Source organism: Castor canadensis, chromosome 6 (genome assembly GCF_047511655.1).
Source record: "Castor canadensis chromosome 6, mCasCan1.hap1v2, whole genome shotgun sequence".
NCBI classification, from domain to species: Eukaryota; Metazoa; Chordata; class Mammalia; order Rodentia; family Castoridae; genus Castor; species Castor canadensis.
Window position 1 is genome coordinate 175,298,273 of NC_133391.1, and position 72,089 is coordinate 175,370,361.

The window sequence follows — 72,089 nt, forward strand, 5'->3', positions numbered from 1 at the left end:
TCTCTTCAAGTACTTCCCACGGCTGGCCTCACTCTGAAAGTGTTTAAGTCAAGCCATGCAGAGCTTTGCCAAGTTGGGTTTCCTCTGGGGAAGGAGAAGACAAGGAGACCAAGGAGGGACCTGAGAAGCAGGGATCTGTGATGACTGAAGCTGTGAGTGGTCACAGCACTGCTCTCAGGATGGTGAGTCCATGGCAGCTCTAGCCTGACCTCACAACCCAGAATTCCTGATGGATTTGGGTACTGGGGTAGGGAGGTTGTGGGGCAAATGGGAAAGGGCCTGAGGCTGAATCACCAAGGGAAATAGAAACCTGTGTTTGGCTTCTCAGAAAAATGAGGGTATTACACAAAGAAATGCACTGAAAGGATAAAAATGGGATTGCTCTGAAATTTCACAAGATGTGAATACTGTTCAGAGAGAGATGAAATCTCTGACCTGTTATCACACTCAAAGAAAGGATTATTGATTAATAAAAAGACTTGTATATGAAAATCAACAAGAAATGAAAGTAACTCACCACAACAAAACTGTTGACATTATTTAATAGAGCAAGAAACTACTTAATTTAAAAGTTCATGCACCATGTAATCTCATATAATCAGACCGATTTGTTCCACTGCTAAGTTTAAGATCTGATCTATATTCTATTTTGGTCCAACTCACCATAGACACTAAATTGAAGCTACACCATATTGTATAAAACAAACTAAGATAAGCACCACTAGCAAACATTATTCGAGCATTTTAAAACTCAATTTAAAAAAATAGAAAGTTGGCTACTTTCTTCCATTTTACACTGTTATAGTAAATAGCTTAAACATCTCACCTTTGTTTCATGGAGAAACCTGAACAGCAATAATGCTTAAGAATTAAGTTATTTCATTTTCAGAGAGATTGAAGTAATTCCTATGATACCAAATTTAAAAAAAAAGCATTTATGTTAAGTCACCATGGTATAGTTTTAGCAGGAAAATAAAAATACTTGTACATGTGAGACGATATAAAAATACATGAAGTCTTGGTCTTGTGCTATGTCCTATCAATTGAAAATAATTCTTGATATCCCAATGTGTATGTGTGTATGTGTATGTATGTGTGCTTCTGTGTATGTGTGCATATGTGTGTATGTATATGTGTATTGTGTATGTGTGTGTGTGTATATGTCTGTGCGTGTGTATGTGCACGTGTTTATATGTGTATGTGTGCATGTGTGCACATGTGTTTACATGTGTATGTGTGCATGTGTGCACATGTGTTTATATGTGTATGTGTGTATGTGTGCATGTGTGTGTATATGTGTATGTGTGCGTGTGCGTGTGTGTATGTGTGTGTGTGCACGTATGTGCATGTGTGTGTGCACGTGTGTCTATATGTGTATGTGTGTGTGCTTGTGTGTATGTGTCTGTGTGTGTGCACGTGTGTCTATATGTGTGTGTGTGCATGTGTGTATGAGTGTGTGTGTATATGTATATGTGTGTGTGAGTGTGTGTGTATATGTATATGTGTGCATGAGTGTGTGTGTATATGTGTATGTGTATGAGTGTGTGTGTGCATGTATGTGTATGTGTGTGTGCATGTGTGTGTGTCTGTGTGTGTGCACGTGTGTCTATACGTGTATGTGTGTATGTGTGTGTGCTTGTGTGTGTGCATGTGTGTATGTGTGTGTATATGTCTGCGCGTGTGTGTGCACATGTGTTTATATGTGTATGTCTGTATGTGTGCATATGTGTGTGTATATGTGTGTGTGCATGTGTGTATGTCTGTGTGTGCACGTGTGTCTATATGTGTATGTGTGCATATGTGTGTGTGTATATGTGTGTGTGCATGTATGTGTGTGTGCACGTGTGTCTATACGTGTATGTGTGTATGTGTGTGTACTTGTGTGTGTGCATGTATGAGTGTGTGTGTACGTATATGTGTGTGTGAGTGCGTGTGTGTGTCTGTGTGTGTGTGTGCACGTGTGTCTATACGTGTATGTGTGTATGTTTGTATGTGTGCATGTGTGTGCACGTGTGTCTATATGTGCATGTGTGTATGAGTGTATGTGTATATGTATATGTGTGTGTGCACGTGTGTCTATATGTGTATGTGTGTGTGCACGTGTGTCTATATGTGTATGTGTGTGCATGTGTGTATGAATGTATATATGTGTGTGCACGTGTGTATGTCTGTGTGTGCACGTGTGTCTACACGTGTATGTGTGTGCTTGTGTGTGCATGTGTGTCTATACGTGTACGTGTGTGTGCATGTGTGTCTATACGTGTACGTGTGTGTGCATGTGTGTCTATACGTGTACGTGTGTGTGCATGTGTGTATGAATGTGTGTGTGTATATGTGTATGTGTGTGTATGTGAGTGTGTTCCTGGGGATAGAACCAGAGACTTGCATGTGCAAAGACGCCTCACCACTGAGACATGTTCCCAGTTGGATACTCTAATTTTATTCAACAATTATAAATCATCTTATTTCAAAACTTAGAGCCATGTGTGTTGCTCCTGCCTTGTGCGTTTGTAGCTCTGTAAACAGGGTCCAAATGTGAGTTTGACTGAGAAGGCTACAAACACAGGCCAGACATGGCCAAGTGCTCCTTGAATGTCTGATTCTGAATTTCAGGAATAAGCACTGACCAGAAAATCTGCCCTGATTGCTGGTTGGCCTTGCCACCTGCAGATCGAGTCCATGGGGAACCCGGTGTGAGAGGTGGTTTTGAACAGAGCTTCCTTGAGTCAGATATGGCTTCTCAACGGCCCTCCTACAAATGATCTTTACAGTTCAGGAGGTTACTGTGCCCCACAGCAATGTCTCAGAGAAGATGCATGGATCTCGGGGAACAAAGCTGATGCTGTCAGAGCCCCAGCCCCTGCCCCTCCCGACCTTGGTGCACAGATGGGGCTGTGGGCTGTGCCCTGTTTGTTCTCTCAGGTTCAAGGGGCCACATTTGAGGTGAGCCCTCTCCTGCATCACCAACGGGTGAACAGCACGAAGTGCACACAGCTCTGTCAGGAGTGAAACTTCTGCAAACAAGCAGGAAAGCCTGTGCAAATGCCATTTCCCGACGTGAACAACAGAGCCATATGGGCTGAGATAGCAAGTGGGGAGCTGCCTGGGCAGATGGAGATCCTGCTTGACAAGTGAGGGGTATTTATGACTTGATTTCACTTCACGGTGTTAGAGGGGAGCCAGAAGGATTCATGAACTCTGGCAGCCCACCTAGCACTGGGAACTGTGCTGTCATTGCTGGCTGTGGCCCTGACAGGAAGAGATGAAGCGGCTCTGATGTTCCACTGAGAATGTGCCCCTTGGGTCCAAAGCAGCAGGGAGGTCGTGCCTAGAGTGGGTCACCAGACTCAAACACATCTCCTCTAAACTTCACCCAGAAAGACCATGAATTTGTTACCCACTCACAGGTCCCCACATGCTATTAGGTGGCGACTGTGTCCAGATTGACTTTCACGCCAGAGTGTATATTTACCAAATGGACGTAAGGTTAGCCATGCATCATATACTGTCATGGGGCCTTCGCCATGTAAAGCTACCAACCAGCCAGGTTTCCTACAGGATGAACTTGGCCTGAAACTCACCTGCACAGCACACACAACCACACACAACCTGTCTCCGACAGGCGCACTTGTTCTGATGCCCAAACTTGACAGACATGCTATTTTATATAGGCTTGATTCCACAGATATTTATGAATGTTTTATATGAAGCCTGTCAAAGGATTCTAGGCTAAGCAAAGAGCTCCCCTCAAATAAGGGCTGGTCAGACTCAAATGATCCCAACAGAAGGGCAAAGACTGCAGTCACATCTCTACCATTTCCCTCCGCTCTGCAGGGTCACACTGTTCCTGAGAAGCACACCACTTTTGTCATTCTAACATTTTAAAAACACAAGGAATCTGAAAAGAAATTTCTCTGGACCACCCCGACCTGGCTCCAGCCTTCCTCCCAATTCTCAGCTCCTCCCTGGAGCCAAACTGCTGTAGGTAGAGGTTTCTTCTGACTGGCTCCAACTTCTCTCCTCCCTCTTGACATTTTTTTTTAATTGTACAGCAGGGTTTGTTGTGTCATTTTCATACTTGTAGCGGATGTATTTTGATCAAATTCACCGTCTATTACTTTCTTTTCTCCCCACCTTTCTGTTTTGTTTTTTGCAATTTTAATGGGTTCCATTATTCTATTTTCATTCCTGCATAAAATGTACTTCAATCATATTTACCCATCTACACCCTCTCCTTGGCTTCCCCCTATAGGTGTTTCCCACCATCAAACAGCTCCTCTTTTGCATTTATGTCATTATTTTTGTCTTGGTTTAGTTTTTCATGTGTAGATCCTTATTATGAGAGAGAATTTGTGATATTTGTCTGAGTCTGGCTTATTTCACTTAACATGGTGATCTCCACCTCCATCCATTTTCCTGCAAATGACATGAATTTGCTCTTCTTTAAAGTTAATGATATTCCATTGTGTATATATACCACATTTTCTTTATCCATTTATCACTTGATGGTAATCTGGGCTAATTCCATGACTTCTTATTGTGAACAGTGCTGTAATAAGCATGGGTGTACAGGTGTCTCTATTGTATGCTGACTTGCACGCCTTCTGATATTTACTACACCAGGAGTGGTAGAGCAGGATTGTATGGTATTTCTATTTCCAGTTTTTTGAGTCACCTCCATATTGATTTCCACGGTGGCTGTACTCATTTACATTCCCACCAACAGCATAGGAAGGTTCCAATCCCCGCATATCCTCAACAGAATGATGCTAGTGTTTGTGTGCTCGACGACTGCCATTTGACTTGGGGGAGATGGGGTCTCAGGGTAGTCTGACTTGCATTCCTTTAATGGCTAAGAATGCTCACATTTCTTAATGCACTTACTGGTCATTTGTACCTCTTCTTATGAAGAAGTACAATTCAATTGCCCACTTAGTAATTGGATTATTTTTTTCTTTTGGTGTTTAATTTTTGAAGCTCTTTATATATTCTGAAATTGACCCTTTGTCTGATAAATAACAGACCAAGATTTTCTTCCATTCTGTGAGTTTCTCTCGATTCAGGCAGTTGTTTCTTTTGCTGTGCAGAAGGGTTTTAATTTGACAATCCCTTTTGTCAATCCTTATTCTTATTTCCTGAGCTATTGGGATCCTATTCAGAAAGGTATTACCTAGTCCTCTATTTTTAAGTGTGCTCCCTGTTTTCCTATAGTAGTTTCAAAGTTTCAAGTTTTACATTTAGATCTCCCAAAGTCATTTTCTTTGTGTTTAGTTTTCATAAGTTTGAATACTATTTGTATATATATGACATATATATTTGTATATATATATTATACAGTATATATTGTACACATATATTTGTATGTATATGACAATCTTGAAACATATATATATATATATGGTTCTTTAGCCAGAGAGAACAGGCTTTTGTCAACACTACTTTTAGTCTGTAGGCATTGGCAACTTCCCATTGAGAACTTTCTGGTCTCCAAGTCTGGGGTACCAGAGTCAAAAGGGAACCAAGGAACTCATGCCCCACCCTCCTGGGCCCAAGATCCCTGTGGGCTTGGTTCTTCTCTCATGCCTTCAGTTTGTTGTGTTTACAGGGTTTTTAGTTGTATTTCCCAGGAGGAATGAGGCTACTACACCTGTTCCAGCTTCTCAAACTTCATATTACCAGTTTTCCTAAACCCTTTCTCTAACCATTTGATAAATTCATAAATCATTTTTAAAAAAAGGAATCTTGACTCAGAAGGGCCTTGCCCAATGAACTAAGTGGGGCACAGCACTAAATGGACATTTCAGTATGCCATATTAGGTCTTCCCTTCCTTCTTACTGTCCTCACTCCACTTCTTCCTGAGAACACCTTCCAAATAAGCTACCTGTAATCAAGATTTTATCTCACAGGAACCCAAACTAATCCTTGTGCATAACAGAGCATTGCATTTTTGTATCCTAGACAATATTCCTAGGAGTTTATCAGTCCCACAAGAAAGTGACAAAGAGGAGATTATAATATAGGTCTTACCCTGTAGCCATCACACCAGTTAAGAAATCAGCACTCAATGGCTGAGTCATTCTTCAATCTCTCTCTCTCTCTCTTTGCTCATACTTTTCTAAAAGCAATTAAGAAAAACTAGTCTGTTCTTCAACAATTTGCCCAGAAATCTCCTTTGCTAAATATCTAAGACTGGAGGCTGATGGAAAGGCTCCAGTGGCAGAGCATTTGCCTACCAAGTATGAGACCCAGAACTCAAACCCTAGACCATCAAAAAAAAGTGCTTCTTAAATATCTAAGACCATCACTTGCAAGTTCTGTTTCTATAAAACACTAGTGCAAAATTCAGCCATGGTCTTTGCCAATTTATAACAGGCTGTGTTCGAACCATTAACATTCAGACTTCCACCAACATTCTATTTGTGGTGATGGATGTGTTCTCTGAGACAGCAGAGGCTTTTTCCCGTGCTCTCGTCTCTTACTTCTGAGCCTTCACACAAGAGCCTTTAAGAAGCTCTCCCGGTAATCTCTTCAAGGCCACTTGCACATTTTCTAACATGCAACAATCTGCAACTTTTACCCAGGTCCAACGCCAATTCTACACTTCCAAGTACTTCTTACGTAACATCCCACTTCTCAGGGTCAAAGCCATGTTAGTTTGCCTGGGCTGCCATCCCAAGGACCACCCATCCCTGTGTCATTAACAGAAGAAAAGCCGAGACCCTCCATGTGGTCAGATATGTTCACTGATTACGTGTTTCTTTGGATCTGATTTTTATAAAGACTATAAGATGCATTAATAAATTACAAACGTATCAGCATTCGTAGAGACTAAAACGGATTAAACAAATCCATCCATTTTCCACGAGAACATTGCAAAAGGTGTAGGCACTTTTACTGTCTGTGATATCACTGACATCAACTCTAGCTTAAAACTCATGACATCGCTCATTCATTAGGATGTCTCTTACTAAGAGAGCACTGAACATAAGAGGTGCGGACAGGCACGTGGGGAAGTGGAAGCCCTGTGGCTGCTGGTGGTCATGGATGTAGCATGGTATAGTATGGTCTTACCAAAAAAAAACTTAAAAATAGAATTATGAGTCAGCCTACATGTCCCCTGTGAGAATAAGCATACAAAGGAATTGAACACAGGTTCTCAGAGGGGGATTTTGTACATCCATGGTGTTCAGCTGTGTTATGGTTTGGGTCTTAAATGTACCCCAAGCTTCACGTGCTATAAGGTCGGTCCCCTGCTGATGGCACTGCTGTGAGGTAGTGAAACCACGCTGGACCTTGCCTCAGGTCCAAAGTGACTGGCCCAGGCCACTGTAGGCTGAACCCCCCGAATCTATGAACCAAGATCACTTATCTTCTTCAAGTTGGTTGCTTCGGGAATTTTGTTACAGTCATAGAAAGCTGAGCAATGTAAGCTAGAAGCAGCCAAATGTCTAATGAGAGATGAATGGGTAAAACGTGGTATGTACAGAGAGCAAAATGTTATTCAGTCTTAAAAAAGAAAGCAATCCTTCGCTACAGTCCATGCTGCAGTGTGGGGAAACCTCAAGGTTGTCATGCTATGTGAAATACAGCAGACACAATTTTCCTAAGGCAGCTCCAGTGCTTAAATTCATAGACAGAAAATAGAAAGGTGGTGCTGGGGGCTGGAGCAAGGGATGTGGGAGGGACTCTTTATGGGCACAGATGTCCACTTCTCCAAGACGAAGACTTTGGAGGTGGAGGTGTTCATGCCACCCCAACTCTGTGAGTGTGCCAGGGCTGCTGCCCTGTGCACTCGAATGGGGTTAGGACCGTAAGTTTTACATGAATGCATTGTTTCACGATTAGGAATAGCCGTCATAGTGAAAGTGAAAGGGTCATTAAAAAAAGCACTGAGAATTCAGACTGGTGTTTGGAGTGGAAACAGACTTTTGGTATGTTCAAACAACCCCAACACAAGATGGTCGTCCAGTAAAATTTGCTAAAATACATAGAGGTACTTGTATGCTATTTACCCACAAAAAAATCTTCTCATCGGTAACTTGTCTGGTAACTTAATATTGATTTTCCTATTTGTCTCTGCTTAAAATATGACATAAATAAATTAATTAAATGTGTGTGTTGATGTCGACACATTTGTTATCCTCACAAGCGGAAAGAGCACTTTAAAACCATCAGCAGGGGTGGTGGAGAGTTCAAGTGGTAGAGCACCTTCCAAGTAAGCATGAGGCCTTGAGTTCAAACCCCAGTATGGCAAAGAAAAAAAAAACTGCATTCTCAGAATGTGGTTGAGTGTCATGTGGCCTGGATGTGACTTTGAATGTTGACTAGCCATGCAGCTTGAGGAAGACCATCCCACAGGGGCAGGATGTCTCCTGGGCTGGGGGCATGGAAATCCGAATTGCCCAATGGTAGGAAGTAAGGCATCTGTGAAGGTGCGTGCATGGGCATCAGACCCACCGCTGGTCATCTGCAGGCTCTGAACAGCGTTGCTCCTGGCTGTGGAATGAGGAAGGACTGTGGTGCCGTCTGGGAAAGTGTCTCCCTGTTTTCCCATCTGTCACTCTCCAGGTTGGACCAGGCAGTGTTGATAGAGGCGGCCAGAGCTTCTCTAATGTACTGGAAAGTCTTCCGCACGCCTCGCTCTACTTCACGGCTGGGGACATCTCCGGCCAGAGCCCTGGTCCGGCAGAACAATCTGGCCTTCTCTGGGCAATGCCCTGTGGACTGGTCCCGGTCAGGTTATGTTATGTTTTCTGGGTAAAAGCTTCAATGCTGGTTTTGTGTGCAGCTGCAGCAGAACAAGAGCAACTAAGCAAACTGGGGGCCTCGGGAGCCCTCCATTCATCAACCCGTCCTGACAGGGCCTACCCAGGCTGACCCAGACAGTCACCGGCCTCTTCCCAGACCTCTTATGATTTCAAAGCATCTCCTCCAGTGCTTTCCTTTCTAAACAAGAGTGGTTTTCCCCAGAGTCCAATCATGCTGAGAAACCAGAGGGGGGTGCGGGAATGAAAGAGCCACCTGGGGTCCTTGACACGTCACTGTTCACATGGAAGTAACATGTCCCTGCGGCAAACAATGTCCACTGCGTGCGGTGAAGAGTTTACAGTCACTCACTCAGGATATGAGCATCCAAACCGTGGAGATTTGGAAGTGCTCAAGTACACCAGTACAGAAGAAAATTAAAGTGTACAGCCGGATAGCTAATTGGAATTCAGTGCAGAAGAGTGAAAAGGATGGCCCTGCGATACTGTGTGGAGAGCGTGTGCGTGGAGTTGGTTTGCAGAGGTGGAAGGGACCGGGGAGTTTACCGCTTTGACGTGACTCTTTGTGGAACTCTGTCAGGGGTTCCCGGCAGGGGCATTTCGCCCTCCAGGGTCACTTGGCCGTGTCTCCAGGAAGGGTCGGTCTGGGTACAACTAGCATTTCGTGGCCGGGTGCCGCTAACCACCCTACCAGCGCAGCAGAGAAGGTCCAGTGCGGAGTCAGTAGTGGCTGGGGTGATGAGGCATATGCTAGAAATGAGGAGACTGTGGGAGATTTTCGTTTGAGGCATCCAGGATCATGGCCGAGGTGTTTTTCTCTTTTGTAGTCAACCACCGATCATTGCAAAGATTTATTAGTTTCACACCAAGAAAGTGATGCCATTCCGAAAATGGTCACTGAGACCTCAACAGAATGTGTGACATCTGAGAACACACTTAATGACTTTCAAAGACTGCAAAGGAAGTAGCATGGTTTGTTCCGATTCTAAGAAACAGTTCGCTCTCCTCCCTGGCATTAGGGAAAGCACTGGCGTTGAGGAGCCTGGAGAGACGGAACTGAAAGGAGTCATCACGTGTGCGGTTATACCAAGAAGCTCTGCCGAGGCTGCAAGGAGGACGGCCAAGAAGGCTCTGTGAGCACTCCATGCTCCAGCAGAGACCTGGAGGATGACAGGCAGCCCTGGCAGGAAGTTGGGTGTGGTGGCCGTCCTGGGAGTTGCGTGGGAGAGCAGGTGCATAAGAGACCTTAGCCTGGCTGCAGACCACCGGACTGGAGGTCATGACTGATGCTGAACCTTCAGGTGAAGGGGAAGTGTGACTCGTGGTGATGCCCAGGGTAGACCAAAGGCTCCTTGATCAACTCAGCTTTCTGGATCTTCTCCAAGGGTGGTGTGAGCCATGGCAGGGGAGGGAGCGAAGGGAGGCCACGCTCCGAATGCCATCCTGGAGGTTCCCGTCTGTCTTGGGAGAAAAAGGAAGCAGGGGAACAGCTCTGAATCCTTTGTAGTCCAAGCATGAGGTGGGCGCTGGCGCCAGGGGAGCAGGGGGTGCCTGTGTGCACAGATGGGCCAGGGTGGAGAGCCCTTGCTTCTAAAAGGTACGGCCACATGCACCAGGGGCTCCCCACTTCAGAAATTTCACCCCAGTTTTCTGGAGTGGGAGTCTCTCTGCAGACTTCACTTAGCAGGGAGGCCACCACTGGGACAGGGGGTGTCTTGCTGATTTAGCTGCAAATCTCAGCACCCTGACTTGCTCACAGACGACCCAAGCAAGGCCTTGTAGAATGGGTGCTGAGCACCTATCAGGTGGAAACAGCAGCTTCTCTCTCTTCAGCGAGACTCCTGAGACAGTGAGGATGAGGATGAGGGTAAATAGGGAAGAGCAGGGGCTGGGCGCTGCAGGACACAGGCTCACATAGGTGCAGGCCATTAGTGTCACAGGGGAGTAGCAGAGCTCCCCACGTGGATCCTCGCCGGTGCTTCCAGTTAGGCAGGCTGCTTCTCAGAGCATCTTCTACACAGGTCTCCAGCAAAGGGACCCCACCTGGATGTAGTAACGACACAACTGAGTTACATCTGCTGACAATCTAGGTATGAAAACTGGCACTCTAAGGCTTGCACCTGTGACAAGGACCGTTTCTGTGGACTATGGTTTAATGAACAGAAATATGTATGTGTTACATGTTTTTAAAAGTTTTTCACTTAGCAAATATTTATTGAACACCTGCTATGAGCTGACGTTCTAAGGATACACCGTGAGAAGCACCAGCCATGAGCCCGCCTTCACGGAGCTAATAGTCAAATGCATGACAGAAAATACTTAGGAGCGAATTAATAGGCTCTTGGACTTGGCAAGCCAAGCCTGGTGTGTGCAGGGCTGAGCTGCTCCAAGGTCTGGGGAATCGTGACAGGATTCCCGACGAAGCCAGTGCATGGTCGGTCCACGCCTTGAAGATTAGATGGGAAGAGTTTAATCCCTTCCCCTCTTCTGGGTAAACCTGGGCAGATATGGCTTCAGCTCTTTCTTCCTGGTTCTCCTTCCACCACATGGGTTGGGACAAACTCCTAAAAACCTTTCAAGGCCAGGATCTTACCAGCTGTGAGGAATTGGCATCGCCACGGTTGCTGAACTAAATGAGGCATGGGTTGGGGGAAGTGTATGGTTTAGGTATCAGTCAAAGTCAAGTAGGGCTTGAGAGAGGAAGGATTGAGCTGGTTTGGGAGTTAAACTCAGAATGGCAGCTTTCAAACAGAAGTTTAAGAAAGTAAAATGGTCCTTAGAGTCAAAATTATGTGTGTCATATCCAGTGGGAATAATATGCAGTCCAAGTAACACACAATGTACAGAATACATTTCATAAATGAGGGCTGTCATTGATAGGATCTTCGCCCAGCGAGATACAGAGGTCAAGCCCTGCTCCCCTCCTGGTTTGGTTGCAAATTCACTCCACTTTGATCCATTGCAAGCACAGCCTGTGAGCCAGGTGAGCTGCAAGAAGCAGCAGAGTGGCCCCCAGCCTTCTCCAAGCACACAGCTGGGGTCTCTCCCGGACAAACAGCTGACGTCATCGCGATGACCGTGCAATTTGCTGCCATCCTCATAACAGACCTATGAATACCAACTGATGCTCCCAACTCCCTTTGTATACCGTGGGTTGGAAGTTGGATGTCAGAAAAAAAAATCTCATTTTAATTAAACCCAGTTGCTTACAGGCTAGAATGATTTCATGTAAATAATAAAATGAGAATGCACTGAAGTGCTGACTCATGGCATATATTGCAGTTTGCACCAGATCAGTCTATCTGTGATACAAAGCAACCACACACACTTTACACAGGGGCTCCATAGTCAGGACTGCCAGAAACGTAACAGAAGTTGACAGGAACACAAAGCACAATACAGGTAAGCCCGAAAAAATCAATTAAATGAAAATTTGGAAATCCAGACCTTTGGTTTCTACCCAAGACACTGACCCCTGATTCTTCCAGCCCTCAGCCTGACATCTGCACTACCCAAAACCCCTGGTCTGCCTGAAGATGTACTGTAGTCCTACCTCTGTTTCTTGTACCTAAAGTGCCTTCTCTGGCTGGCCCGGTTAGCCAATCGTAACTCAATGCTCATCCACACACAGCCTCTACAGAGGCCCCCTTCCTGTGTCAGGGCTTCGTGCTGATTTATGACTCAGTTGTAAATCTTGTTACTACAATGTCGTGATTGTACTGTGTCAGTCAGAATACTCCAGACAAGCAGAGGAGCTAGTGAGGGAGGGAGGGGCTCAGAGTCATGGGACCTGGTAAGTCTGGAAGTGCAGGCACCTGGCTGGAGACTCATAGGGTCAATCACACCTACAAAAACCTCCACTGTACCCTCCAGTCTGGCACCTGGGGAAACCACTGAGCACCACAGCCCAGCTGAGGAAACCGACCATTACATCCTCTTTTCCATTAAGACCAAGAGTCCCAGGACAGCGGTGACGATTTCCGCAGTACTTAACATTTTCTGGCACACAGTTGATAAATGAATTAGTAAAAGACAAATTGATTGAGGCACTGAATTAACTCCAGTTGCAAACAAGTGTTTTCCATATATATGTATACGCATGCATACATATGTCCACACACAAAGACACATAGATAGATGATAGATGATAGATAGATAACACATAGAACCAACTTGTCAGTTTCCTAAGCCCTTCTGATACTTGCATAAATTTGGATTTTGTATCCCACTTGGGTCTCCACAGCAAATAGATCTGAGTCCCCTTCCTCTGAGTTTCTAAAGAGGTTGCACATATGTTCCTGCTTTTTAGAGAGGGACAGTGTAGCCAGGAGCCAGCAAGCAATAGAAAGAATGCTCTGGGGAGCATCTCTGCAGTTGTGAGAGCTGAGGCCACAGACCCCAGAGAAGCTTCAGCTAACAAGGCTGCTCCCTGGCCTGGATTCTGAGTTTCCACTTGGACTTCTGTCCACATCCATCTCAGGAAAATGAATGGCATGGCTCAGAATCCAATAAATAATCTATACGGAAAGATTCATGTATGTTCTGGAAGTTTAAATCATCACACCGTGCAAAGCTTAGCATTCTATCAACTTCTGGGACTACTTCTGACAAGGCTGCATCACGCGTACCCAAGAGCAACACACACGAATTAGACGAACCGTGTGCATGTATGTCACGTACCAGCTTCTGGGATCTGACCCAGGGTCTTGTGCTAGTTAAGCACGCTGAGCTAGGTGCTGAGCTGCACCCCCAGCTCTGATGTGTCATATGAATGCATACAGGCTTTACATGAGCCCTGCCAAAAGAAACATATCTTGAGATTATTTTATTATACTGCATTTTGTGTCTTGCATTGTATCTTATATTTTCTATTGTATTATTGTTGAAACACTAGTTTTCCATCCTTTAATTCATAACAAAGAAAATCCCCTATTCAAACATATTTTGCAGGAAAGAAATAGTATCAAAACCTCAACCCATACACACAGCTTTACAATTAATGTATTGTTCATATATCTTTGTAGATAGATAGACAGACAGATAGATAGATGGATGGATGGTAGACGGATGGATGGATAGATGGATAAATGGATAGATGGATGAATGGATGGATGGACAGACAGACAGACGGATAGATAGATAGATAGATAGATGGTTAGATAAATATACATGCCCACACTGGATGGATATATCTACTTGTATTCTATTTATATGTTTTTATACATTTATTTTATTTAGAGAAAGAATAGATAGAAGTATTGAGTTTTAAATCTGCTGGTTTATCACTCATTTTTTAGTAGACACAATTTTTAGAATAGGTTTTTATTCCTTTCATAATAACTTACCTTACCAAACTACTTCCCAAAGCTGTACTGATGGATAACTTACTCTCATCCACTAATGTATAAGACCCTGTGCTCAAGAAATAATTGTGAAAAAGATAAAAAGCACAAAAAGGATAGTTAAACATGGAACTGTTTGAAACATTGACCTCTGTGGCTGGCGTGCACGGCTAATGGGACCAGGGATCACCCTTCAAATCAGGCACCCCTGGGATTGCACTTTTTCCTCCTCCATCCCCCAGATTTTCACTTGTTTTCCAGAATAATTAACTCAACCTGCCTCAATACTCATGTGTGAAATACCAGAGTCCTTTTGAGATATTTTAGAAAAGGGAAATGCATGAAGACACTCCCCATGTCTCTTTGATGTTCGTTATGTGTCCCCAAAACCATCTGCTGGCTTCCCCGTGTGTCTTTTGCAGCTTCATTGTCACTAGGTGACTCTCTGCACCTCCACAAGACTGCTGCCCACAGGAGGTCAGTCCTCCTGCCCCCCACCAGGCACACAGGCCTCTTGGAAGTGATGCATTCTCTCCAGCAATCAGTGGCTGTCCTCCATGCTACTCTGAGATTGTCTTAGCTTCCTAGCCCAAATCTTGTCATTTTTTCATTCTGGCTGATAAGCGATCCCAAATGAATGTGTTTTTCACATCCCCACAAACCCTAACTGTTTGGATAGAACCATTTCTAAGAGCTTGGACCTACTTGCCTGTCTTTGTAGGAGGGGTGAACCAGGTGTGCTTTGCTGTGTTCCAGAGGTGCAGGACACTGTGGACACACTCTCACCTTGCCCTCCTGGCAGTGTCCACACGGCAAAGATTGTTGGGTTTTGCTTTGTTTAAACAGATGCCCTCTGTCAGTCCTTCCCTATCCCAGGGTCTCCTTTCTTGCAGCCTCTTCCTCTTATATTTTGAATCTGATGCTAAGGATGAAGAGTTTCAAAAAGAAACAAGAACACTAACTTGCCAGACCATTGGCCTTAATCTCGAAGTACTAGATTCACTAAAAGTGGACAAATTTCTCAACCAACAGTTCCTGCAATGGCCCTGATAACCCTTCTCCCCATGATTCAGAGGCCAGGTTGGTGGCTCACTGTCCAAATGGCCAATCCACTGGTAACCTGACTCAGGGAGAAGATTTAGGTTATTTCTATCCCCAGCAACACCATGGGTCTTTGTCATGAGTGTAGGAAGTATTTTCCCCTATCACAGGCCACTTCTCTGTACCCTAAGAGGAGACAGGTATGTCATGGTTGGACTTGGTTCTGCCCTATGCCTTGGGAAGAAACTCTCACTGTGTTGTGTTCAGAATGGCTGGCCCTTGTGAACCACACGCAAAAAAGTCCTAGGATCAAGGGGCCAAGGAGTCTCCCTAGGGGCCACCCATCCTGAGCCACCATCCAAGCACCAGCTGTGTTGTGTCCTTGCAAGTCAGCAAAAGGCCAAGTGCATTCCGAGCTGGTTAATTCAGTAGCTCCCAACCCTGGGAAGAAGACGTGGCAAAGAGAGTAGGCTATGAGCCCCTTATTCCTGATTGCACTGTCTCACCTGGGTCCAGCCTGTGTGGGTGCTGAGAGCTTTCTGTTTGAGAATCTTAATGCATATCTACATATATATTTAGAATATTAATATTTAAAATGTAATTAAAAGATTTAAACCCATTTTAATACCAAAGAGAGACAAACATGATGCCTATCTGGTCATTTCAGTTCTTAAGAGAATTGTCACTGGGCATAGTTCATTAATATTGAGGAGCTGTCTCCAAGTTCCCCATTGGTTCTTGGGAAGAGCAAGTGGGATGATGTGTGTAAGAGTCCAATGGAACTTGACATACACCTGGTCCTTTCTTCCATGTTTGTCACCAGAACTGGTGACAGGAGAACCCTAGAGCCAACAGCCAGCAGAACCTAAGGTTCTGACCTGGGTGAGAAGCCACAGGGACAGGCTGAGCCCTGCTGGTGGCAGTGAGGAGGGAGGAAGGTGATCCATGTGGGAGGTGGAAACCCATCTTCTGTGTCCTCAGAAGGGTCACCAACTAGGACAGCAGTTCTCAAGTTCAGCACTGTTAACATTCAAGGATAAGCAGTGCCTTGTGGGACCTGCCCTGTGCCCTGTAGGGTTCATCACAAGCTCCCTGGCCTCGCTGTTCCTGATGCCAGGTCTCCCTGCTCCTTAGCCAAGACAACTGAGAATGTATCTAGACATCTCCAGATGTCCCTGGGCAGCAAAACCCAGAGAGGACCATGGATCTAGGTAACACCTTGGTAGGGCTGCTTGGCCCAATCGCCTGCCTGCACAACTGGTGAGGGGCAGGGAGAAGGGACTGTTGACCTCCATGGAGTGCAGAACCAGCTCAGCTTCTCCTCATGGGCGCCCAGCAGCCCTGAGCAAATCACTACAGCCATACTGTACCACTGCAGGGCGCACATCAAAGGGAAGTAGAGAGCATTTGTCTATTCTGTTGACATAAGGGACAGATAGACACTGGTGCAACTGGGCTCTCTCACCTTTTCCTATCAGGGGATGTTAGACCTGCTTACTCTGGCTCTGTATTCAAGATCACAGAACAAGATGGCCAACAGGAAACATTCCAAGGTCACCAACAGCCTGAGAAAAAGAACTTCCATATACTTCTCTGAGCAGGTTCTAAGTGGATGTAGTTGAATTTCTGTGTGCATTGTCTCATAACAGGCAAGCCATCCAAGGAAAGATGCCCTAATGCAGGGGCCATGGGGAAAGGTAACCAAGGAACCAAAGAGCCATCCTGGGGAAGCCCATCCCTGCCAAGTTTGGCTCTGCCCCTGGCCATGGGAAATACAATTTGATCATTTAGTTTTCCCCCTAACTCCACACTGTCGCTCTGCCTTTCACTGTTTAACTAATACTTGCGCAAGGGGGTATTGTTGAATCACAAGGAATTTTAGAAATTAATGAGAAAACTTACAAGTTACTAGAAAATGAGTGGAAGCTGTGAACTCAGAATTCACAGAAGAAAAACACAAGTCAATACACGATGAAGAGGCTTGACTTTACTCATAATTAAGAACTGAAAATGTAGATAGCACTGAGACACCTATTTTTCCATGTGACAGCAAAAGAAAAGAGGTTTTAAAACTCCACTTCTGACCAGAAAATAGAAAACCTCTTACTCTCCTTTGTGGCCAGTTCTGTACGTATATTTCCTGGAGAGAAGTTAGTAATAGCTAGCAAAAATTAATTCTATCAACTTTCTGGCAGTATAATTTGACTTAGACATTTGCACTAAAGTCATAAAAAAATAGTAGATATAAAGGGATTTTTTTAGATAAATTTTACTGTGATGAAAGAGTTAAAAATCAGTTACTGGAATGGAAGAATAGTATGTCATTCGAGTGATAAAATAATTATCATTACAAAATGAATTCTAAACCCACGGGGGGAAAATACCAGAAGACACACTGATTGTTTTTTCTGGTGCTGGTGTTTTGGTTTGGTTTTTGGGTTTTAGTAGGGTTTGAACTCACAGCCTTGTCCTTGCTACTGCTCCTTGAGACACTCCCCTCCTCCTCACAACAGTGATTTTTTTTAATCAGAAAGATATTTTAGGGCCAGAAATGCCACTCGTGGGGGAATAACTGAGTAAGTGAAGTGCATAGCCTGGATACCAGGACATCTTTAGAAAGACAAGGGGACCTGCATAGACAAGGAGCTGCCGCACTGGCTGGTCCTTACTAGACAGGAGCAGCCTGACTCTGTACCTGGCGCCTACAGGACTCAAGTGACGCACTGTTTCTCTGCTAAGAAACTGTTACACAGAGGCTATCCGAGGAAGGGGTGGGGGAAAGGAGAAGTAAGAAGCCAGTCAACTATTTTCATTTGATCACATGGATCTACTTCTTTTATTTTTAAAATGAACTAATTTTAAAAGGCAAACCAAACCAACTGAGTAGCAGCTTTGGATGAAGACCCAACCCTACACCAGTGGCGCCCAGAGTGGGTTCCCACAGAACACCCAAGTGTATAGGTGAAGAGTGTTGTTCCAGCACCGTCCACACCGGTGACTGGCAGCAAAAACAGGATTTACCTCTCTACCATCTGACTGCAATCTGAGGGGCCAGTGCCACTTTCCCTCTGAGGGGCACTCCCAGCAAAGACTGCAATGCGGACCAAGCCCAAGCACTGGCAGAAAGACAGCCCCTGGGCTTGGTGTTAACCGTAAGGCAGGATGCCAGGAGTACAGTGATTGGCAGAAAGGTCCTTCACTGCCCCTGCCAGGCCAGTACAGAAAAGTGGCCTGGTGACACTGCCGTTCAATGACGACTAACCTAAAAAAACGCTCAGTGTTGTAGCCTGTGGAAGCACCCAAGTGCTGTTTCCTCAGAAGAGAGAGGAGCCTGCGTCCTCCTGAAAACACCAGAGTGCTTCAGTGCCTCTATTTTAAAATTGACTTTAAATTACATATTGATTCCATCCCTATGAAATTTAGCAAACAGTGCATTGCATTTAAATAAATTTTAATAATCAAGCTCCCATGTTTGAATTAAAGCTTTTTATTGCATGATTTGACTGAATACTGTATAAACCTCATTAATTTGTGTCACTAATTTGTAATTTGTGATGAAGCAGAAGGGGGGGAGGGGAGGGAGATGGGAGGAAGGGGCAACTGAGGGCTCTGGCAGTAAATCTTTTTCACGTAAGTGCAAATCAGTACTGTAAACAAGGTGGGGATCTGAGCTGCAATACTTAAGAAAATAAACTTTCCAAATACCTTTTAGAAGCATCACTTGCGTGCATACAATTCATATGCTAATTACAAATCATTCTGGTCTATTCATGGAAGTAATTCCCTTGAGAACTTCAACTGGGCTTTGTGTGTGTGTGTGTGTGTGGCCGGGGAGGACTGGGTTAAGTTACTTTTATGCTTGAAAGTTACGAAAATGTGTATCCACTGACATGCTTTATAATTTCAATGGACTTTGCATACTTAGCTTAAATTAGTAAAATTTCTGAACGTCACCATTACTTTTCATCTTGCTTTCTCAAGTGCTGAGAGCATGAGGAGGCTGTGGACCCAGTTGCTGTCCTGGAACTGAAACGCAGGTTATAAGAAGTTTTTGAGCTTAGGCCGAGTGTGTGCGTGAGTGTGTGAACCTGCACGTGCTAGCGTGCGTGCACGGAAAGTACACTTCATAAATTTATAATCCTGATGTTAGTTTTAAATTCCCAACCCATTTGCCAAGCAAAGTCACAATCAACATTCAAATCGCAGAGTTTTTGATGCTCATTGTGCCAGAAAAATGAAACCAAATATTTAGGTCACAACCCCACAAACAAACACATTTTCTGAGTATTGACAGAACAATAGGAATTTGGGTCTGCACGAACTCTGGGTGTTAGTGTCCCCTGTGTGCTGGCAGGAGAGAGGGGAGGACAGGAGGCTGGCAGGAGAGAGGGGAGGACAGGAGGAACAGAAGCCTCCCACGGGGTTGGGGTGGTCCCTGATACACATTCACAGCACAGAGGCTCCTCTTTCCCTGATTTATTTCCTATCCTAATTGGGTTACAAAACAAAATGAACAGCAACAACAAGCATCCTCCTTCAGTCCTGCAGATCACACATTGCGTCCCGGAGCGTAACTTCAGGTGGTGATATAATTAAGTACACAAACACTCACGAGAGAAAGACCTCGCAAATGCCTTGGAATTTCAGTCTTACTCAACTAATTATTCTTACGTGAAATATAATTAATGAAGAAAATGCCTCAGATGTGTGGGCTAGGCAGGCAAATATAACCATCCTTTATTGTGCCTTCAAGGTTAGAATTATTACAGCACTTGGAATTTTATTATAATTACTCATAATGAACCTCCACACGTGATCTCGCAGACATGCTTTTGACAATGGAAGTTTTCACAACGGCTCATTAAGTATTTTAGTACGTATTTATGGGATTTTCACTCTGACTCCCAGGTTTGGTGGCAACACAACCCATGTAAAGGCATATGTACATATTTTAATAAAAAATACTACCGTTGGAGATCATAAAATGATTACAATGAATAGATATTAAGATGTCACAGCTGTATAAGCCATTCCTTTTATGTACTCCCATCCTGAATTGTTTTATGACCAATCATAAGCCTATTAAACTACCGGTAATAAAGGATTGTAATTAGTGATAAAACCTTGTTGCTTAGTGAGCCAAGACAGTCATCCTAACTTGGACTTTTATTGAAAGTAATCAAGACGAAACCTTCAGCAATGTCAAAATAACAGTCTAAGAGCAAGGTTGAACTTTTACTAGGGACTGGTAACATTTAACCTTCCTGGAATCCTTCCTCTAGCTTGATTTTGCTGCTAGGAGGAGACTTTGGGTCTGTTTTGTATTGTGATGTTTTGTTTTGCTTGCAAACCTGGGGTGCAGGAAGAAGTTCTCCCAGGGAAAGATAAGCTGGCAAATGGGCCCCTGTGGGCTCCAGGAATTTGGCCCTGCTGTGTGGGATCTTGGGTGCCACATGTGCAGGAGGCAGCCAGGATGGAGACAGAGCCATCCTCAGAACCAAGCTGCAGTGTCTCTGAGGCCAGGCTGGTGACACAGGAGCCATGAAAGAACTGAACAAAGCATTCAACCTTTTCAGCAATCACATCAAATTAATCTTTTCCTCATCATCCTCGGTTGAATGTGAACATGGCTTTCAGAAGCGCAAAAATCCGGGCCTCTTCACGTCTTGTGGCTGCCTACAGTACTACTTTAGCTGAGGAGGGTGCTAGCTCAGAAGCTCGCTAAGGATGGAGTCCCGGAAGGTGACTTTTCCTGCTCTCTTCAAGGAAATTTCCCGTCTCAAGGTCATTTCGGGGTGGAGCAAGTTTGTCCTGGGAGGAAAGCAGGGAGTATGTTTTTACAAGGGAAGGGCACTCTAGACAGAGGCAAGCTCCCACAAAGCACAACATTTCACCAGCCTGGAATTCAGCTTCCTTAACAGACAAATAGCAGCCATGCAAAGAAGGTTGGTGGGTTTGAGTTTCTAAAGGAAATAGGAGATGATGAGTTCGAAGTGGCCAAGCGGAGCCCAGCCCTTCACTATGCACCCAAACCCATGGCAAAGAGAAAAGGCCAGGTAGAGGGGCTCTCATTCTTCTCCTGACTGGACTGTGCAACCCACTGTGCTGGACTTTTCACAGCACTTAACTGGGCAATAGAGAAATTGTAGTAACGCCTAATAGGCTTCCATTCAACGGAAACCATGCATCTGAGTGGATCACAAAACCAAGGATAAGCGCACATGCGCATGCCCACCGCCAGAAAACCCTGAAACCTGCTGCAGGACCAGGGGGAGAGCCCAGGTTGCAGCCTGAAGCTCGACCCCACTCCCCTGAGTTAAACCAGCTGCATCTTTGGATTCCAACTTCCTGGTAGGTGCACAGGCCAGGAGCAAAAGAAGCAGATATGTTGAGTAGAATTTAAAAGAGACCAGGTAATTAATCCAACATTGAACAGAGGAGTTGAAATAAATACAAGGCATTGCTTGCTTCTCCAGGCAGACAACAACAACGTTTAGTTACAAGAGCCTTCGGATCACTCCTTAGACCTGAGAAGGGTTGGAATGAGAGCCGCAGGAAATGTCTGTATATTATTTACGGTATTTAAAGTCTCCTGAGTATAATTCCCCTCATCATGAGTACAATGTGTGCTTTCTCATTTGCACTGAGGAGGGATAAGGGCTTTTTAGTGTAGTCTCGGGGAAATTATAAAATGGAATTAAGATGCGTCCACATCTCACTAAATGTCAGTGTGTCCACATAATTTCCCGTCACTTAAGATCTGCACAGGATCTAGGGGCACTGGGGCTGATAGTGTTACCTACTTTCTTTTTTTATCCTGAGCGTGTCCTGGGTTGTATGGCTGGATATGAAGCTGTAGCAGTCGGCCAGGTTGTAAGCTACCAGAAGAAAGTGAAGCTTTAGCCTCGGCCAGCAGAGATACCAGCCATAAGCTGACAAGTAATTAAACCAGCATATCTGTAACAACTGTCATCTCTTATTTCTCTGCAACTTGGATGTAAACCAAAGTCAAAAAAAAAAAAAAAGTGAGAGGATGGGCTGGGCTGTCCTGCTGAACAGTTTGGCAGATGTCAGCCTTCACAGGTGGACACAGGGACTCACAGGTGGACTTGGGCACTCACAGTTTGCAGTCAGCTCAAAGGGTCAGTGCTGCGTTATCAGTTAACCACAGTGGGAGCACATCCAGTAAAGTGGACTCTGAGCTCTGCAGTTTGCAGGCGCTGAGCTGGAGGTGTCTTCTGACTGTTCCCAGTGCCCAGGCTAGTTTCCACTCGAAACTGGTCCCAGTGTAGCACATGGGTGACACATAGCATCCAGCCATGGCCACAAGGCCAGCAGCCTATCCCCTGCTGGTCATCTTGGGTCAAGGCCATAATTATTTATGATCTGAACAACTGCCCACCCCCTTCTGCCCACATCGTCTCTTTATCCAGCCTCACAACTCACGTTCCAGAGAGATCTCTTGTATGAGGAGCTATATTGTAGCGACAGCTAGAAAAGCCAGGAGGACATGGCAGCCTCCAGGCTCTCGGAGATGGGAGAACAGGGTGTTGAGTGGCCAATTCACTCTTCTGAGTTTGAGGCTCCATCCCCAGGTGTAAGCTCCTTTCTGTCGGATTCTTCACGTTTGGGACATTGAAAGTTAGGCTATGGAGACTGTAACCTCTGATCTGAGACTTTTCCTGCCCTCCAGGTCTCCATCTGCTCTTGCCACACTCTGTTAGGATGGGTCTTGAAGGGTCTCGGGAGAGGAGCTCAGGGTGAGGGTCCCATGCATAGCACTGTGACTTCCTTCACTACTGCTGTGAATGACAGCAACTCACAGACCTGCTGGCCTGTCGGTAGACACCGCTGTATACCAGCTTTACAGTGAAAAAAATCATACATATTATCGAACACTTCATACCTTGTTTGCAGTACACTTTGAGTTTTTTTTTTTTTAAATGAAAATTTTAAACATCTGTGAGGAGCTACATGTTCTCCTGCTAGACCATCATAATCCCCCAAAATTTGTCAGGGAGCTAATGTTTTTCTTTTCAAACCTCTTAATGTGTTCAAGCTCTTCTGTTCCACTGGCCTCTAAACTTTGTTAATTTCCAAGTAGCTAAGCTCCGAATGACTTGCCAATCTTGGGAACGCAGACGCCCAATCCGAGGCTGATCCACACATTCTGTTTATTTTTCTGCTAATGAAAAGTGTGACAAGCAAATAATTAAACTGAAAGGCAAGCATAAATTAGAGTCCGCGGCCACAGAACAGATCGCTTTTGAAGACTGTGCTTTAAAAGCTAGGTTTTGAGAACGCCCTCTTCAGTCATCGGAGTTAACCAGCTCAAACTGTATGTGGTTCTTCTGTGGAATGGTTTATCCTGGTTGATCACATGGAATGTTTGATGTACCTCGGCATAACAAATTATTTGTGTTGGATTTAATTCAGTGAATTCCCCTCTCCTTCTGGTTTCAAGAGAGTAAGCCCTGGGTTTCTAAGCATTTTGAAAACAACCAGATCTGAGAGACATATCCACAACAAAGGTAGACGAGTGACCAGCCCCTTTACATTGTCTTTTGAACAACAAGTCAATGCGGACAGAAGTAAATGACAGTTAATTACAAATTACATTCTGGTTGGGGCTGAGCAGGCCTCTCGCTTTGAATAACAATGAAGCCCTCGGGCCCTCACCTGCCTGCAAAGGACCGTGTGCTGCACAGGCTGGGGTGCAGGACAAGTTTCAAAACAAGCTGCTAAACACAAAAGCTTATTGGATTACAGAGATTTCAAGAACCTATTCAGATCTCTCTCGACAACTGCAGGGGAAAGGTGGGGGACTCTGATGGTCTGATCTCCCCCCCACCCACTGCAGGCTTTGAATGCTCAGCTTGCTTTCAGTGGAAGGAAAGGGGCCCCCTTGTTTGCTGAGGCTGGCAAACTTGTCCTGTGGTGGGCCAGAGCCCCGAGGAAGCGCAGCGGTGCTGTGGGCCCCTCTAACTGGCCAAATAATCGCTCGTCAAACCCGAAAGAAGTAGGCAACAAGCACGCTGTTAGAGCCACCCCCAAAGGAACACAGCGGTGCATTTAGACCCTGCGTTGTTTTTAATCAGAAAAGGATTTTCATCAACTCCAGTAGACGCTTTGATTTACTGATAATGTTTTTACATTTTTAAACACTGAGTGAACTTATTACATTTTAAGTCAAATTTCAAGTTAATATCTTTGCAGAAATAAGACAATGTCGAAAATAATTAATGTCATTGTTGGTGTATTGAAAGGGCCTCGGTTTTTGTAATTCACTAAAGCAATTTCTATTCATTTAGTTGAGCTAAATGCTTATTGTTAAAGACAAAAGGCCCATCGCTTTGACATTGAGCTTATTGGGTGCATTAGCTCAATCCAAGGCCACACCGCTTGCAACAAAGCCAAAAATGGGGCAGGGAGGGCGGCTGGCGTGTAACATGCAGGCCATACTGTTCTCCCAGACAACTTGCAATTAGACATGAGCCAGCTTCAAAACAGCGTGCAAACAGCAGAAAAAGCATTTCAGTGGTGGCAATGGGGCCATCTGTAAGCGGGGAAGTTTAACGAGGCTCTCTCTCTCAAATCTCTCTCTCAATCTCTCTCTGTCTCTCATGATCTGCAAAATTATTTAAGGTTTTAAATATTTATGAAGACACGATGAAGATGAATCTTTTGGGAAGACACAGAGGTCCAGAAGATAAACGCACCTCATTCCTGTAAACAGCATTAACAATGCACTGACCGAACTTCTGTGCGGCTGAAGGACTCTAGCCCGAGGGGGGCGGGGGGACTGTTACAGTTTCTGCAGGGTCCCCATGCTGTCATTCAAGCACAGTGCTGGGACAATAGAGCCTCCTGTCGGTGCAAGTCACCAAAAAGACAGTCCTAATCCTTTTACATAAGGAGTAGGGTTCACGTTAGGGAGCACATTCAGGAGCATGCAGTAGGAGAGTTTTGTACACCCACATTTGGGGAAAACAATGCATCTAAGCCACAAAAAGCTGAAGGCTAGATCAGACAGTTACTCGTTTTGCCATACTAGGGTTTAAACTCAGAGCCTGAGGCTTGCTAGGCAGGCACTCTACCACTTGGCCACTCTGCCAGCCCCGTTTTGGTCTGAGTATTTTTGAGATACAATCTCTAATGCCATTTGCCTAGGCTGGCTCTGAACCGTGATCCTCCTGATCTCTGCCTCCTGAATAGATAGGATTACAGGCATGAGCCACTGGTACTGGGCTCTGGGGTCACTTTGAATGTTTCCTTTCTGGTCATACAAAAAAGAATACTTGGCAGTTCTCATCATGGAACAAAAGAGTGACACCTGCAGGGCTCCATCTGGAATGGGTGTGTGTGAGAGCCCAGCACCTTTAAGGTCTTAGATTTAGCTCTGCAAGGCCACACACCAAAGCATTTCTTTCGTGCCACGGTATTTCAGAGCTACTTTTTAGACATTTCATTTCCCATTAAAATGGGAACTAATGTGTTTCCAACCCAAAGGACTGAGATCCGTTAAAGTAGGAGTCTCCTCCCAGAGGCAGTCAAAGGTCTGGGAGCCTTCAGGAAAGGGCTCCACAGGAGTCTCTCCCTAAATTAGGAGGAAAAATATCTGCCTTCTCTGTGCAGTGCCCACTGCTGCCTTATCAGTGGTAGGGTGAGGCTGACTGTCATGACAGTAACACTCAAATCCACCATGTCATCAGCAGGGTAAGTGATCAGGCTTGCCCTCCCCACCCGCCCTTGGACCCCACCCCGTGATGGTGAGCCAAGAGGCAGCAACACTTAACCCTGTGAGCCCTGGTCTTGCCCTGCCCCCAGGGCCTATAGAATGACGGTACCTGCATAGGACCACACAGTCTATCTACCATCAGGACAAATGCACACAGGCCTCCATGACACTATTAAACTGTATCGGGTATGTGCCTTGTTGGGCCCTTTTCGGGGTCTTGGGAAGATTGTGGCGGTGCAGGAAGGCTGGGGTCCTCCCGGCCTCCAGAGAACTCTGAAGAGATCTGGTGGGAAGGCCTCTGGGAGCATGCACAGCCAGGACCCTTCAGTTCTGCCTCGGGTTGCAAATCCATTTCCTGCAGATTCTTTCTACATCTTTGACGGACAAGACACTGAGTTCAGGATATGCTACAGGATACGATGTAGCATTTTGTCACAACAAGGAGCAAAAACCAAATCATGCAGAGGACCCTGGAATAACAGCTGCAAATGACATTTTAGGATGCTCATTTGAACTCCTAAGACTTCAAGCACTCAATTGTGGTCCCAGGGACGCCTAAGAAAGTGGCATTTCCCCATTCATTGTGTGTTAATATTTCCAAGGAGAAATTTATGTCTACAACATGAAATTAAAAAGTTGCAATTCCCACTTTTTCTAGATTGTGTTTCTTTTATTTCTGCTTCCCTTTTGTTAAGTCACCACAAGCTTTTCCTGGGTTAAAAAGAGAGGGAAAAAAGTCATTTGAATAGTGATATGGTTCTTTCATGTATATGCAAGAAAAGGATCTTTTCACACCTTGATGAAATTAGCATAAATTTAAATACTAATGAATTGCCAGTCTCTGGTTAAGAATACCAAGCACTAATTCACACGCAGTTGGGGTCCCTAGGAAGCAGATCCAGCTCTGCAGGCACATGGCAGGCTTGCTGCAAAATTCTTTCCAGAGATGAGATGCTCACAGACTCCCAAACTGCGCCAAAGTGGCAGACGGTACGCGTCTGCGTCATGAAAAAGTTTCTCAAAAAATGAGAAACTGCAGCCACGTGAAAGTGCACAGCCCTGGGGCATGGTTAGTTCTTTGCTGTGCATATTGACTGCACAATGAAATCCATCCTCTGGCCACTCAGTGTGACCGGCAGCAACATTTCGCCAACACCACCTTCCTTGCTGTGGACTCTGTGACACAGGATGGGCGTGGGGGTCTTCGCTTGAGTGTCTCACGGCAGTGCAGACAGTTAAGCTTCTGAACACACTTCAGCACTACTGAGGTTGTCAGCCACCCTGTACATCAGGAACCTGGTGCTGTGTTCATGGGGACTGTGCAAGGCTCTTGGTCTGCATGCATGGCTGTACCTGGCACCGCGCTGTGTTGGGACAGTGACCTGCACCAGCACGAGGTAAGCCATGGAGCAGTCTGCACACTGAAAGATGGATCTTTTGTTCTTTTTCTAGTGTTCCTCCCTATTATGGCCTTGGAATAACTTTATGTTTTTAGGTAAAGTTTGCAGAGTGGTATACAATCCCATCACCAGCCTGGCAGCCTTTTGTTTTGTTTTGTTTTTTGAGATAAGGTCTGGCTACATAGCCGTGGCTTGTCTCCAACTCAAGCTCCTCCTGCCTTTGTCTCCTGAGTGCTGGGATTACGGGTATGTTCTACCACACCTGGCTTAGTCCAGCAGTTTTGAGTTAAACATCTCAGTCTTGACTTCAAAATGAATTGGTGACAAAGCCTGGAGAAGCCCTGGCCTGTGTACCCATCTAGCAATGTGGAACAGGAATGACACCATCACAATGGCCTTTCCAGCTGGGAAAATCCCAACACTTGGAAATATAATTCCTGAAAAAAAAGTCTTAAACTCCACAACTACAAAAGGAAAATGCCAGTCAAATTTTATATGCAATATATACTTTTAAGGTCTGGGGTATGGTCCACTGCAGTGAAGTCATTTGCTCTTTACTGGAACCTCCAGAACTCTAAGGCAAAATAAAGCTTTTTTCTTTTTAAGTTAATTGTTTCGGGCATTTCATAATAGTGATGGAAAGCTGACTATTACATGAGGACAGAGAGGCAGGTTGTAGGTGACCCATGTATGGCCCTGCCTTACCTCAGAACAATCAGGGATTGGATCTGTCTTGATCCCAGCAAAACCTAAGATTTCTGCCCCTTTATTAATATGGATGCCCTTGTTTTAGAAACAGGAACTGGACATTTTCTGTCTGATGATGGACCCAAAGAGACATTCCAAGGCTGCTCCAGATATAGCCTGAATTCCCCTGAGAGCTGCTGATGGACCCTGTGTCCAGTCACATCTGCACCTGTTCTTCTGAGGACATAGACAGACTCCCGAGAAGGAGCAGCATTCTCCATGGGATTCCAGATCTTTCCACAGGTCCTGTTATGAAAATAGAAGTACTCTAAGAGTATTTAAATGTTAGTTACAACATTTAGGATTCTCCGTTTTAAAATGGGGTAGTGCACATAGGATAAATATCAGAGAGTGCTCTGGATGGCTTAGAGAGACTGGCTCAGCCCTAGTCTTCTGTGGAGGAGTCAACAGCTGTCTACTTAAAAAACGAAAACACCTGGCTAAGATGACTTCAAGCACTGAGAGTGCCTGGTCACACTATAGAGTTTTAAATGATCTGCCGTCCATCGGCAAGCTTGTGCCTGGTCACACTATAGAGTTTTAAATGATCTGCCGTCCATCGGCAAGCTTGTGCAAGGGCAGTACTTGATACGTCTAGGAACAATGTTTTTCCTTCTGCAAGTCATCGTATTGTACAATCAAGACGTACTACCCAAGGCAGAAATGAATGTCCCTTGAAAACCTGTGTGTTGAGGGCTTAGTCTGCAGCTTGCAGCACAACTAGGGGTGTGTGGTACTTTAGGAGATGGGCCTGGCGGATAGAAGTTAGGTCACCAGGGACAAGCCCTTGAAAGAGGTAGGGATCCAGGCTTCTTCTGTTCACCCTGAAGTGAGAAGGCCTCTTCTGCCACCTGCTCCCACCATGATGTTCTGCCTCACCAGAGTGGACCAAGCAGGCATAGACTTAAAACTCAAAGCCAAAATAAACTCTGCTCTCTGATTCAAATGCTCTTCTGACTGTGGGGAGAAAACTGTGTTAGAAACCAAACTGTCTTGTCCCGCGTCTTGGCCAACTACTCAAGCAGACTGGACTGTTTTAAGGATCTTGTCACGTATGGGCAGTGTCTAGCTTTGCCTTGGCGTTCTCTCCCTGAACCTAACCGCAGATTGGCCACAGAGGGCTGGATGGTAAGTCTCCCACCCTTGCTGACAGGTCCCATCCATCACTGCTTTCTAGAGCAGCAGGGCACCTGGGCTCTGTAGGTCAGCACCTGCCTGTGAGCTGCCATCCGGAGCCCCTCGGGTGCCCTGGATCCTGGCTGTGCATGTAGACTTCTGCAGCAAAAGCCCCGAGCACCTCCCCTCCCAGGACAAGCAGCTCCAGCAAGAAATGAGTCGCGTGGAGACTGGGGGAGGCCTCAGCCAGGAAAGGCTTGCATCCCAGGGGGAGGGTGGCTCTTGCTACCAAGGCCACCACTGGAAAGCCCTTCAGATGCTTTGTTCTCTGCAGAACATTCTAGTCTGCCTCAAAATCACTAGTAACAAAATCTCTCCAGAGCATGAGGCTCTGTCAAGAGCCATGAGAGTCTTGGGGCAGATGTCACCCAGCTTGGACTTGGACCAGGCTGCACCACGGGTCACTCAGCACAGCTTCCCTTTATGCAGTTGCTCTGAAGAGCACCCTGCAAACTGCCATGTACTAGGCAGCTCAGTCCACCAGGCAGGACCTAGGGGAGGTGCTGTGCCCCTTACCTCGAGCTGAAGAAGGACAGCCCACAGGAAAGCTTCAGCTCATCCTGTGGGATTAAGTGACCTGATCAGATAGATCTTGGCTGGGGAGAGAGCTTGTCTGTGGGGTGCTGATGGAATGACATGTGAATGAGGGGGGAGGAAGCTTTGCATCTGGTACAAAGGTCCTGGGGCAGGAATGAACCCAAGAGGGTGCAGTAAAAGGCCAGTCTGACCATGGCAGAGGGATAGGGGAGGGGCAGTGCCAGATATGAAAGATCTTGCAGGCCTCCGTGAGAGTTTGGATTCCAAGTCTGAGGGGAGCTAAGGAGGGACTTGGTGTGAACTGTGCCTTTAGGACTAGGACGTCCCTCTGACTGTCATGTGGAATGGATTGTGTGTGGAGAAGGAAAAGGGCTGTCATCGCCCAGCTGGGAGGCGGGAGTGGACTTGGGAAAACTCGGGTCTGCACCTTTAAGACTGGGCCTAATGGACTCCCCAAAGTGGCAGGGAGGAGGCGAGGGGAAGAGTTGAGGCTGCTCCTGCTTTGGTGCCTCAGTGGGCTCTTTGGGACATAGTTACACGGGTACTGCAAGATCTCTGTGGGGAGGAATTCCATATTAGCCATAATGATAATTAGCAGATAAGGAGGTCAGGCTCTGAGAAAGACACCATTTCAATTGGAGGTTGAGTGAGGCTGGTGGCTTCTGCAGTCCGATGTGTCCCATGACCAGGGCCAAAAAGTCAGCATAGCTCCTAGCTGCTCAGCTGTCCCTCAAACTACCAGCCACAGCAAGGTCAGGCAGCACCTGCCTCCTAAAATCGAATTTTGAACAATCTGTATCAGCCATGAAAAGCTGGAGGTAGATGAGGACCAATTCTATGCGGCTCCTCTGTGGACGATGGCCCAGGTACAGATACAGCTGTACCCGTGTTCATAGTCACTGGCCTTACTGTATGCGGTGTCCACAAAGCTCCTGCAGCCTGAGGTGGGCTAACAAGTGCCTGAGATCTTGTCCAGACAAGACAAACCCCAAGAATACCACACGACCTGCAGCTGTGAGAGGCCTGCTGCTCTGTGCAGCCTCACCCTGCCCTCCAAGTTGGCCTGCAACACATGGGGTTTCAGGCACCACTATGTTTGCAAAAGGAGGATGAACTGAATGGACGAGACCCTGAAGAGGGACAAAGTACAGCTCCGCACTTCATCAAAGCCGGGCCATTTCCCACGTGACTTATGGGGACTGGACACTGGCGTGGTTACCACCCAAGACGAGTGTGCTTGTGGCTGAGATGGTTCCTAGGTGAGCAGTAACAATGGCCTACAGCACAGACTCACAGGCCTCATCTCCAGCTCCAACCGGCACTGCGTTAAAGGGACAGGGACTTAACACAGACTCAGAGGTAGGATTTGGGGGGGCTCAGAGGCCCCTGGAGAAGAGAAGCTGTGTTGGGAACACCGTGATTGTCAGGGGACCCCAGATCCCATATACCTACCCAACAAAGCAGTGTTGGTCCCAACAGTAAGACCAGGCCTCACTGTGGCCAGAAGTTCACTTTCACTAGGGCCACAGCATTACTGTGACAGGAGGGGCCACATGCAAATTACTTTCTTCAAATGGCCTTTTCCGAGAGGTGTTCCAAGGCCTCTGTCCTGGAACTGCTGGGCTGGTCATGTGAGGCCAGACCCCAGCTCCACACAGGGAGTCCCCTGCAGGCTTGGGGCTGCACGCATGGCCCTCCACAAGAGCTGGGGCTAAGCTTTCAGGACAAGGGCCTTGCAAGGATTGCATGCTCAGTGACCGTGTCCCCCTTGCTGTTCAGACAGCTGTTTTCACATCGAGGTGAAGAGCCCAGGGTTCAAATGGGGAGACGATTCCTCATTGGAAAGGCAGCTCTTCACAGGGGCGCATTTAAGTGATACCATCAATGACAAGGAGAGTAAATTGCCCTGGAGGCCTCGAACAGATTCAAGATAAAGGTGCCAGAGATGAAGTCAAGACGGCTGGCTGGCTGTGGCTTCTGCCGACACCCCAGCATTTTGACACTGATCTAATGCCGCCCTGCCAATCTTTTGTCACCTCTGTTGCCCCATATCAAACTTTCCGGAAACAAAGCCCAAGACAGCAGATAATCGATAATGAATGAGATCAGTAGATGCTATCCTAAGAGAAACAGGGCTCCCTGCTTTGTGTTGGGAAGGTTGTTTTGCCCGGGCAGCTTGTCAGTGAACCACTGATTGAGTGTGCAGTGATAAGGCCCTGAGCGGAGGGGGAGGGGAGAGGATGAGGGAGGGCAGGAGAGGGGGAGAAGCCACAAAGCCCGCAATGTGGCCTGCTCGCCCTTCCTGCCCTCTCAATGGCAGCAGTCACTCTGAGGCCTGCGTTTCTTGGGTGTCGTTCCTCAGTTCATTGGAGCTCAGCTCCTTCATAGACAGGGAATGCACACACCTCCTCTGTGTGACACAGATGCACACACATCTTCTAATACACCAAGCATGCCCACACTCGCGCCAAGGCACTAGAGACACACACTTCCTTCCCGTGAGAACAGGCTCAGGAGACCGGCCCGTGGTACAGGTGTGGACGCTGTACACGCCTCTGATTTGCTGGGTGGGCAAATCACCTCATGCCACACCTCATGGCACCTCCGAATCTGCTGCTCTATCCTGGAGTGATGACCCAGCCCTCACTATGCCGGCAGGGTTCAATGGTCCCCACATTTCAATGGACACCACTCCCCAGAGCAGGAGCACTGGCAGGGTCACTGGTCCTCCTCAGGACGGTGGACACCCCAGGGCAGGAGCACTGGTGCCTTCACTGTGAGGTGCAAATTTCCACTCCTGCCAGGAACACACACCTCCCCATAGGATTACCAGTTAGGCACAGCCACAACACCACTAGGACATGGGACGAGTCCCCAGGAATGGACACCCCACCCCATGCCACACTGGGGAGGCCAGGCACCCCTCCTCCATGTGACCTTGGCCCACCCCTCCCCGCAGACCAAGGGGCACTGGAAGCTTTGCTGCAGCTCTTTGTCTGAATGATGAACTGGGAAAGGTGATGACAGAGCAGAGATGCCCTCTGTGCATTTTCACAGGCTGTGGAAAACAGTAAATGAGGCCATCCACCGGGACACAATTCAGTGTGGAACTCTCCATTTTCCAGGGAATCAGAATGCAGTCCATGCAGAGCAACTGCCCATGGAAGATAAAGCCATTCTGCAGACACACATTATTTTTTTTTAAACTATTGTGCTTAAATACTTGTGTGTATTTTTCCCCAAACAAAATTTCTACCCATTTGCCACAACATTTACCCCAGGAGCGGCAGATTCAAGTAGACTTTTGGGAGAAAACATCCTATTTTTGCAACAACTCTGAATTTTGCCTCTTTCAATAATAATTTTTTTATTATTTAATAATAAAATAAGCCACATGCTGGGTACCCTCACCATGTTCATATACCCTTTCCCAAGGTCGTGCTTCTCCCTCGAGCCAGGCCTCTTTGTCCAGAGTCTGCTCCTGGCACCCCCAAGAGGCCATGGATTGTGTGCCTCTGTGACTGTGGGACTGCGGTTCTTTCCAGGAATGATGGGGCATTTCAGAGGGACGGTGAAAAACTCGTGGGCCACGTGGGGCAAACGAGAGTGGGCAGCAGACTGCGAGTCCATCGTCAGCTTTCCAAACTCCCAGGCAGTCCCAGTCCTGTGTTTGAGCCTGAGGAGTGTGTGGTTCCTTTAAGCTGAAGGGCTGATTTGAAGAAGAATTTGTGCCCCAGGGAAGAGCCCCTTGGCCCTTTAGTCCATTACAATTCCAAAGGCAATCACAAAAGCAGATAGGCTTGCTGGAGTTAATGAGATTCCTCACCAAAAACACTAATCTGGGTTAAAACTAAGAGAATTCTGATAAGGCTGGTGCTGCTCACAGGGAGAGCCAGAAGGAACTGCTCAGATCAATGTGCTTATTAGGAGGGAGCCTCTAACAGCGTTAAAGAGAACCTGGGAAAACGGACGTTGAGACAAAGCCTCTCAGATGAGGGGCGGCTGACACAGAATAAAACATACAATTTTCTCTCTGTCTTTTTTTTTAATAACGATCCTGGTACGAATCAACTAATATTAACAGAAGTTTAACATCACTTTGAAAGAAAGCGACTGACCCACTGCGAAAGTACAGAGTAGAGGGTGTTGCAGTACACTGATTATCTCTGTTCCCCTCAGGCAAATGCTTCTCTCTCAAGCAAGTGCGCTGGAGCATTTTGTTTTATTACCTTGTGAGATAAGTGGGGAAACGAACCTCCTGTACCTGGGGAATTAAAATATTCAGCTTTGTCGTATCAGGGTCTGTTCTCAATTTCATGCAGGGCGCATAATTATAACAGTGTTTAAATTGAGCCCAGAAGAAAGATGGGTTCAAGTGCAAATTAATTTCAGATTATCACAACAAAGGCAATCATATCTCAACAAGCTTGCCAGCAAAACACTTCGCAGAGGTCCCCAGGCCCCTCCCCTCCCCAACTTACAACAAAGACCTTTCAGCTCAAATTAAGCTAACGATCTCAAACAGCCCTGCTGCCCACCTTTCTGGGATTTTACCATTTGCACAGTTCAACGTGGCAATCCTGGGAAAGAGATCCAAAGAAGGAGGGGGACAGGGCTGAGTGGGGGTAGGGCCTGGAGAGGTCAGGGCTCATATCCATCAAGTGACAAAATAAACAGTCAGCAACCTGGCAGGCCTGTGCTATGTCAAACGGTCTTATTTGGTGGAGACATCGGGATGGGCGGCTGTGCAAGGGCAGACCTGACTCTCCCCAGCTTCCGCAGGATGCCCCAAAGCCAGGCCTCGGCTCAGTTCCTCTGCCTAGCTACCGCGAAGCTTTGCAGAAACCCAGTGTCTCACTGTGTCCTGTGGGAGCCTGCAGGGAGGGGGGAGACCGGCACAGAGAAAATTCAAGTCAAGCCTCATTACTTCCTCATTACCTTTGCAAAAGTGGAGGGGAGAGGAATTTTTATCTGGGGAGCAGAGGCTGAGATGTCATTGTGGTTCTGTCTGGTTACTGCACAGCCAACCGTGGCGCCAGGCCGCTGTGGGACCAGAGTTTTCTTCCCATTCCTCAGTTGCAATGATCCACTCATTAAGGTTTTTAAGGCGAATTACCACCGCGTATCATTTTATCAGTCAGTGGGGTGGGCGAATCCACTTCCCACCCTGTGGATGGGGGAAGAAAAAGGAAACGCATTTCAAAGTGGACCCCGTAATTCTGTATTGATGGACTTGCCAGGTTTTGTTTGGTGCATTTTGCAACAAACACAAAATGAAGGGTAGACGATGGTCCCCCTGCAGGCCAAGGTCCTTACTGTGGGAACTCCCTCAGGCCCTCCACCACGGGACCTCTTCTTCCCGGGGGTCCTGCACGGGACTCCATGCAGGAGTCCACTGGTGGGTCATTTGGTGGCTGAGACAGGCTCAGTTCTTCCATCACACACTTGTTTTCTTTCTGACTATGAGGGTCCTCCTGCTGAGTTATTTTCTTCTGCCTCTGTGGTCTTGTGCACAATGACATTCCTAGGCCTAACCCCACCACCTCTTCTGAGGAGACTGGGGCTGAGGTGGAATTTAGGAGGTAACCTGGTGACAGGAGCTGGCAAGAGCAGTGTCACTCACAACAGCAGATTCTAAAACAGGATCCAGTGATCACAGGGCCTTGCCATCGGGTGGGACTGAGCAGGCAGCTCTGGAGAAGGCCTGATGCATGGAGCCTCCTCCTTCCTCCCAGAGGAATTTTGGTGACTGTTGTTTCATTTTTTGAGAGAGGATCTCAACCTGGAGCCCAGGCCGGCCTGGAAATCAAAGGTGTTGTGCCTTAGCCTATGGAGTGTCGGGATTACAGGTCTGAACCACCCTGCCAGCTATTCTGGGTGATGTGTCAAGCTGCAGGACAGTCAGTGCCTCCTGCTCCCTCCATCCTGGAGATACGCTGGAAGGGGAGTCAGCTTCTGAAGCTTCTGACTTAAATCTTTTCTAAGCATGAGGACAGGACGTCTTCTTGGTGCTCATTTCGAGTTGCATTTTATCAGAAGACAGAGTTACACACAGCCCCATACATACACCCCTACGGGGTCCCCACTGCATTAGGATGGTGTCAGACCCAAACATGCTTTTCTTTGGCCTAGAATTCCAGAGTCCTCTGGCTGCCCTATGGTTCTCCACCAAAGCAGAGCCCCTGGGGTGAGAAAGTTAGAAAGCAGCCCGTTCTCTTCCTTGCCCAGGAGTAGGTGACAGGCCAGGTATTGGCTGGACTTTAAAGGACATTGATGGCAGAATTAAATACAAAGAAGCACCCAGCCTGAGGCTCCAGGACTGAAGGAGGAAGGTGGCTGGGCAGGAGAAGCTGCCTGGCTAAGCTGAGACCTTTATAAATGTCTAACGGTGAGGCCTCCTGTGGATGCTCTTTTGCATTCTCCCCAGTGCGGGGTCCTTTCTCCCACCAAGCATTTCCTCAGTGTGAGCCTTCAATAAAATCAAGAACATCCACACGCCTGTCCCCAGTTGCCCTGTCCCTGTCACCTGCCCAGGCCTGGCCCAGGCTGAGGCTGAGGTGGGCGGGGATAGGGCTAATGCAGAGGTCAGCTTGGGGGCGGGGTTGGGGGGGTTAGGTTGGAAATGAAAATGCTCCAGGGAGCCCCACAAGTGTAAATCTCTCTTGCTAGAACTCTGCAGAAGCTCAGGCCTTCAGGCCTGCAAGGAGGCCAGGACAAATTCCTAACCTTGGGGAGGCCCAGCTGCCCTCCAGGTGGGCCTGACACTGACATGGCCATTTTACATTTGAATGGACTGGGGGTGTTAGAGATGGCTCCACACTCAGGGGGAAAGAAGGGGTGCTGTGGGGGCAGGGCTGCAGGGTGCAGGCTGGTTAGCAAGTCTTTTGTTTTTCCAGGACTCTCGTCCAGGGCCACCTGAGTCTAACCACTTGGTCTCGAGTCCCTCAGGATGTATAGGGAGCTTTCACATCTGTGCTAAGGTGAACAAAACGGCGCTGGGATGTAAGGAAGGCAGTGTAGACAATGCAGTGTGAGAAAGCAGTGTAGACTGGGCAGTGACTAAGGGAAGTCAGTGTAGACATGGCAGTGATAGAAAGAAGGTAGTGTAGGCACAGCAGTGACAGAGGGAAGGCAGTGTAGACGTGGCAGTGACAGAAGGAAGGCAGTGTAGACGTGGCAGGGATGGAGGCAGCCCTGGGTGGGCTTGCTCACCCTCAGCTTTGGCAGGAGTCACCTTGTGCCCAGGGGTTTCTTGTGCCAGGATTCAGCAACGTCCAAACCTAGGCCCTGCTTGGGGTGTAATGCTGGACTTCCCTTAACACCAACAGGGGCAGTGAGCACCCACAGGTGACAGGCGGCAGGCAGTGAGCAGCTCCTGCCAAGCAGGGAGGGATAATTATCACCACAGATGCCAGTGGACAGCGACCAGCAGAGTGGACAGGAAATGGCCAGTTTGTATTCAACATGATGCCCATGAGCTGGCTTTCTAGGGCTCAAAATGGGGTATTGCCTTTTCTTAATATTTTAGGGTTTCATTTTCCAGAAATCTGACACTATGACTTGACCCAAGCCGAGCAGTTCTAAAGCCATGCTCCTACCACTGTGAAAACCTCGCTGTTCACTGCATGGAAGAGCATGGACTTTTCATGGCAGTCAGTCTGCTGCCTGTCTATGTGTCCATCTGTTTGCCTGCCTTCCAGCCTGTACGACTATCATCTATCTTCATCTCTCTATTACCTACCTATCTATCTGTCTCTCTGTCTCTCCTATCTATCAACCCTCTATGGAGAATTCAGAGACATAGAGACACAGAGAGGAAGAAACAGAGATATCTATCCGTCTGTCTGTCTATCTATCATCTATCTTTCTATCAACTATCTATCTATCTATCTATCTTATCTGTGGATAGAGAGTTTTGCTGACAAGCAAATTTTGAAGACATCAAGCTCCCTAGAGAGGACCCCCGTCTCCTGTTGTATCACTGGACAACACTAAGATTCGACTTCATAATCTTCAGCACTGGAAAAGCTCACCTTTCCAGTCTCTATGTTTTTCTTTCTCCCCACAGAGACAGTCACTGTCACTGTCCTTCAAACTGCACAGGGGGCCTTATAATCACTTCACTGGAGTGGCACCATGTTCTGCACATTCACGTCAGATGTCCCTTTGCAGGTAATGTGAGCAAACAGGCCTGGCCTGTCTGTTGAGAGATGAGGAGACCTGAACCTGACCGTGCAGCTGTACGGCAACAACCACAAATGCTTTTAGAAACAGAGTCGCAATCAAGTGGAATCTGGGAAGATCTTTCACCTCTGAACCTGAGACCCACCATGGACGTGACGTCAGCAACCACAATGCCAAGATGCACCCCAAATAAGGATGCTATGAATTCCCAGGCCAGGAGGTCTACAGAGTTCTGTATTTGTGGTCGTTAATCAGGGTCAGTCTGGATGAAAAGTGTATGTTTGGATTTTGTGTGTTTTATCTGAGCATTTTTATTAGGTTTGCTGTAAGATATATGACTATGTTTCACAATCATTTTGATTAATTGTTAACATAATTTAAAGATTAATGACAAATGCCTACTAGATATGCACACTGTGCTTAACCAGCATTTTGCTTGCATGTCTTTTAGAATGTTCTTTTAGTTTATTCTGGGTTTTAGAAGTGAATGCTTGATATACACTTAGAATGTAAGTTTTGTGTGAAGCCCAACAAAATTGGATAGTTTCTTTCACCCAAAAAACAAACAAGCCCTTGATCTACCACCTGTGAGGTGTGGAAGTTACAAAGCACTTAACCCCGTGTGATATAGTAATCTTTGCGCCTCAGAGATATTCATATGAAATTGAAAGAAACTCCAAGTAAGTCACATCAGGATAAGTGAATACGGATGGAGAACACACACAAAATTGCAAAGTGTTAACCTGAGCAATTCCAAAGAAAACAAATTAAAATGGTCAGTGATAATAGCCTCATTTGACAAAGGTAATTACAGTCTCTCTCAGGTTTATCACATTTTCCCCTGCAGTGAGCAAATGATTTCCATTTTCATGGGGCTGGGAGAGGAGGAGGCCCAGCCCCAGGGGTGTATGGAGTCTCTTTTTCAGGGCCGAGCCTGAGACCAGGCGAGTGGCCATGGGCTGCTTGGGCAAGAGGTGGGATGTGGGAAGAAGTACTCACCCACATGTGAGGGAGAGATGCAGGCAGGAAGAAGGAACCCTGAAGAAGGTCTATGCCAAGGGGCCAATGAGAGGCAGGAAGCCAAGGCAGCAGCAAAATAGAGAAGTCATAGCCACAGATCCAAGGTGGCCGATCCGAGCTGGGTCTAAGTATGGAAGGCAGTGGAGCCCAGGAATGATCAGGTGTCAGGAGAGGTCAAGGTATGACACTCTCTCATTTACAAAACAGCTAATTAAAACAAGCGTGCTAAAATGCGTGCGTGGTTGTTATGGTGGCTGTTATCATAAACAGCATTGCAAAGACAATTGCAACAACGTCTTTGATGAAACACAACGCCCAGCTTTCTTAGGTATCTCACAAATGATTCCTTCTGTCAAAGAGGTACGTCTTTGCTGTTTGAAGTTTAAATAAACTTCATTTTAATGAAATACTCAAATGAAATCATTTGACTATTAGTTCAAGATTTTTTAAAATACAATAAAATGGCACTGAACACAAGTTAGACCCCCATTCCAAGCTGAGCTGTGGAGTTAGCTGTGGTGGGTTGTAAACACAGGGAGGCCCTGTCCTAGTTGGGAGAGCAGCTGTTGTCTTTGTGCAGGTCCATAAACTGCTCTATCAGATTCACTCCCTCTCTCCATCCCCCCCACTGAGAGCTTCACCATGGCACCAGAATCAGGGACCCCACAGGCTGAACCCATCCACAGGGCAGACTCACCACCCAGCTAATTCTGTCCCTTCTCCCATGCAGTTGTGAGGAGACTGGCAACTCTGACGACTCCCATGCCCAGGCCAGGACAGAGTCAAGCACTGACCCAGTGATGCTTGTTCCTGAGGATGACAGCATGGACTGGTGACACAGGTGTAGGCTGAGAGATGTCATCGCCCTCAGATATGACTGTCTCAGGATGGGCTACTGCTTGGGTGGCCCATGAGAGCTTCCTTAGCATTTGCTCCCTAAGTCTGATCTGCCAAGCCCAGACATGTCCATGTAAATGGTGTCTCAGACAAGGACAGACCCCAAAGGGAAAAAGTGGGAGCACCAAAGGAGAGGCAGGAACTTGGAGCACATGAAGATGAAGCATGTCGGAAGGGAGTGGCTTAAAGCTGGGAGACAGAAAGAAGAGAAGACCCCAGCAATGGAGGCCCTGACAGCCTGGTCACCAGGCACCACCATGGCCACAAAGCCTCTTTTAGGCTTGCCGGGGCAAACACCAGGAAGAATTCTGTGTTAAGCCCATCCCAGGTACAGGTGTGAGCGCCTGGCTGTCAGAGCGTCAGCCACAGTGTGCACATTAGTCAACTAGGGAGTGCTGAAGTGTGAGAAAGCCATATTCATGTCTAAAGGTGATAACATGGCCTTTCAACAGTGGGCATCTCAACCAGAATTCTCCCCAAGGCCCTCACTGTGACCCCTGTGCTAAGATGAGCCTCTGTCTTTCACAGACAGGGCCTCTCTAGCCCTTGAGATTTTCCTCATCCTGCTGGCCAGGTGCAGACTCAGAGCCATGTCCAGCAGCTGGTTTTCAGGGCTGTCTAGCTCGGTGCTGTCTGGTCAGATTGTGGCAACCATTCAGCGCTGGGTCTCCAGTCCAAAGCTCTTCACGTCTTGCTTCACCAGTTTTGTGTCACCGGCAGCTCTCTACGTTTGAATCCTCCTCAGGCTTAAGGAAAGAGCAATGTATGACAATGAGGAAGTATGCATTTTGATGTTGGAAACAGATAATCCAAGATGAATTTTAGGTGACATTCTGATGAAAGTATCAACCATCTTGAAGGAGTCTGGTAGCTCCCACTTGAGCCTGAGCAGAAATCCTGTTTTGAGGAACATGATTTTCTGCTTCTCATGGGATGTTGGACACACCTGAGATCAAGAGGGTCTGTGAAAATTTTTACGACTCCTGTGAATTCCCAAGGGGCATCATATTTGAGTGAAGCAAACAGGCAGGTCCAGTCTATGGGACAGTATTATGGCTTTTCTGACAACACTGAGATGTGCCTGCAATTTGCACAGTGAGGGAACAGGTGACCGTAGGAGTCCATGTCCACTGCCCTTGGCAAGGAAGACCATCAGTCAGTACAGTGAGGCTGGTGTGCTGAAAACAGTGTGATGCAGACTGAGTCTGAATTTGGTGCGAGATTTGGAGACCATAAGACATCTATGAATTTACACTTAACTCTCCAGTGTGAGATTAAAACCCAAAATGAAATCCAGCAAAGCTTGTGCCAAAGACGATTGCTGGAGCTCTAGATGGCAACCATGTCTAAATTTCCAACCGTCAGATTTGGGAAGAGTTACACACATGAACATTTTATAAGCAGGAAGAACGTTGACTGACCTTGGAAAAAGCTTGATATAAACCTAAATGAAGAAGCAAGGCATGAAAGTATAAACGTGATATTAACCTAAGTGTGTGAAATGTATGTGAACCACTGGACGATTATGTGAAAAATGAAAACAGGAGATGAGCGATACCACATCTGAGACGACAAAGCATATTTTTATTTTATTTTTCTCTGAATTTTTTTTTTCCAAACTACACTAAAAATGATAGGAGGATAGAGATAACATGAATGCTCAGACACACAGGTAGCTCAGTGTAGAATTTTGCCCCTCCCCAATTTCCTGTGTTGAATTGCTAACCCCCCCAGGACCTTATTCATTTGGAAACAGAGCTATTGCAGGTATCATTTAGAGGAGGTCATTAGGGGGGCCCCAGTGCAATAGGACGGTGTCCTTGTGCAGGGGGAAATGTGGACACAGACAGACAAACAGCACGAACTCCACGTGGAGATGAAGGCAGGCAGGTGAAGACACGCATACCCAGGATTCTCAGCCATTCCTACAGGCATCGGAAGCGGTCCGGAGACCAATGGTCACACATTACTGCCCACTTCCTTGGACTTCCAGCCTCCAGAACCGAAAGAAGACATTTCTGTCTGTGTACCTGGTCTGTGGGGCTTTGCTATGTCTGTCCTCGCTACCAGCGTACAGGTGCAAGTAGGTATAAAGGATGTGAACCTCAAACAGAAGAGCCCCTGCTAGGATCCTGAGCTGGAAGGGCCTCCCCCCGGGCTCCTGGGGGAGCTTTCTCTTTGCTCCTTGGCGTTTCTTGTCCTAACCGAACTCCATAGGCGTTCTGGGTGAGGCGCTGATGGCTGGCCACTGGTCAGCTACTTGATGACACACTCACACCTGTGCTCTGAAATGAGTTTGGTCAAACTAGCCAGCTTGCAGCAGTGTCCCTTGGAGGATGGGGGAATCCTGCCAGTGGCAGAGGCTGTTTTGGGGCAGGTCAGCTTCTGTGCTGTGTTGGCTTCCCAGGCCAGCGTTGGGACTGCAGGGCCCTCTGCAGGGAGCTGGTGGCGCCCCTGCTGTTAGGCATACTTCTTCCATCTGCTTGAGTACAACAAGTTGGCATGTTCAAAGAATTAAGCAAATAAAAAACAAAACAGTGACTGCAAGTCTAAATCTGTGTGCTCCTGTGTGCACAGGGTCGCCGCAGCTGACCTTCTGAACAGGCTACAGCAGGAGACCTTATTTTCCTTCTCCTGCTGTGGGCCAGCTCTCTGTCACGCTAACAAGAGACCTGAGATAATCAGCTCCAAAAGAGGAAAGGTTCATTTTGTTCATGGACTCAGAGGTTTCAGTCCACCTACTGGCAGCATATCATGGTGGGGGGATGCATGGGATGCAAAACCCACTCACCTCATGCCTCAGATGTGCAGGAGAGAGAGGAAGCAGAGGGGCTCAGCCCCCATCTCCCCTTTGAGGCCATCCCTCCAGTGATCTAAATTCCTCCCACTGGGCCCCAGCTCTTAAAGGCTCCTAGTTGGTGACACCAAGCCTTCTGCACGTGGGCCTTTGGAGAACATCCCAGATATATAACCCCTGCTTCATCTTTTCCTTTTTATTTGATACAAAGAGCCTCAAAGTGAGTCCTGAGTCCTGTTCTGACCAGCTCTAAGCTCTAGCCTCTGCTTCCCACTTGCCCACCTTGCACCTGCACCCTCTTCCCTCAGACAGGAGAGTCCTGCAGCTCCGGAACACCATGGGACATAGCTGCAGAGAGGAGGAGCTTCAGTGGAAGCGCACAGACCTGGGCACAGCAAAGGCTGCGGGTGGCTCTGCCCCTACCACGTTCCCATGGTTAGGGAGACTGTGTTCAGGGTAAGCCCCTGCAGAGAAGGACCACTGCCCTGGGAAGGTCAAGTGGATCTCCGGTGGGCATAGGGAAATGGCCAGCAATGGCAAAGATGCCTGGGTCTCTGCGCTAAGCATGAGACAGAGGTGCTCTCACACCTTTTCCCCTAGAGAGCCACACTCCAAAACTGCATCCCAGGCAAGCCCTAACTAGTCCATGGGCACAGGGACACCAGGAGTTTCAGTTTGAGGTGGAACTGAGGTGTCCTTCTCTCAAGAGCCAGGTGGGACTGTACCTAGGAGGGACCCTGAGGCCCACCCATTGCTGACCACCCAGAGGGTTGACATCCAGACTCGAAGACTTTGTCACACTTCACTGTGGTCTGTCTTCCTTTCCCCTGCCTGTGCCTTACGGAATGGAGCAATTTCCATAGGATGATTCTGGGTAGGCCTCCTGCTCTGCCCTTTCCTCTGAGGGCCTATAAGCGCCTGTTCCTATAAGGGAATCTTCATGGCCCAGACCAACCTGCTGTGAACCCCAGTCAATAACTCAGCAAACACAGATCAAGACTATTGCCATTCAAGGCTAGCCAGCCTGGGAAAAAGCTGTCAAGACCCCATCTCAATGGAAAAAAGCTGGAGATAGTCGCACATGCCTATCATCCCAGCAACTGTGGAAAGCATAACAGGAAGATCAAAGTCCAGGCCATCCTGGGCAAAAAAGCAAGATACAATTTCCCAAAGAACTAGAGGAAAAAAGGCGGAGACATGGCTCAAACAGTAGAGCACCTGCAGCAAGCACGAAGCCTTGAGTTCAAACCCCAAACCAAAAACAAAAGAAAAAAACATTTAAAAAAAAACCTCACTGGAAACTCCATGGAAGACCAGCAGAGGGCACTGGACAGAATTCAGTGTTGGGGACCCCACCCTATCACCCACCCTGGTGGTGGGAGGCCATGGCAGAAGGCCAGCTGCAGGGTTCTCTTCCACACATCTTCCCATCAACCAGGTCGCAGCTGCAGAAGCTGCGGGTGCTCCTCCCGTAGGAAGCCCCAGCCCCGGACTATGCTGCCATGACATTTGTGTCAGCAAACAAAGCCTGCCTTCAGCTCCTAAGTAACATTTTGGAAAAGGAAAGCAGGTCCTTTTCACAGGAGGTCGTGTCACTAGATGTTGTCTGATGACGCTTAGGGTGTAGCACCCAGAGCCTGCAGGGGCTCTCTGACAGTAGAAGGACAGATTTTTTTATTGTTTCCTCTGTTCCTTTGAACTTACATGATACAATGATTCCTTCCGCTGTATTTATGTATTTTAATTGATGTCATTTCACTTGTACTTGTGCCCTGAGGCTGTTTGAGCACTAAACCATAATTTTACAAATTGGGGCAAAAGTTCTCTTTCACAGTGTATATTTAGAAACAGAGCATTTTATTTCAATAGTTGGTTAGTTTTCTAGGGCACAAATGTCCCTAATGTGTCAGTCTTCAACGCTGGCCTCTCCAGTGATGATCAGAGTTGCTGAAGGTGGGGTGAAGCCATGAGTCTCTCAGAAGGTCTCATGGCCTGACTAGCCCCGACCACATGGAAACCTTGTCCCTTCCACGCTGAGCTGACATAATTCCCTCTTCCCGCTCTGCGAGGGAGCCCACTCCACACATGCTGTCTGAGCCCAGGCCAGCCAAGGGCACATCCCCTCTTCATACTCTGCCCCCAGCTGCCTCCCAGATAACCCGAGTGTGATGTTGTAAGCAGTGATAACCAGAGGGGACTTCCCAAAATAGGACCAGGCTCCTGAGCCCCCACATGCATCACTTCAGGCAAAACCTGCTGCAGAAGTGACAATCTCCCTTGCCACCTCACCTGTCAAGGACTGTCGAGAGAGCTGAGCCTGCCTCCTTCAGAAACACCAGGAGGCCAACGAGGTCTAAGGAACAGTGAAAGCAAGGGATTCTGAAGTCAGATCTCAGCAAGGAGCTCTGAGCAGCTGCTTGAAGTTTTCAGTTTGGGAAGTCACTTGTCACCTGTGCTCCACCATGGGAAAGAGGGAGCCAAGGGATGACTGGGCTGAACTAGCCTGGTTCTGCTCCCAGGCACAGGTTCTAACTTTCACTCAGGACCACACTGACCTCTGGTGAGACCATCAATGGCTTCCTATACACCAAAGGGTTTGGGGACAGCAAAGCGAACCATAGTCACTGCCTTGAAGGTCATTCTTCCAGTATCTGCTCATCCTGGAGACCTGAAGCTGGTGGCCCCACACCTCACCTGCAGAGTGACCAGGGAACACAGCTCCCGAGAGCTATAAAACTCATCTGACTTCATTCAAAAGTGTCACCTTCTTGACTTAGGTGCCACAGCAGTCCCTCCCTCCCTTCGGGTGAAAGGGAATGAAGTATTGAAAGTGTTGTGGTAGGAATTAAATGCAGAGTGCCTTTATACTAAATTCTGTCCCTGAGGACCACATAGGGACACCCTCAGCCAGCTTCTGCCTTTCCAAACTTCCCAATGGAATTCAGACAAGCCGAACCTTGTGGAGCCGCCTCCACAAACTGAGTGTAAATAAGAACGGTGACAGGTCCCACCACGGGATGAACTGTTTTGGTCCCATCAAAAACACTTCAGCACAGGCAGACCTTCCCCTGTGTGTGAAGGGAATGTTGTTTTCGAGCTGTGGACACGAGTGGGAGTATTTTCACTACAGCAATGTCAGATTTCCTCCCTTTTGTTCTCTGGTGCGTTTGAGGTCCAGCTGTTACACCCATTGATAACAAGGTCAGGAGGAAAAGGTAACCAGTAGCTGCACAGGTGTTTTAGAGCTTTGGAAGGTGTACTGTAGGAGCTGGGAGAATGGCTCTAGTGGTAGAACACCTGCCTAGTAGGCAAGGGGCTCTGAGTTCAAACCCCAGAGCTGCCAAATGACAACAAACCAGAGAGAGGAAGGTCTGCGATAGAATCGTGACCATTTTTAAAAATGTGCAGTGGACGTTCTCTGATTGAGCAAGAGAGGAACAAATTTCCTAACAGAGTCTCTACTTCTAAAAATTGCCTCTTTGAATAAAGCAGTGTGGCCAGAAAACCATTTCAGAGAAATAATAACAAATGGTGAGTTTATTCAAAGGGAAGAAAAGAAAATCCAGTTTGTGGACCCCTCGCACCCCGAGTAAGGACAGGGGCGAGCCAGGCAATTAGGACAGCACGTGGGACCTACGTTTTCCCTCTGTGCACTTTTATGTTCTCTTAGTAAGTGAAAAGCTCACCATTTCTAATCAACTTCGTTTCCACTAAAAAAGAGTCAGGAACATACATCTGAAGGAGTGTAAATCAATATACAAGAGGGACACCTGCACACCCACATTTACTGCAGCGCTGTTCACAATAGCCACGTTGTGGAGTCAGCCAAGGTGCTCGACAAATGATGGTTGAACAAAGAAAATATGGTATATTCACCATGGAATATTACTCAGTCAAAGAAAAATGAAATGATGTCAATTGCAGGACAAGGGATGGCACTGGAGATCAACCAAAAGCCAAATATTACCACGTTGTCACTGTTTGCGGACTCTAGACCTAAAATGGTGATGGGGAGGAGAATGTGATGGATGAGCGTAAGGGGAGGAGGACCCAAACTCCAAAACCCGTACCCATTCAACCATAATGCTCCCCATCTCCACTCTGTCCCCTGTCTACTCTGTCCCTGTGAATTTGACTATTCTGGGGACCTTATCTATGTGGGAATCAAACCACATTTGTCCTTTCATGACTGATGTATTTCACTTGGCATAAGGTCTTCCAGATTTGCAAATGTTTTTTTGAATATCAGAATGTCTTTCCTATTAAAGGTTGAAAAATATTCATTTTTGTGTGCATATACCACATTCATTTATCCTCAGTCAGTGGATGCTTCTACGCTTGGCTCTTGTGATGATGCTTCTATGGACCCATTGACATATATCCGTTTGAGATCCTACTCTCAAATCTGTTGGGTGTATAGCCAGAAGCAGGACTGCTGGTCATTGTTCTTCCTTTTCAAGATTGTTTACCTGTTCAGGTTTCATTGAAATGCTGTATTAATTTTGGGATAGCTTTTTTTCCTGTTTAAGAAAAACAATAGGCTGTTAGAACTTTTATAGAGATTGCATCAAATCTGTGTATTGCTTTAAGTAGTGGTGACATCTTAATGACACTGTCTTCCAATCCGTAAACATGGGCTATCTTACCACTTATTTTTGTCTTCTGTAACTTCTTACAGCAGGATTTTGTAATTTCCCTTGTAAGAGTCCTCCTTGGTTAACTTTATTCTTTTTGATGCTGTTGTAAATGGAATTGTTTTCTTAATTACCTTTTTGGATCATTGATTACTAGTGTATAAAAACACAATTGCCTTTCCCATTTTGATTTGGTGTTCTGCAATTTTGCTGAATTTACAGTTTGGGGAGTTTGGAGTCTTTAGGGTCTTCTGAGTACAGGATCATGTAAACAGAGACAATTTAACTTCTTTCTTTTGAAATAAGATGCCTTATTTCTTTCCTTTGCTTAATTTCTCTGACCCAGGACTACCTTGAATAGAAATGGGAAGAGTGGGCACCCTTTCTTGTTCCTAATCTAATAGGAAAAATGTTCACTCTTTTGCTTTTGAGTAATTAATTGTGGGATTTTGATAAATGACCACAGCTTCTTATATTGAAGTAGCTTCCTCCTCCCCGTAGTTTGTGAGGATTTTTTTTAAATGAAGAAATGTTTTTCTGCATCTGAATGATCATGTGTTTGACTTTTCTCTGTCATTCTGTAAATGTGACAAATCACATCAACTGATTTGCACAAGTTGAACTACCTTGCATTCTGTGAATAAATTCCTTCCAGTCACAGTGTACAGTCCCTCTAAGGTGCTCTTGAATTTTGTCTTCCAATATTTCATTGAGGATTTTTGTATCAATATTCATCAAGGACATTGGTTTTCCTGAACAGTCTTGTCTGTTTTTTTTTTTTTTATCAGTGTAACACAGATCTAATAGAATATTTGTAGTAGCTCCTTTTTCTTTATTTTTTTGGAAGGGCTTATGGAGAACTACCACTGGTTCTTCATTAATTGTTCTAGATTTCAACTTTGATGCCATCCAGTCCTGTGCATTTCTTTGCCTGGAGCTTTTTGTACTGATTCAGTCTCCTTGTTCATTATAGTTCTGTTCACATTTCCCTTTTCTTCGTAGTCAGTCTTGTTAGGTGTGTGCTTCCAGGGATTTACCCATCTTACTTGGGGTAGTCAATTCATTGTCACAAGAGACAGTGAATAACATTGTCTTATAATGCCCTTTATTTCAGTAAAATTCCCCTTTTCACTTCTGACTTTTGTTCTATGAGCCTTCTGTCTTCTATCCTTACCAATCTAGCTAACGTTTTGTCAATTTTGTGTTGGCGAGAGCCAATCTTACTATTATTGATTTTTTTCTATTTTCCCCTATTTTTCTATTTGTTTATCTCTGCACTTAGTCTTCATTAATTCATCTTTCTTTTATTCTAGCTTGCAAATGGACCTGAGGCAGGAGAAGGGAAGTGCAATTTGGTCAAGAGGGGTTGGAGACTGACTAGATAAAATGTCATACAGGTCCTGCGTAGGACATGACTCCCTTCAGGGGCATCTGGTTGGGCTCCTTCTTGGAAGCCCCTTTTTTAATTAACTTAATAGCTGCTGTATCATGATAAAAGAGGATCTTTGTGAAGAAGAGAAAGTCCCGGAGCTATCACATGTACTGAAGGTTGGGAATCTGTGCTCAGATGGCCTTTGAGACACAGGAGTAGAGGGACGACACCCAAGGCTTCATGTGTGTGATGGGCTGCATCTCATGTGATTAGAACAGAATGCATTGTGGGTAGGGACATGCACAGTCAAAAAATAAGTTATAGAACATCCTCCTGTCAATCAAATCTGTCAATCTAAGAGGGAATCTCCTTTTAGCAGCCCTCCCCAGCCCTGGCTTTGGCTTTCAATTATAGCCCTGACAGAGAGTAGACTCCTTCAGCTTTTTTTACTCAGGTCTGCTCCCGGCTGTGGGAGTGGACTCCACTTTCAATAAATCATCACTTTGCCACTTCTGTGCATTTTGTCCAAATCTTTGTTCAATTCACCACGGATCTGGGTCACTCACAATTGAGAGGTGCTGTGACTCCCCCACTGCATTAGACCCACTGTTTTCTGGGTTCATCTTTTTTATTTGTAATAGCTTCCAAATGCAGAACTAGCTTCCAACACACAAGAAAATATCCTTACTTTCTGTCTTGTTCCTCAGACCTCTCAGGTTTACACAGGTAACAGTTCCTAAATGTTTTCTCACAGTAGGGTGGGCATCTGTGCAAACATTGATCATTGCACAGCTGTCACATTAGTAAGTCTCAATGCCAACAAGACTCTCTCTCTCTCTCTCTCTCTCTCTCTCTCTTTCTCTCTATGGAGCACAGTTCCATTGTGGGTAACAATTTCTATATCAGCCAGGATTGACTAGAAGGAGGCAGTAAAGGCTCCATGGACCTTGGGGTGGCATTTTGTGGGTGGGTGACTCCCTTCTCCATGTCTTAGCCACTCAGGGAGCAAGGCTCTTGGAGACATTGCCATGAGGAAAGTTACTGACCCCTTGTCAGAGGGAAGACAGCATGGACAGGGATCTTTACTCCCTGTCCTCAGTCCTCACTTCTCCTCCCATCCCATTGGTCAAAGTGAGCCATGGAGGCACAGCCAGCTTCCTGTATAAGCAGATAGGAAAGGCCAGGCACACAGCTTTCTGAATGCTGCCACCTCAGATGAGAGACATGGGGAGCATCTGTGAGGCAGGGGACAGAAAGAGTACTTCTTGCAACTGTAAAAGGAAAAACCCCTCAGAAGTGAAAAAAAGAAAATGACAGTCATCCAGGAGGAAGACTGAAGAACCTTGGTACGAGACCCATCGCACACCCCTGTGGCCAGGTGTTCAGTCTCCTGTGACTTGAAGTAGTGGTGAGGAACCACTGGATGCTTCCTCAGTTGGCGAAACAAGGCAAGAAACCAGAAGACACCTAGTACTGGCAGGAAGTGACCACTGCCTTCACTTCAGGAAGACACACTTTGCTTCAGCCACCCCCTCTTGGGAAACCATGGTCAAAATAAAAGCACAGTAGCACCTACATTTCAGTACAAAACTAATCATTGTCGTGTTTATAGGGCATTTAGCCCTGGAATCAAAGTGGACCTCCATGTCAGAGCGTCCGTGTCACGTGACATTAGAGGTTGCCTTGAAAGCAGGAATTATACTTATGGCAGGTGACAATATCCACCAGGTGTTATTAAACATGAAACAAAACAGAGGCAAGTGGCTGAAATGAGAGCTCACTTCTGCAAGACAGACAAAGGATTCTAATCGTGTGTGAGCGTGTGTTTGCACAGATAATAGGAGCATGGAGAAGCATGAGACATGACCATCAGATGGGAACAAGGGACTCCTAATGACAGATGACTTGAGAGGAAGGCAAGGTGGGAAAGGGCTCCTAGCAGTGACAAACAAAAGAAGAAGGAAAACAATTGCATAAAACATCATTATGCAACTACCATATTTACGTATTTTTGACAAAATTTGTGTATATACATTAACACTTCTTTAAAAACTAAGTAGACAGTCAACTTTTGTAGTGTGTGTTCTCTAACCCTTTGGAAAACAGTCTTGACTTGGGACACACCTGGGTTAGGAGGAAAGGTCACGGAACTCTAGCCCTGTCTGTGTGGATCGCTCATGTTCCTGATCCTACTGGCTGCTTTCCCTGTTCTGTATGATGTTAGGTGGTGCATGCTGGGGAGATGGTCAACAGAAGACTGTTCACGATTGGCCAGCCTGCCAAAAACGCCTGTATGAAGCTCTCCCCGATTCTGTTCCTCAGAGCTGTGCAAAGCTTTGAGAAAAAGCCCCCATCTTTAACTGAGAGGAAATGCTTTATGAAAAATTTACTGTATGATTAATGTCCATTACTTCATGAGGTGGAATACAAAAGACAAAACCAAGCAGTGATGGCCTTTTATGCCTTATCCCATATATTTCCGCAAAATTCTCGTATTTCCAGGCCCTCATCATGTGCTATTTTTTCCTAAAAATGTCCAGAATTGCACACCTGATTGGGTTGTTTCTAGTACTTTTATACTGTCTTCATTTTATCACTAAAATTGGAAGAAACCAGAAAAATAAATGGTAACTTCTGTGATCATGGAGGACAGACAGAGGTGGAGGTCTAGAAAGAACTTAGAAAGTCAAAATGGAATGGTCACTTTTCATTTTAAACTGATGTACATTGGCTCCCCCTCCCACCCAGGAGGACTCCATGCACACCTTATTCTCTCGACACTGTGTCTCCATCAGCCGGTCCCAAACACCGAATCAATTGTTCTGTGATCAACGGCCGCCACGCAGTGTGCATGGCGTGCTTGTCAGTCACACAGACATGGAGTAAGTCCTCTGAGATTTGTGCATCTATTGAGATTGCTATTATTTAAATAACGCTCAGCAATATTCATCTCCCTTCACAAGGGCTCAGTATATACTGCTTTGCTTGTCAATACAGAACTGAATTACTACTTCATCCTATGTAGTAAACCATCTTTCCAGATGCTGAAGATGTGGGTAGTGATAATTCATAACAGTGGCCCAGAGGTGTAGAGCCATACATTAAGGGCTTGTGATAAAAATCAGACACCTGACAAGCCCCTTGCAGAAAAAGGAGCCCTTGTTCTCTACTTAGAAACTGATGTCTGGGAGGTAGTTCCTCCTAAGTGTGCCCACCCATAACCTGCAAGCAAGCACTGAGGTCCAAGTGGCAAAGTAGTCAGTCTGTCTCATGGAAGCTGCACTGCAGGACAGATGTTGGCAAGCTCATCCTATGCTCCAAGCAGGTGCTGGTCTTTGGAGTACATGTAGGGGAGGCACTTCCAGGCTGTAACAATTCCTTGGAAAGCAGGGTCCCAGGTACACTGGGCCTGGAGTGGTGAGATTGCCAGGGCCTCTGTGAGCCTCTGGGTGCCCAGCAAAGCCAGGGCTGCTGTGGCTCCCACTGTGCTGGCGGGTGGGTGCCCTGAAAGCCACCAGAAGCCTGGGTAATATCTGGCTTAATTGCCTTGCTCTGATTGCATGAGGCCCCCCATGTTGCCATGGCCTGTCCACTTTACTCCATGTCTTCTGATTAAGTGTTAACCACACTGAAAAAAGCAGAGTCTAGACCAGAGTCCCACCAACACCAAAGCACCTCAGCTAAGCCAAGCTGTAAAGGGGAGAGGTGAGGAAGAGGAGGCTGAGAAGAACGGAGAGATGCAGTTGCCCAAGGTGCCTACTAGGGGTGCTGGCTTCCCAGGACAGTTTGGTTGCTTCAGAAGGGGATGCCTGATGAGTTTAGGTGCTGGCTAGGTGTTTAGAATATAGGGTCATCCTAAGTAGGGAGTGACTGATTTTTCTCCGGCCTGATTTAGACAGTGTCTCATGTTTGAAGATAAATATTTATAAGAGTAAAACTGATTGAATTTGTGCTGGGCTGCAATCCTGTAGTGAATACCTCTACTTCCTCAGTCAGTAGAGGTCCACTCAGTATCCAGATGACTAAAAATGAAGCCAGCGTCAACCTAGACTCCCTCGTGCTGACAATGGCTCTTACCACTCAAGGTCTGGTCAACATTTTAAAGTGGAGTTTCTGAAAGGAATACACTAAATCTCTGACAGTAATTTACTCTGGAATCTAGGGGGAAAAGTTAGAAAATAAACGCGTGCTCTTGGTAATATCCAAGAAGACATCATCTCTATGAAAGAAGAGCAGAAAGTCAGAAGGGAAGGACATGGCGAAATCCAAAATATAAAAGATAATGAACAGCTATGTAGAGACAGCTGTATACCAAGCACTAGCTTCTGTATGTTCCCTCAGTCAGTCCTGCAACAATACTGCAAAGCAGGAACCATGATATGCCCATTTTTCAGTTGGTTTAATTGAGCCAATGTAAATGGTAGAGCTATTTCCAGAGCCCATGCTCCTAGCAACCAAAGTTCTGCTCAGCATACAGTAGGGTGGTGGTCAAAGTCCCTTCCAAGACATCCAGCCCAAGACCTTGGTTCATGCTCAAGCCTGTCTCTGAAAAACCGTGACACCCAATGTGTCACTACTAGACAGCTATTGATCTGTCCATATCCACAGGTCCCCTGGGGTTGCCAGACCCTTCCCATTGCCCCAGCGGGACCAAGGGCCATTTCTCATCATACGCAGAGGCCCTTATTGCCTCAGTGGGAGCTGAATTTGAACAATGCAGATGAGCCAAACCCAGTTTGTGTCATCATGGGCCCTGTGTTAAACAATCAGGTGACAAAGGGCGTGTGACTTTCAAAACAGCACTCTACCATTTTCAGCTGGCTATTGCTATCCAAATCTAGTCAAGCACACCTAAAAGCGTTTGGGGTCATGAAACAACTCTGCTCATCTCACGGGATTTGTGACTTGACTTGGTAGGAGTTGGTGCCTGCCCATGGCGACAGGAGCAGAGGGTGATGTGCCCGGTTCCACACGAGCACCAGTGCTGGGAAACAGGCTACTCAGGAAATTTAGTTTCTCACTCACTTTATGCCAGACTCGGAAACTGGAAACCTCCATAGTCTGACAATCTCGTGTAGCAATTGAAGGATCTCTGGAGACATTTGAAAGAAGCCATGCCATTCATGACTACAGCTCCTGGCTTCTCATTTAGGACTAAAGACCTTAGGTTTTCAGCATCTTTTTATACTTAGTTAAGAAGAAATAGTGCTAAAATAGCAAATGCCTAATTTGGGGATGGTTATTGTGCTTTATTTAAGGAAAAACAAAAAAAGGAGAAGCAGATTGTTCTTAGGGTCCAATTAATAGCAGTGAACCAGCAGGACAGATGAGGCTCCCAGCACATGTCCTAAAGGGGAAAGGCTCCAGAACTTTCTAAAAGGAGCAACTTTTCAGGGAACCGTTTATTTGCTGTATCTTTTTGGCCTTATTACATGAGGATGTATCAGCAATACTCAGACACAAAGTTCAGGTGGGTTGACCTTGATTCATGAACTTGGAGAACTCTTTTCTTCAACATCAGCAAAGAATGCAAAATCTGCACCACCTCCATGGACATTGTATGTAGTCACGTACACCCACGTTTGCTCTCATCCTTCTTCTAGTAGCCAAATACAGGGCATGTTAAAAGGGTTTGGTTCGCTGAGCTTTTCGAAGTAATTTGATGTATATCTTCAGTTTGTAGGACACAGTCTCCAAAATATAATGTTTTGATAGGCTGAGCACCATGAATTAAAGCAGCCACGGGAGCCACCTTGGAACGGACGTCCCTTGATTCTCCAGCAGGCACCAGGAGGGGCTCTCTGAAGTTCCCCCATTGGAGGAGTGAAAGCAATTCTAAAGGAAATGCAATCACCCTGGGCTCGCCATGAAATCTCACTGACTCAGGAAGATGAGGCTCTGGAAAGAAGACTGGCAGGCTTCCCTCTTCGGAGGACTTCCTCTGAGAGGCTGTCCCTGCACAACGAGACACCGTTTCTCAAACCTATCTTTACTTTCCTGGAGCTGAGGACCTGTGTCTGTTCACTCTCTGTTGTTCTGCTCCACTCGCTCTTAAAAATCATTTATGATCCTCTCAAAGTGCCTATGGTCCCCATCTCCTGTTTCCTCTCCCTAGGAAGAGGACAGTTAAGCTTCACCCACCTTCATGTATTTTGGCTGGTGTGCACATTGATAAACTCATGTACCTTTTCACCTATTGGTCTGATTATTGTGTGATTTCTGAGGACTCAAACATGGAACATTCAGAGAAGTTTGAGCTCCCCTAGAAGGGTTTGTAAGGTTGCAAATGGCCTTGATTTCCCCCAGGGTCCACTGAAGTGGTTGGGCACCTTTCTGGGGCTCAAAGCCCCTGGACCTGGCTTTAGGATGCAGGATGGAGGAGGACAGGCTGGTGAAACTCCAAGCAACACTTCTGTATTATCTGGCCAGCAATCCAGTGATCAGAGCAAAGCTTTCCTCTCAGAAGACTAGAATGTGGTTTCCTGAGAGTCAGTGCAAAGGCCAAGCAACAGCATTTGAACTTCATGTCCATTTGCCCTTCCATTTGACATGAACACATTGGGGATAGGAGAGACATGCAAGGGCAGAAGTGATAACTCTGAGAAGGTGAAAGAAGGGGAGCTGGACTCCACTGATTCCCATGGGAGGGCATGCAGGGGGCACTGGCCTAACTGCACAACTTCTGCTCCTTCAGACCAGTACAGACCTCTGTGGGAAATAGTAGTGACATGACCTCTGAGCTGAGACTCAGGAGTCTACATACAGGATCCTGTCTCCCAGGATCACTGGATTGCTAAAGACTTTATCAATTGATTTCCATATTAATAGGCTGCCTGTGTAGAGGGAAAGCCCATTCAAGGAAGATACTTCCTTCTGGGTGATTGCTGCTGTTGTAAGGTGTGAGCCTAAGAAATAAGATTTGATTTTTGTCCCCAGTTCCTGACAGTTTGCAAAGCCTTTGATTTCTCCAAGCAATGGGGTGAGAGGAGCATCTCTGGTTGTCCTTAACCAATCCCTTCCTGCATCTGAGTTTGCTCTGACATGGCAGCACTGGGTTGCTTTCCAGAAGGCTGCAGGGTGGGGCTGGCCTGTGAGTAGAGAGCAGGAACTATCAGCCCTGACCATCTTCTTCAGGGAGTGGCACATGAGAAACTGCATTCCACCCAAAGATTTAGTCAGCCATGACTATGTAAGAGACCTTCCACAGGAAGCTGTGAACAGCAGGGTTCAGAGAGCTTCTGGATTGGTGGGCCCATGTTGACACGAGTAGGGATCATGCCCAGAGTGGGTACCTCCTAACGTGCATCTTTCCTCTGAGTTCCCCTCTGAATTATGTCTCTATGATAAAGCAGTAGAAGTAAGCAAAGTGCTTTCCTGAGTTCTGTGAGCTATTTAACCAGTCATCAAGCCTGGGAAAGAAGCTATGGGAACCCCTCAATATCTAGCTAGCCCATTAAAGACTGGGAACTTGGGACTGATGTCCTAATGGGTGCAGCCCATGGGGATCTGTGCTAACTCCAAGGACATAATGCCAGAATTGAGTTGATCAGTTGGTGGTGGAGAACTGATTGTTATGAAGAAAAGCTCACGCATTTGGTGTCAAAAATGACACAGGTTTGAAAGGTACAGAAAAGGGTATAGGAAAAAAATGAAGCCTAAAAGCTGGTAAAATGTTATTGCTATAAGGGCAATTGGGCTTTGGAGTCACCTCCAGGAAGTATCGCTGCTGCTTCTCCCCTCTCTCAGCTGTGAGGAGGGAGCAGCCTTCTGTGCCTCCTCGTCTTCCTTGTCTGTAAGATGTGGGAAGTGGTCTTTCCCCTGCACAAGGGCATCAAACACAGGTAACACGTGCAGCACGGTCACTACTCTGCTTACTGCGCCCACTGCCCGTGTATTGCACTGATGCCCCCAAGGCTCTATGAGGAAGGGGCGTTTACCAGAACAGAATCAAAGTCGTGTACAAGTGCCCAAGGAGCTCAAGAGGACTAAAAGCAGAGTAGTCTTGTCATCAGAGCCTGTTAGGGCACACAGTCCCTCAGAATTCACTCGACAATAGCTGTTATCAAGTCCATCTTGGCCTTAGAAAGCAACAGCAAATGATACTGGACCCATCTGAAAAGCCAACCCAACCATGGTGGCCCCATCCACTCAGATACCAGGCACACAGCCTAAGATCCTGGAACATGCACATTGGGGGACTTACAGAAACTTCTGGAACAAAATTTTTGGTTTTAACAAAACTTGGCACCTGCTGAATGTGTAACTGTCCTAAACCAGTCATCCCCATGAGATAAAGGAGCCTGGTGGAGACGTTGACAGAGGACCAGTTTCATAGGGGCTGGACAAGGTCTTCTTGCCAAGAAGTTTCTTCAAGGTGCCTGTTTCTAATGGTATAACTCTTTCAGAAAATTTGATCGACAGAGTGTGGAATAAACCTTCCTCCAGCCAAAGTAGATCTCACAACTATGAGCACAGCACAATGTCTTTCATTCCAGATCAAATGAGAGAGCTCTCTTGCATTGTGGGCAAAGCCAAGAAGTTGTGACACAGTGGACAGACAATTGCCATTAGGCTGCTGTAAGAAAAGCCCACAGACCTGGAGACTAAACCCAAACATTTGCCTTTTCCCAGTTCTCAAGGTGACAAGTCCAATGTCAAGGTCCAGCAGAGGTGGCTTCTGGTGAGGACTCTTCTCACTCGTGAACAGCTCTCTTCCCACTGTGTCCTCACACGGTCTGTCCTCTGTCAAGCACAGCGAGGGGCACGAGCCTCTTCTTAGAATGACACCATTGCTGTTGGGTCAGGATCCCACCCTTACCATTCCATCTCACATTACTTAACCCTTTCTTCTAAATGCAGCACACTGGGGGTTGGGCTTCAACATGTAAATTTGAAGGACTGACTAGGTTTCGATAAGGCTTGTTACCCAAAAACTCAAGTTAAAATTTGGTTGTCAATATGGCAGTATTGGCAAATGGGGCTTTTAAGAAGTGATTAGGCCACTAAGATGGATTAATGCAGTTTTTGAGGGAGCTTATTTGTTTTGGGGAGTTTGAACTAGGGCTAAGGGAGTTTTTAATAAAGTGAGGCCACTCCTCCTGTTTTCTGTCTTCCACACGTGACTACTTGCCCTTGTGCTTTTACCATGAGTTGACTCAGCACAAACCCTCATCAGAAGGCAGGCAGATGGCAAGTGTCAAGCAATTTATGAGATCCTCTTTCAATATACATGGAGAGTGGAGAATCATATGCCCAAACTCTGGCTTGCAGGGAGTAGTAGAAAAGAGAAAATCCCATTCGCATCCTCTGGGGAGAGCAGGGTATGTCGCTTTCTGTAACACCACACATGATGAGGAGTTCCTTGCAAGGGAAAGGGACTCCCTTAATTGTTGACAAGAAATAGAAGACAAACATTTCCAGAAGAATTTCATCACATGGGACTTTGGAAATATTTTAATGGAGAAGACTGGCTGAGAAGTTTCCCAGAATACCGTACCATGCACATTACCTTCTGTGAACTGTGTGACTTGGATGCTCAGCAACGCTAATGCTAATCAATTACAGCACCAGCACCGTGTGGTAGACCAGTTGTCTCTCTTTAGCAAGCCAGCTAAACACAGATTGGAAGCTGGAAGGTAGTAGAATGACTAAGGAAGTGCTCAAATTACAAGAGAGCAAGATGAAGACATTGGGGAAAGCTGCTGAAGGGAGGGAGGCTTCTAGGGTGATGGAGCACTGAAAGTTACTGGCCAAAGAAAGATTCAGAACACAAAACAGTTTGAATGAGCAGCCCATGGGATTTACTAATGCTTCTCCCGCAAACAATGTGCACTCCTCGCGTGTGGTTCACACCCAAGACCATGTGCAAAGAGACTAAACAGCCAACCAGTCTTGGGAAGAAAAAAGTGGGAGGAGGCACCGGGCAGAACAATGTGGCTGAGGGAAACCAGGAGAATCACTGCTATGGAAATGAGAGCTGGAGAGGGGGAGGTTCCCACTTACGTGTCTTTCAAAGGATAAGCCTTACACAAGCAAATAACAAATTTCAGTGTCGATTAAAGGTTTAAAGAGGTGGTCTAGTAACAAAATCAAGCCAAGCCTTGCACAAAGGAAGTGCTAAGATGCTATCCTATGCTCCTTTGTCTTATTAAAAAGATTTCTACATCATTGTGAGAGCTTTAGCCCATCCGGTTCTTCCTGTTAGTGACTGTAAGCAAGGAGTATTGTCTACTTCTCTATCAATTCTAAGATTGGAATTTATGATATCATTTCTCCATCTTTAAAAAACTGATTTGAAGAGAGATGAAATTTTCAGACAACATATGATGTCATTTTTGGGATAAATATTCAGAACTGGTCTCACTTCATATAAAATCCCCAGGAAATCAAATTTGCCTCGGTGGACAGCTAACAGAGGGAATTCGTTGTGTGAGTTGAATATTATCAGAAAAACTTTTGAATAATGCTTGTGTAATGTGACTATGTTTTTCCTTTTTCTGTTCTATTCCAGAAATGCTATTCTTGCACATTTTGTTTTGTTTTTAGGAATTTTATCATTCTGCTTCTTATGAGAAAGAAAGGAGTAGTCCTGGTCTTGACTGTCGAGTAAGTATAGCTTCTGTCTAGTAGGACATGGAGTATTTGGGGATCAACAAAAAAATGGGGTACCAAGAGTGGAAAAGGGAGTGCCCTAGGGTGGCTGCCAAAGGTCTGTCAGCCAGTGCTGTAGGGATGCCTCTTTGAAAATGCATTGACCTCTGCCCCCAAATGAACTGGGTTTCTGATGCTAGTCTCAGACACTTTCATCATCCCTCAGTGATGAGGGATAACTGAACAGTGAAAAAGTCATCAGAATCATCACAAGTAACTGAACACAGAATTTAGAAGTGAAAGGGAAAAGGTGGAGCCCTCAGAAAGGTAACAGAATGACTGCCGTCTTCCCCATGCAGCTGGAGAGCACAGAGGGCCCTGTGTTTTTCTTCCAACCGACCCGGGTTCAGTTCTCCGTATATGTTTAATGTCTCTATGTGACCAAGGTCATAAAGAAACGGGAACCTCTCTTTTCCTTCATTAGAAAAGCAAAGGGAATAATTGAATAACAAAGTAGTTAAACAGAAATTTAAACTGGCTGATTGCAGCTATTGTGGGGATGACTTGCTCCCCTGTTTTTTAAAATCTCAGAAGCTCAGCTTCTGCCCAGACACACGTCACTGGACCCCTCCTTTGAGTCTGGGAGTCTGTGGCTCCTGAGGTCAGTACTTCCAACCAAATGTTAAACCAGGGGCAGAAAGTTGACCATGAAGACCAAATGGTGACCATCTCTAGTGTGCCTGAACGGGGAGCCATGGTGCCTGGAAGGGCCTTGTCTGACCCCCTGCCAGTCCTGGTCATAATCTGGTCCTTCAGTATTGTCTGATCCCTCTCCAGCCTCAAGAGGAGCCAGTGGTCAGATTTGAGGGGAGGTGAAAGCATTGGATACTGACAATTTATGCTCCCTCTCTGGTCTTGGCCTAATCTGGAGCCTAACCACTTTTGTGAGGAGGCCCTTGTCCTCCAGCCTGCCTGCGTCAGTCATAGCAAGAGTCCTGCTAAGCCAGGGGAGGCAGAAGGCCCCATCCTTATGATGCTTCTCTTAGCAATTTTCAATCCACTTGTCCCCACTCTGCCCCTTCACTGTAAGGCCACTCTTGTCTTTGTGCCCAGTTTTGTGTTGAGGTTTCCGTTCTCCAGCTGCAAAAGTCCCTAGATAAATTCCAGTTTTGTCACTAAACTGCCTGAGTTGGGTTCTCTTTTACAAAACCAGGCCCAAATACCATTGAACAACCAGTGTTTCTGCCTTTGTGTCTGTGTGTACCTCTGTCTGTCTCACCTCCCACCCCCATAAGCATGCACCCCTACTAAGCTCCCCACATGCACACAAATGCCTCCTGTAATCTCCCTGATCAAATGAGGAAAGTCAGCTTCCCACTGGAACCATTGGACAAAGCAGCCCGTGGCCATTTTGAAGCTCCCAGGACCAGAGGCTGAGTGAGCCTGGAGCCCTGGGGAAAGAGCAGGGCCGACACTGTGGCTGCATTTGTCTTGCTTTGCTTTGCATCTGGCTTCATCTCATGTTCTGTTTGTGGCAAAAAAGAAGATGAAAATGTGGCTCGTGTGCTCCCTTTGTGGACAGAAGAGCCAGTCATGCACACAGTGACCAGAGGCCCCGAACCTTCTTGCCAGGCAGCTCTGCCACAGGACCAGGCACCCACGTACAGCCTCCCCTACGTAGTGACCCCTCCAGATAGACAGATTTGGGCTCAGGTTCTTTCTCTTCAGAGCCTACAGACCAATCCTAAACAGAACATTTGCAGCCATCCCAATCCCTGGCATGCCCACCCCTCTCCTGAACACCCTCTGCACCAACTCGGTCACCATGGCCGTACCTGGATTTGAAGATGGCACAAAGCATTTTTTCTTAAGACAACCATCGATTCTTTCAGCAAACTTCCAGGCACCAATGAGACATTTGGTATATAGAATCCTGTCGTTTTTTTTTTACACCTGTTATTTTGAACTAACTTCAGCCTTAGGGAAAACGGTTCTGAGAGCAGCACCGGGAATTCTGTGAGCCTCTGACCAGCTTCCCCTGTGGGAAGCCACAGCCACAGTGAAGGGTCAAAGCAAGACTGAGTGGTGGCTCTGACAACTGCAGAGGTGGGAAGTCCAGCCAGAGCGCTCGGTGACAGAACCAACAAGCGCCTTGCGACCCTTGATGCACCACACAGGGGAGCACACAATCTCACTCCATAGTATTCCTGCCCCAAATTCATCATGTCCCTCAGCCTGTCTTGTTTTTTGAGACAGGATCTAACCATGTAGCCCAAGTTGGCCTTGAACTCACAATTCTGCCTTCTGAGTGTTGGGATTCATAATGTCCTTTTAGTCATGAAAAAGCACTAGACACATCTAAACCAAGGGACACTCCACATGCAGGTGACCAGGGCCATTCAGTTACATTGGGAACGTCAGGAATCAGTCTCGGCCAGGCTGCCAAGCACCCAGCCTGGGGCTTACGAACCCCAGGTGTCTTCTCAGTCTAGAGGCCAGGTGCTAAGTTCTGGGGTGCCAGAGCTGGCTCCCCTGAGGCCTCTCTCTCCCTGGCTCACAGGCGCTGTGTTCTGCTGACCTTTGTGCTGGGTCTTCCCTCATTTCTCTTCACAGATCCAAGTTCCCTCTTCCCACAAGAACAGTCTTAAGGGGACCAGGGTCAACCCCATCACTTTAACCTGATGGCCTCGGTAAGGATAAGACCCCAGGGTCTGGGCTTCAGCATGCAGGTTTTGAGGATCACAATTCTGCCACGACATAGTGACAAGAGTAATGAGCCTGGGGTCAAGACGATCTGAGAACAGAGGACCTCAAAGAGAAGCTCTCAGTCTCACTCTTTAGAGTCAAAGCATTTGGACAACACCTACAGTATGTCTTCTGAAAACCTCATTCACAAAGAGGGAGGGGCCTAATCCATCAGTCAGGTGACATATTGGACATGCCAAATTTCCAAGATTCAGAATGATTGACTACTAAAAATATTTATGAAGAAATTTTTTTTTCAAAAGGAAAATGAAAAATTACAGATATTTATGGAAATATTTGGTGAATTTTCTTTTGCGGGGACTGGGGTTTGAACTCAGGGCTTCCTGCTTGCAAAGCAGGTGCTTTACTGCTTGAGCCACACCTCTAGTTCATTTTGCTCACAATTCCTAGTTATTTTGGAGACGGGGGGGGGGGGGGGGTCTCGTGAAGTATTTGCCCAGGCTGGCTTTGAACAGCAATCCTTATCTCAGCCTCCCAAGTAGCTAGGATTACAGGCATAAGCCACCAGCACCTGGCAGTTTTGGTGACTTTTTAAAGATGGACTGCTCAGAAGGGATTTACTGTCATAAATTAAGATATGTTACAAGCAGTTAAAGGAAAGACAAAATATATTGCACATTCTACCCCATCGAAGAAAGGAGAAAAGTGAAAAGGGCCAGAGGAAAGGGGTTTTATGGATAAACAGCTACCCCGAGCGAGAATTGCACAGGATGTGAGAAGATGTCTGGATTCCAGAGGACTTGAAGAGGAAGAAGAAATGCTTGATTGCAAACAGTTCTCAGAACAGCACATGGAAGCGCTCTGCCTACCCAGGACACTGACTCCTGTCCTTAGCAGGTTCTCACGAGCTGTGAGCGGGAAGCCCACATCTCGTGACACTGAAGACCTATTTTCTTCTGATTACACAACAAAACTAAGAAGCATTGCAAACAAAAATAAACCCAGAAGCATCCTCTGCTCTCACCACGGGTGACCTCTAGAGCCCTGAGTTACACGAGGCTTTTTAGAAGCTGTTGGCTTTTTTTCTACCTTCATAAAATGTTATTAAATGAGATGATAATATTCATTAACTTTCTATATAAGAACATATCATGCACACATCTCCACATCAAAAATAAAGATCCTCACTTGTGTTTGAAATACACTGAGTTCCACTGGAATATTTATAATACTTGATTTCACCCAAATACTATTTTTAAATATCTGAGCTGGTCCTAATTTGTCACTCTTAGGTTCAAAGCTGCCTGCTTTTATCCAATGACCTTTGAGGTGAAATCCTAGGAGAGGGTGATGATTGCATACAAAAATCTTTGAGACTTTGCAAAAATGTTGGGAAATGATTATCCAGAAAGCTCATAGCAATTTATGTCCCCACTAGGCTGGAGAGTCATTTCTGTCCCATACCTGTCACTACAGTAGATAAGACTGCTTCTTAGAACTTGGTTTAGGAAACAGAGAGGAAAGGCTGTGTTTTCTGGGAGCTCGTGGGTTTAAGTCTGTTCACAGTGACTGGAAAATTTCACGTTCCACTCAAACCAGTGCTTCTGTTTGTAGCCCATGTTTGCTCTTTGTCCCTTTTCATCTGAGGACACTTGCTTTTCCTTGGCTATGGACTCCCTTGTAGACTGAGGGCTATCATATGGTTTTCAAATTCGTTTTTTTCCCCTCTTTGTCAGATGGGTTTAGTCAGCTAAACATTTCCAGAGCGTATGAAGCAGGAAAGCTTGCTAACCAGCTGCCTGTACAGCATGGCAGCCTCTGAGGTATCAGCCCTGGTTTCTGTGGTAGAAAGAGCTGCAGTCTGGAGATGGAGGACTGAGGTTCCATGCTGGCTTGGGGCTCTCACCTCTCCCTGAAGAGGGTGTTAATAGGAGCCCCATTTCCATGGTTAGGCTCTCTGGCCTCTCCTGCCCCTCTGGCCACGGTGTCAATGGTACACGCAGTCTCCCAGCCTATTTGGCCTCTGACCAGGAAAGGAGGCAGGAGCCCACAGGATGCAGGGACACCAGTGCCCTTTCCTGACTTGCTTAGGAACCAGAGCATGGTCCATAAGTGCCCAGTGGTTCTCACCTGCAGTCTCAGCTACTCAGGGGACAGAGATTGGGAGAAGCAAGGTCTGAAACCAGCTCAGACAAAAAATTAGCAAGACTCCATCTCAGCAAAGAAGCCTTAGGATGTCAGTCCAGGTTGGGCTGGGTAAAAATCTTGAGACCCTATTTGAAAAATAACTACAGCAGAAAGGGGTGGGACTATGTGACTCAAGTGGTAGAGCACCTGCCCTAACATCAACAAAAAATAAAATTTATTTAAAAGCCACGCCACAGAAACTCCACACCTGATTTGGTCCAAACGCAATTATCCCACAAGTTGTGCTAGCAAGAGGCAGGCCAATAAAAGCTTTCCAGTCTCCAAGAAAACTTCCTACCACAGGCCAGCTTGCCATCAGTGTCCTGATGATGTGGCTTGGCTGGGCTTGAGAGGTGTGGCACCACGATGGGAGATGGAAGACCACCAGTGGGCACAGGGGCGGGGGCTGTGGGCTCCTGGGCCACAGTGTCCAGGGCTGGTCCTGGGGTCAGATTGCCTGCTCTAGCACGGGCCCTGGTTGGGGAAGTTCCCGGGTCGGTGAGGTGAAAGCCTGGATGCTAATTATCAGAGAAAGGAAACAGGATGCTCGCTGCTCAAACCAGACCGCCATGGAGAATTGGACGTTACTGTGATCAAAAAGGACTTTCTTCGTGACGGGATGTGTTTCCTCCACATAATAGAAGGGCAGACTCCCCTGTGTCCTGCGCAGTCTAGACGAAAGGCTGCAGTGCTGGCTGGATCCCGCGGTGCCCTGCATGTGGGTGTCACTTTGCATTAGTGCTCCGGCCCTGCCAGTGAGGCAAAGTCATCACTCCGGACAGGCGAGCATGTGAGGGAGAGCTCGCAGCCTCCTGCAGGGCCTCCGAGACGAGCTCCAAGACAGAGGGGGCACTTGACAGTCTGACCTTGACCCCCACTTCCTGTCCACGCATCCCCACAGTGGTCTGAGCTGGGTTTCTGAATATTTGCAGGTCAGTTGTATTTCCTCGTAAGGCGTTGGACATTTTTACTGCTGTAGTTTTGGCATTTGAATGGTACCCTTCCTCACATTCTTTTGGCTGGTCATTCTCGGTGATGAGTGGGGACACTGACAGGATGGTGTGTCCTTCCCATGAGGTCTGAGTGTGGCTCCTTGTGTCTCAGCTTTCCTCTGCATCTTGTCTTTACAGAGGCTCTTGGACACGTGGTGCCAGCTGCCGTGGACTCACCTTGCTGCCGCACTTGTGACTGCACTCCTGCAACATACTAGCTGGACCAGAGTCTGACATGGACAAGCTGGAGCACTTGGCCAAGGCCTATGGAGCTGCTCATGTGTCCCTTGGCTGACCGTGGCCCCCCTGCCCCCTGCTGTAAGGGGAGAACTCCTATAAGCAAACCTAGAAGCCAGCATCTCCTGGTCTGACTGCTGAGGTTCTCTGCCTTATAGATGTACTGGTTTAGTGGAAAAGGTTAGAACCTAGCCCGGGGCCCAGGGAGAACCCCAACTCCTGATGGAGGCCAGTGACACACTGGTCCATTTGGAATCATGCATTTTACTCCAACTCTGTAACTCCAAGGAGCAAGGAAATTGCATGCCCAGAACACAGGCTTGGTGTTGCCCAGGCCTGCCCTGCCAGAATTGCCTAAAACACAATGACAGAGGGAGATAGAGAGAAAAAGAGACAGACAGAGAGAGAGAGAGAGAGGGAGAGAGAGAGAGAGAGAGAGGGGGATTCCCAAAGAATTCTGATATGCATTTGGGCACAGCACAGCCTTGCAATGGCAACCCATGTCCCATTGTAAATGGTGCACACAGTCCAAGATACGTAGACAAGGGGAAGCTTTCTTCTATGTATCGATTTATTTATTTTTGATGTGCTGAGGCTCAAATCCATGGTCTTATACATGCAAAGTGTACAATCTGCAACTGAGCTTCATCCCAGATTGCATCGGCCTCTGGGAAGGCTATGGCTTGACAGTTACCGTTAGGTAGTCATGTGCGGGAACTCTATCTTCACAACCTCCAGCTTTATTTACTTTTTGTTGTTGTTTTTATTTAAGGTTGACACAGAGGCTTCATTTTATCCTGACAACTTTTACATTTTTCTTACACCACTTTCCTTGTGGCTTTCTGCTGGCCCCGGTCAGCTCCAAGACGTCATGGCCTTTCAACATCTAAGTCTGCGTTAGTTGACTGGCTATTTCTGCTTTCTGATATTCTGAGCTGACTCACACACTTTCACGGTTGCATGGGGAAGCTTTGATGCAGTCCACCCAGGGGCCATGGGTCACTTACCTGATCCCATGGTGCTTGGTCTCTGAGGAGATCCAGATCCCCTTGGAGGTCCCTGTCAGGTCCTGGAGATTGGAATCCTTTATAATTGGAAAGCTTTTTTTGTTTTTTTTTAATAAAGGTGACTTTTCTGGAAGTCCAACTTCTTGAAAATAGTCAACAAGCTCTAGAGAGCATCTGCCTGAGGTCAAGACTTGAAGCCGTCCCATTCATTCTTGCAAGGTGGATGAGGTTGTGGCCCTCTGCACCATGGGCAGTGCTCACCAAGCGCTCATGTGGGGTGACCTGCAGGTCCTCCTAAGCCAGAGCTCCAAGCATCCCCCAGGCTGGCAGAGGTATCCAGGGCCACACCACAGAGGAGGGAATCAACCCTAGAGTCAGCCAGACCTCTGCAGCACGCCTGCAGCCTTGGACCCCATTGCATGATCTGGTTCTCCAGTGCAAGTAAATGTGGTGAAATGACAGCCGGGAAATCCCGGCAGGACTCTCATCTGTCATCCTCAAAGCCATCCCTGTGGCAGGCCGTCTTTCTTCAGCTGTGGAGCTAATCTGCTGGATGGCTGTTGGCCTCGCCCAATTGGTAGGTCGTTGTCAAATCCCAATAGGAAGGAAGGGAGGGGATGCCCCTCGCGTTCGCATCCGCTCTGGTTTCCCTGTGGCAAGTGTTCTGCAGATTCAGCCATCAGAAGGGGACTGGCTCGAGCCACCTTCCGAGTCCTGAGTACCCTCAGGTAGGGCACTGAAAGCCATTTCCTGTGCTGTGGGGTGTAATAAGAGCCACAGATTTTGCTCAGCTAGGAGCAGCACAAGAGGAAACTGGAATGCCAGAGACAGACCACAGTAATTAATCATCGCAGGGCGACGCCTGTCAAACTCCTTTCTGGGCTGACACCGCTGTCAATTACAGCCAGCCCTCCACCATCTGTAATTGTTTAAAGTCGCGTTCAGTACCAGGATCCACGTTAACACTTGTGCCTCATTTCCACCTCCCAGAGAACACTGTAAGACATGCGGTTCTGCCCGGGGTTGCGTGGTTCACGTCCACCTCCCAACAAAACGTTGTCAGCCCTGTGCACATTCAGCAAGGCCTGGGAGCCACGAAACCGATGCCCAGGGCAGCGCCTTCGTTTTGAGTCAAATTTCCTTTAGGGGGCTCGGTGCTGGTTAGGAGTGAACCTAGATTGAGAGTCGACTGGTGCGTTTCAAGGCAGGGGTCGCAGATTCAAACACATGTTGTCTGAGCAAAAGGACTTTCCCAGGCTTTAAAACAAATTTCCCCACTGAAAACACAAAGTCCTGCCTGCCTTTCCCGCCAGAGGCAGCATTTGAGTGCTCTGTGCGCGTGTGAGCGAGCACACGCACACTCCACGGAACCCCGCAAAAGCAACGTGTGCACAGAACGGCGTCATCCTGAATGTTCAGGGGTCACGTGTTGCTGACTTTTCTAAGCACACGTGTAGAAGGGGTTTTCTTTCGTTCATTGATGTGATGCATAGGGACTTGCTTAGCTGGAATAAATTCCATAATTGCATAGAATGGAAAAGGGGCAAATAATTTTATAGGGGTTCCAAGCACTAACTCTAAATAGAAGGGTTGCTCCTCCCCTCCCCCTCCACTCCTTCTTGTGGGTTGGCTGGACTTGGTGACCCTTTCCCAGAAGACTCTAGAAGGAAGGGCATGGAAGCAGCTTGAGGAGGTGCTGGAGTTTGGATGCCAAAAGCCTTTGCCATTGGTAAAGGCTTGGACCCCAGTGTGGTGCTATAGGGAGCTGGCAGAGGTGCTGGGAGCCAGGTCCTCAAAGAGATCTTTGGGTAGTTGGAGACATGGTCTTAGAAGTCATACCAGAATGCCAGCCCCCTTTTCTCTTTCATTTCCTGGCCTTGAAGTTAGCATCTTTGTCCATCTTGTGCTCCCACCATGACGTGCTGCCTCACTACAGGCACAAAGAGAAAGGACCAAAAGATGACGAGCTGACACCTCCAAAGCAGTGAGGCAAAATAACCTTCTTCTCTTTGCAAGAGGATTACCTCAGGCATTTACTGGAAAACTGAGCAGCCCAGTGGAGAGACCTAGCCAACAGCACCTGAGCCAGGTATCAAGGTTGACATCCTCAGAGGTGCCATGCAGATGGGCTGCACCCCTCGGATGGATAAGGGGGTGTTCCACCTTTGAGGCAGTATCCTGGTAGCCTACGGCCCAAGCTAACCATCAAACATTCTACAAAATACCTGACCAGCATTCTTCAAACTATCAGACTCATGAAAAACAAGGGACAGCTGAGAAACTGTCCCCGATGGGAGGAGTCTAAGGAGACATGGGAGCTAAATGTAACATGGGCTCCTGGATCAGAAAAAGGACATTGGTGGCAGGTTGGAGTGTGCCAGGCGAAGGCTGTCTTAGTACCATGTGTGTTCATGTGTGGTTCATGTCTTAGTACCAAGGTTATTGAAGATGTCTGCTTTAGAGGAAGACTATCTATAGTGTGCGCCTTCTGTATAAATTCAAAACTACTCCAACATTAAAAACTGCTGAAAAGTCAAATTTAAGAAGCACCTTATAAAACACCAAGTCCACACAGCTGTGTGGGGCTCGCTGATGGCTGTCCTGCTTAACCTCCCGGCTCCTGGGAGGCAGCCAGGTTTTCCACAGAAACACTCCATGCTTCTGAACAAAAAGGTCTGAGAGGTCATGTTTTCCTTCGGGAGAAGGCCCTGGATGCCCTTGCCAGGCACAGCTAGTAAGAATGTAGGGATCCAAGCCTTCCTGCCAGCCAATGGCCACACCTGGGAGGGCAGAAGGGAGCACTGGGGCAACACAGATTGTCAAGAACGTCACTAAGTCTTTCCCCTGCTGCAAAACTGCTCAGGGCTTCACATAATTTTGTTGAACTAATCCTGATACTATCATATCCAAGAATGCAACCAGGAACTACAGAATCTCCAAGTCCCAAGTCCCATGTGTGGCCCAAACAGCCCGGGAGATGCCTATATAAGTCTGCATGGACGTTTAGTGAGTTCACGTTCACTTTCCTCTTCTCTGTGTGCAGGGAGCAGAGCCTGATGCCACCACACAAGCTCGTCCCTGAGCTCCTTCACACATTGCAGGGTGAGTGGCGTCATTCTAGCATCGCCCCATTACAAAATGACTAATGGACATTTCTGTGTGGTCACTTGTGAGTCCCCTCAGCCGTCCAGAAGTGTGTGCGATGCTGAGAGTCTATGTATGCTAGAATGCCCACATGGTCGAGGTCTCTTTTGAGGCTCATCTTTGTTGCTGTTGAACATGACTGTGGGATGAGAAGACTTTTGCAGCCATCCAGGAATCCAGGACCTGCCACACACCCAGGAAGAAGGCGTCCCCAGGGAACACAGGGCCAGTACCCTAGAGTCCACTCACTCCACCTTTTCTCTACTTCAGAAAAGGCGTCTACCCCTCCCCCGACGTGGAGCAGGGTCCCTCCTCCCAGAGGCTTGGGGACACCAAACAGAGGGCAAGGGTGCAAAGGGAAGTGGGTACAGCATCCTTGGGCAGCGACGCTGCTCCGGGTTAGTCAAGTGTCAGGGAGGAGTGAGTCAAGCTGTTCTGTGACCACTCAAACCATTTCTGATGATAAATCTTCACCCAACGTCTATAACTCAGTCTCACAGACCCGAGAGAGACGTTCACACCAAAATTTCTTCTGTTCTCACCTGCTTATCTATGTGTTCAGTTGTAATAGCAACATGAAGTAATTCGAGTCATATTTCATTCTAGCAATAAGTCATTTATCCACAAGGACCTATCTTATCTAGAGAATTTATTTCCAAACATATTTTATTCTTGTATTTAATAACTTTAAAATATATTACATTTTCTGATTTTAGCCAATTTTTAACAAATAGTATTTCTAATAGTAACTCAGAAGAAAAAGCTAACAGTAGATAAAATTAAAGGTTCTGTATGATGGAGATGAAACTGAAAGGAAGAGAAACAGGGCGTTCCAGTGGTGGAAGAAGATAGTCTGTGTTCTTAAACAGGTGATGCTGTGTGGCAGTTCAGTGTCTTATTTAAGATTTGAAATTGTTATAGCATGCCATTTTTTTTGACGATACTGGGATCTGAACTCTGGACTTCACATTCCTAGGCAGGCGTGCTTGAGTCACACACGCTTTTGAGTCCATGAAGACAGATGTTGGTTTGGCACCTTCCTTGACTTGCCAGGCTACTGGTGAGCTTTGAAATAGATGTCCGTGGCTATCCATCGGTCCAAGGAAAGCTGTGACAATTTTATTAAGACGTTGACAAAACATACTTATGTGTGGTGCAAGGTTTTACCTGTCGGCATGAGGACAGGGATACACAGCTGTTAGCAGTAACTTTAGGAAACGTGTGGCAAGGAAAGTTCAGGCTTTTAGTACTCTGGAGAGGACAGAGTCCTTCCCAAGTGTGAGTCCTGTCACCTGTGTCTCCCTCTCCCCTCCAGATGTATCAGGAGGATCCACCTCTCAGAGGTGACAGAAAGGCTGAGTGGGTGTGGCTGGACAGGGTTTCCTGGAAGCACACGCTCATAACTGAATCATCTTCGATCCTTCTTTGTCCACTGAGAGCGACAGCCCCTCACGCAGGAGGAGGTTTGGGCTGGATAAGACACACAGACCTTAGGACAAAGGCACTGTCACAGTTACTGTGAGAAGCACAGCCGCCCCCTTACCGACATCTCTGCGGATGCAGCCTCAGATGGCCCAAGTCAGTCTTGTGAGTACTTTTCAATGCTGTGAACATCGAGTGTTCCAGAAATGGTCAGCAATGTGGTTTCCAAATCTTTTCTGTTTGTCTCCAGTTTCACAGTCCCTCGGCACTTCATCAGATTTTATCAGTTTCACTCGCTATTTCTATAAAGTGTACAGAAGACAGATGCCGTGTCGCTCATCTTGTTCTCATGTCCCAAGATCCCAGGACAAGGACACCGAAGAGAGGCCCTAGTAGCAGCATCACACACAGGCCATGCCTCAACTGTGCTTCAACCACATGACACATCAGCCATTGCCACACTCACCCATCAGATGTGCAAGGTCACAGGAGCCACCCTTCTGGTGGACAGAAGGCTCCAGCCTGCTGTCCTGAAAGTCTTGTCTAACCTGGCTGTCCCCTGGGCTGCATGAGTGGAAATGCTGCTGAGGTCTCACCTGTCTGACTCAGCATCCAGGGTCACTAGCACTTCAGGTGTCCCTCTGCCATCCAGGGTCCCTATGCCTCAGGAAGAGAGGGCTTGAGTATTCTGTCCTAAACCTCAGAGCTGCCTTCCAAGGTCAACATGTCAGCCGCTCAGGGAGAGGCAGTGGGGGCTCCCAAAAGTTGCATGTCTAGAAAACATTTAAGAGTTAGGGAAAAGCCAGATGGGTGCCTAACTTAGACTTGGGCATGAGTGTACTGTCCACCCTGGAAGGGCTGCCAGTTCCTCATAAGTCCACCGCTACCTGTCTGTGGACACATGGACCTGTGCTCAGGGCGGGGTCTCTCTGTGAGACATGAGGACACTGGGTTTGCTGAATGGCTGAGGCCAGGTCTACAAACCCAGGTATTTTACTTGGCCGGCAAGTCCATCCTACACAGTGAGTGGACCCTTCCATCCCAGCCTCTGATCATGGCAAGCATCAGTGTCCCCTGTTTGGTGGTGCTGGTGGCTTTGTGACAGAGCAAGAGCCTTTCCCAGTGCTCTGTGCCGAGTAACTCTGCAGGATCT